Source organism: Melozone crissalis, unplaced genomic scaffold (genome assembly GCF_028551555.1).
Source record: "Melozone crissalis strain CALT ecotype California unplaced genomic scaffold, PUWL_Pcris_2 ptg000007l_1, whole genome shotgun sequence".
NCBI lineage: Eukaryota > Metazoa > Chordata > Aves > Passeriformes > Passerellidae > Melozone > Melozone crissalis.
The window spans coordinates 18,275,474-18,336,421 of record NW_026535785.1 but is presented as its reverse complement, the minus strand read 5'-3'; the positions used below and the strand labels follow the sequence as shown (position 1 = coordinate 18,336,421).

The window sequence follows — 60,948 nt, the reverse complement described above, 5'->3', positions numbered from 1 at the left end:
GCGTTCAAATTGAAGTAAATATAGTTGCAGAGTCTTAGGAGAGAAGAGACTTTTGACTGAATCTACTTTAGAGACTCATCAATTTCCTTCCCTGTCTCAGATTGTATTTTAGACCAGTATTAGGGGAAACAAGCAAAATCCTCACGGAAAAAAAAAAAAAAGTAAGTCTAAATTTAAATTTGAAAACAAACTCTTTACATTCCAGTTCTAAAAAGGACAAAGTATTGAGTGGAAGACATTCACCCTGAATCAACAGAGAGAAGATTGGTGACCCTTTCCGAGGCAAAGAGCTGCTAAACAGATAATTCTGGTAGCCCACACTCTGTTTAGCAGATGCTTCCATCTCCAAGGAACTGAGGCAAAGCCTAATTAAATGAAGAATGGAAAGAAGGTCTCCTAGATAAGAAGAAAACCAGTTTTTGGGAGGAAGATAAAACCTGTCTGGACCTTTGGAGTAGTTCAAAGGAAGGACTGGCTATAAAAGCTGGATTGTTCCAGTGAGGACGTCCTGCAAACTGAATGTGAGAAGCCACAGACAGCCCCTGCCAGGTGGGTGTAAGGAAAATCCACAGAGGAGGAGGTGAAGCTGCCATCCCTTCTCCTCTCTGAGCAGGTAGTGCCATGGAAATCCTTTCCTGGGAGTGACTGTGTGCTGTGTTTGTTTTCTGGTCATATTTACCCGCACTCATTTGTACCCACTGGCATCAGCTAAAGTCAAGCAACATTCATATGCTAGAGTAAGATTTTGTTGTTGTTTCCTTAGAAATTTCAGCAAGGAAAACAAATGGGTGAAGAAAGCTTGAAGAGAAGAAAAGGAGAGGACAAAGGAAGAGAGGACAGACAATCCATCCAGAGTCATGAGCCCCAAACGATGAACCTACAGAAGCAGGCAAACCTTTTTCCTCTCCTTTTTCCTTTCCCCTTGGGTCCGGGTGTCAGGGGCTGGCAGAGGGAGGCACAAGGGGATATTTGTGCACATGCATCAGCTTACAAAAACACCACTGTGTCCCAATTTAGCAAAAATATCCTGATATCTCAGCTATGTGGTTGGCTTGCATTTTCAGAAACAGCCAGTTACTGAAATTAAATAGCTCTGATAGAAACAGAATAAACCCCCTGGAATATGTCATTGAAGTTATCAGATATAAAAATAATTCAAAGACTTACTCTAAGTTGATCAACTGAGGCATTTCATAAACGTTTTTTTTTCTGCATGTAATTTTCAGAAGTCATAGTTGGTTGTCCAGCTCATTGTTTCTGAAAGTTTGTTAGTGTTTATAGCCAGAAAATAGGCACTGGTACTTGAAGAGAAGTGAAAATCTGTCTCTTACAGAAAATTACAGATGGTTTAGAAAAGAGTTGTGTCACTTCCTCTCGGGAGGGAGTGGCATTTCTCTTAATTTAAGTAGCCTGGAGAAAGATTATCTATGTGGTTTTAGTTTGGTGCCAAGACGGGAAAAATACTGATGTCATTAGAGTAGCCATAGCTATCATAAAATATTAAGCAGCCCATGCCTCAGTTTCAGTGTTTTCATGCAATATTGTCGGTCACTACAGATCTGGGAGAACATAATCTTCTCACCCGGTGGTATTGACACCATTCCTAGGTACAAATATTTAAAGCAAGGACAGGAAAACAGCTGCTCAACAACAACAACAAACCTGGACTCCGTCCATGAAAGACAATTTCTGAGTCTTAGAAAATTCAGAATTCGTCAAGTGCTTGTAAAAGAATGTCATGGCTTAATCAGAGAGGAAAGGGCAAGTTCACCCATTCAAGGTTGTATTTGAGACTCACATAGTTCAAAAGACAGTTTAATAAAGGAAATAGGCAGGCGAAACACAGACAGATGTACTTCTGAAAACAGCAGGAGTCCACCACAGGGTACATACAAATCTTGATAAGAAGAGTGAAACTTTGCAAAATTGTTTACTGTATTTCTTTATAAAACTTACATATTGAAAGCCAATAAAAATCAGTCAGTAAGGACAATTACTGTAGTTCTGTGATATTGAGAAGTAATTGGTGAATTCCTAGAAGTTGCTTACAAAACCATCTCATTTTACTTCAAGGTGGGCCTGATTAGTGGAATCTGTATGATTGTGGGTACCATTATTGGCTCAGGTATCTTCGTTTCTCCAAAATCAGTTCTTGCCAATGTGGAAGCTGTGGGTCCTTGTTTAACCATCTGGGCAGCCTGTGGAGTTCTGGCAACATTAGGTAAAAACTCAACAAAGAATCTGAATCTTTGCCTTAAATCTTGATATCTGCTGTTTCTGCATACTCTCATTTCACAAATTAGCTCATAGCACCAGGACCAAAATCAACTAAATCCTGCTCTATATATGTTTATATGCAGTACTGAACCATAAATTAAAAATGGGGTGTTTCTAGAAGACAAATTAAGTTTCAAAATTGTAAATTACACTCTATTTGGAAAGGAAGTTTTAGTTTTTCCTGCTTCATCCACTGACTGTAATAAAGAAAATAGTCTTCTACTTCAATAGCTGCCAATATGTGAAATTTACTGGTAGTGAGCCAGGTACTTTCTGCTGGCTTTCTACTTCTGTAATTCTAATTCTGTTATCTGAAAATTTAGCATTAAGCACCTCAAAATATTTCAAGAAGTAAAACAAAATTTTGAGCATTGTAACAAGTGGGGCAGCAAAAAAGAAAAACCTTAATTCAAAATGCCACATACAGCAATAGAATAGGAAGTATCACTGTACTTTAATGCTGAGCTTAGCAGACATTTTATTTCAAAATAGTGCAGAAAGTTTGTTTTTTCAAGTTTCCAATAGGTGTGTCAGCCAGTGCAGTTCTCACTCAAGTGCTTCTTACAGTGTTCATTTCTTAAACAGAAATCAAATGAAATCAAAAGGTTTGTTTGTAATGTTTTGGTGAAGTTTTAAGTATCAATGGTAATAATTTTTAGACTGCATCTGAATAATTCCAGGGTATTTCTTTTGATTGCTCACAAGTAATTAAAATTTTATTTTGCATATACAGTAAAATTAACAGAAACATGAAGAGAGTAATGGTGCACAGTACAGATCAATTCCCTGCACTTTTCTACCTATTAAAAAGTGATCACCTGTTCAAGCAGTCCCAGGACCAAAAGTGCATGAACTAAACCTGCTTTTTTTTGTCATTCAGGTGCACTTTGTTTTGCTGAGCTTGGTACAATGATCACAAAGTCTGGGGGAGAATATCCTTATCTCATGGAGGCGTTTGGGCCAATTCCAGCCTTTCTGTTCTCTTGGACGAGCTTGCTGGTCACAAAACCCAGCTCCTTTGCCATCATCTGCCTCAGCTTTGCAGAATATGCATCAGCTCCTTTTTACCCAGGCTGTGACCCACCCCAGGCAGTCATCAAGTGTCTGGCAGCTGCTGCTATTGGTAAGAGTCACAATTTTAAACAGCCCAAATCCAGAATTGCATTGGGACCTGTGTCTGGCCCCATCCACAAGTGCATTTTCCTTATGTTCATCTTCACAGAGACACCAGAAATCTTTAGGACACAGTACAGTGAGCCCTTCCCACAATAATTAATTAAACTGCATAAAAAGGATGGATTTAAAATGTTTTTTTCCCTAGTTTGAGTTTTGTTTTTATTCTTCCTTAAGATAGATACATCTGTATAATGAATGCTTATCGCTAACAGAAAAGGAAGAAAAATTAACTGTGGAAATACGATTTCTTTATCAGAATGCTGTGCAACTTAAATTTTTTTTTTTATTAAATGTACTATAAAAGTCTAATTCATAAATCTGTTTTTCCTCACTATTTCTAAAGTTATCCAAACACAGTAAGCAAAAACTGTATAGACAGGCAAAAATATATATATAATATACAAACTATATACATACACATATAGTTTATGTTATATGTTTATATGTTGTTATAATATACAAATATATGTAATATACATATATATGTATACACATACATATATATATACATATACATATATATACATATATACATATATATATATAATATACATAGACAAAAAGTGTGACAGAAAAGCAGTACAGTAAATAAGGGGAGGGGCAACTTTTCTTTAAATTCTGACAAACGGTGCGAAAATTTATAATTTGGTTTCTTTTAGTGGTAATTACAATTGTGAATTCATTGAGTGTGAAGCTGGGAAGTTACCTCCAGAATTTTCTCACAGCTGCTAAAATGATCATTGTCACAATCATTATTGTAAGTGGAATTGTTCTCCTTGCACAAGGTAATAAAATATATGTTATTTGGAAAAATTATTTTAGCTTTTGCTATGATGATTAAAAATTCCCCACTGAGAGAAGAGACACAGAAATAAGGCACAGACATGAATCTCTTCATTCTGGGTTTTAGTTCTAAATCTCTTGGAAATTATGGCATTTTCTTTCACAGAAGGGGATGTGTGCAAAATGCAGCACCATAGATCAATTAATACAAACTACAAATCTACAGATCTACAAATATAAACTACAGATCAATTAACACAAAAGGGTGTTCATTAATTTTATAAGTGAAAAGTTTCAAAACATGAGATATGTGGGAATGTTTTTTTCATCTGTTGGGGGGATTACAAGAATTAATTCCAACACTGATCAGTAATCTTCCTCTTATTTGCAGGAAAAACAGATAACTTTAAAGATTCTTTCAAGGGCAGTAAAATTTCTGTTAGTTCTATCAGTTTGGCATTTTATAATGGACTCTGGGCATATGATGGATGGTAAGAAATCTTTATTAACCTTCACAGTTAGAGTTTAACAGCCTTTAACTGGTTTACTCTCTCCCTGTAGAACCCTCTGAAGGCGTTAACAACTGACTTGTTATTAAGAATGTCTTGATGAATTCTGGAAAAAAGAACACTAGTTTGGGTTAAAAAACCCCAGAACTCCACCCTCTTTTAGTGTCTGTTTGTTAGGGAAAGAAAATATCTTAGATCCCAAAAGGACAATTACTGCTTTAGTGTTGAAGGTGATTAGATATTGCAGTAATAAGGAGAATATAACAAATTTAATTCCATTGTTTTAGACAAAATAGCTTTCCCTGCAGGCTACCCCATCAAACTCCATTTCTTGTGAAATATGTAGAGGTGTTTGATTAGTCCAGGAGAACATAAAAAGGAACTTTGTGTCAGAAATTATAAGGTTCAACTTGCAGGTTTTTTCTTGGGGAATGTCACTTGGCACAGAGCTCTGTTGGCACAAATCCATTGTTATTCTTAAATGTACAAACTGCAAAAGTCTGTATATAGGTCAGTATTTTGGGAGCAAATAAGGATATAATCTTGGTCTACCACACAGAAATTCCCATTTAAAAGCTTTTGAAACTGAATTTATTTAAATAGATTATTTTTTTAGGTTCTGTTTCCAAGCTTGAGTGTCTCAACTCAGGCATGAGTCTGCTAATTCAGGCATTCACATGGACTTTTTAAGAGGGCAAATAAGCTGATCCCTAAATAATTATTTGTGTATGTAACCACCAGGCACTAACATTTGAAAATTTGCCTTTGAACTGTAAATACTCACTCTTCAAATTTTCAGAGTGGATGAATATAAAAAAATAAAAATTGTTTCAACTGATCTACACACGCTAGCAAAAATGGTTATTTGGAAATTATAATTCACCTTAAAAAGGTTTTCATGCCTGTTTTTCAAAGGTAGGATGACTTACAGAACCACTCTGAAACAGCAGCAGGCTTGCTTTCCTCTCTGCCCCCAGCACACTTGTGCTTTTATTTGAAAAGACTCAGATACTGCAAAGCTTGAAGTTGAAAGGCAATTTTGGAAATCTAAGATGTCTGCCAAAGTTTTGTTTGATTATTCTGGGATATTTTATCCAAGATTTAGAGTCTTAGAGATACTAGAGATAATGCAGAAAGAGATGGTGAATCAAGAGCCTGACTTTTGGATAAGAAGTTCACATTGGTTTTATCCTGCAGTTTTCCCACTTAAAAAATTGATTTTACATTTTTTTTCCTTTTTAAAACTGAAAAGATTAAAAACAGGAACAGAAGAAATAACCTCACCTCATAGGTGAGTATTTAAACCCCTGACTGCTGAAATACTCTATGAATGTTTTTCCTTCCAGGAATCAACTCAATTACATCACAGAGGAACTTAAAAATCCATACAGGTAAAGCTGTGTAGGAAAGCAGTGTTTTTTACTGGCAAGAAATCAAGCCCTATATATTTTTATATAAGCAAGCATATATTTTGGTTTTTTTTTAAAAGCACTAATATTCTATTATTCAAGGTTTGAGCACTAACAGACAAAGCTAATTAGCTAATTATTATTACAGGCTTTGCATCTTTGCATAATTTTTTACAATCCTGATTTCCATAGCTCTACACTTAAAAAAAAAAAGTAAATAGGAAAAGTAAGAATGCAGAGTTTACTATGATAACTGTAGCAGTGATCCAGCAATGCTGATGGGGTTTTGCTTTTCCATTCTTTAGAAATCTGCCACTGTCTATAATTATCGGAATCCCCTTGGTCACAGTTTGTTATGTTCTGATAAATGTTTCCTATTTCACTGTGATGACTTCAACAGAGCTCCTGCAGTCCCAAGCTGTTGCTGTGGTAAGTTACTTAATTTTGTAACAGAACATCTGCATTGAAGTCATGTGAGCCATTAAATTCCATTAATTTTTTGTAAGATAAAAATTAATTTTAGTCTAAGCTGTTAGTGCCACCTTTCCCCCATTAGCCACTATCATTCCTTAACCTAAAATTTCAGTAATGCCAAATTGGAAGAGTAGTTCTGTCATCTCCAGATGGAATAAAAAAGAAGGATGCAAAAGTAAAGCAGTCTTCAGCAAATATATTGTAAACATTGCAGTCAGAGAGGGACTGCTTTCCATAGGCAGGAAAAAGATGGAAAGGGAAATAACATCTGACAGCTGCTTTGCCATTTTCAGCGTTCCCAGGATTTCTGAGAAATGCCATAGTACATAGATCTGAGTTTGTTATGGAGATAACAGCAAATTGTCCATTAGTCACTTCCACCTTATTATTTTTGGGCTTTTTTCCTTAATAAATTTGAAAGATAGGATTTTTACATTTTTGCAAGACATACTCTTACAGGTAAAAGTAGAAATTACAGAAGTTTCTGAAGCCATAAAAAACAAATCTGCCCCCTCAGTTCCACTCAGTAAATTTTCTGTGTCTCTGAAACAACTGAGGTCCTGCAACAATTTTCCTAATGCAAGGTTTTGGGGAAAACAAACAGTATGTGACAAGCATTAAAAAAACCCTTAATAATAATTGAAAAAAAAAATAAATATATATTTTTAAAGTATATATTCCATACATATTAATCTATATTTTATATATACATATAAAAATAATAAAATTAGTGGCATAATAATATATAAATATTATTTGACAATATAATAAATAACAACGATAATGATAAAATATATAATATATTTTTTTATATATATAAAATAGTCTTGTCCAGTGAAGAAGTACAGTAATGTTGAAATGCTTAAAAAAATTTAAAAAATAAAAATAAAATAAAAATGAAATAAAAATTTTTAAAAAATTAAAATAAAACCTTTTAAAATTTAGATCTTCTGTGCATTTAAACAGCTTGTCTGCACCAAAAGTATGAAGTTAAATCTTGTATAAGAACTAGTCCTCTTCAATAGACCTTTAAACTTACAATCTGAACAGCTCACAGCAACCAGCACTGAACTGATCAATTAACAAATGAATTAACAAAATTCAGCACTGGCTCTGAGCAGAGGGGTCAATACAGATGTCAGCAGCCTTTGTGTGCCCCAATTCTGCAACATCACTGATGTCAGACTTGTGCAAAAGCAAAGCTCTTCATGCTTGATTTATTAAAAAAATCCCAACCCAACTAAAAACTAAATCTACCTGTCAAAAACATTTAAATTCAAATTCCTTTGGACAATGTACCTAGCTGAGATCTACAGCAAGAACTAACAAACCACGCCACAGGTGAAAACTCAAGTGTGGTGAAAGACCAGGGGGAGTTTGTCCTGATTTGCCCCCATCTCAGGCTGTCACTGCTGATGTTATTCCTCCTGGAGAGGTTGAAAACAGATTTCTGTGTGCACAGAGCTCTGCAGCAATTCCATCTCCCTCCTTTGTCTTTGCAGACACATCCCAAGGCAGGAGTCTTTAACAGAATTTAATTTCTGTGCAGTTTTTACATCTGCCTTCCAATGTCTCCTACAGATGTTGCATCTTAAACATCATGACAATAACACTCCACTCCATTTTACAGTGGTCAGTGAATGAATCTAGGTTTTTATCTGGCAGAGCATTCTTCAATAACTACACAAAATATACAACATGGATTTGTTGGGTAACACAGCTCAGATACCCATTTACTTTACTTACAAAGAGGTTCTAACATTACTGAATATACTAAATGGTAGTTAAAATGACAAAAGTGATTAATTTTAATCCCATTTCCCAGACATTTGGGGACAGAGTCCTTTATCCAGCCTCTTGGATAGTTCCTCTCTTTGTGGTATTTTCCACACTTGGATCTGCCAATGGCACCTGTTTCACTGCAGGCAGGTAAGTCCCCATTCTAAATATCTTCATGAAAGGTTCTGAAAGGTGGAAAAATTTATATACATGTATCTACAGACATAAGAACATTCTTCTGATCTACATCACACAAAACGTAATTTGAAATTGCCTGTAAATCTAGCTATATTGTTTAATTTTCAAAAAGAAACAGTGGCTATTGAGGTTTGAAAGTTAGAAAAATGGTTTCTTCTTAATTCAATGAAGGTATACCACTATAGCACAAAAGTTTTTTTAATTTCTCATCAATTTTAAAGCTGAGAATTGAACAGTTAAAAGCTACCAGTAAAAACATCACTACACCAGCAAAGGTAGCTGAGAAGCTATTTCTTTCTATCAGTTGTTCAGCACTTCCATTTACTATTTAAAATATTTTAAGATTTCAAAACCATCTGAACACAATGTGGCTTTAAAGACCATTTTTAAACAACAGGTTGTCAATACACCTTTTTGCTATGAAACACATGAAAAAGGAAATATTTAATTAAGAGACACAGTTGGTAACATTTCCCAAAATAATTTTCAATAATGATTCTGAAATTAATTTCAAGTGCACTATTTTAATACTGTTCAGAATTTGTTTCATCTCACTGCTTTAATACCGGTTATTTAATTTCCTTCATTTTTAACTGCTACAATCTTTAAATCCCAATGCATATCAAAGAAAATCCTGATGGAATTAGGTGGATGTCTACTTTAGTAACACCTTTTAAAGCCCAGGTGCCACACCAACTGCTCTGCCTTGTTTCTGTTTTTCCAGACTTGTGTACGTTGCAGGTCGTGAGGGGCACGTGCTGAAGATTCTGTCCTACATCAGTGTCAAGCATTTAACACCAGCACCTGCCATTATATTTTATGTAAGTATGTATTTAAATACAGAAAAAGAATCATCACCTACCACCAAAAATTTTCCAGTAATTCATACTTTCACAGCTTCTTACAAGCAGTTTTGACACCTATCATTAACTATCTAGACAAGAAAATTGCTAAATGCATTTTGGGAAGAAGACTACAAAAACCCCCCAGCTTCTCTAATTTGAACATATTTGTTCCAGAACTGGACTTTAAAAATCAAAATGGTTAACAATCAATGGCATGAGAACAGAATCTTAAATGAATGGTTAATATTAGGGAAACCTTTCACAGGATACTTGTAAGCCAGCTATCACTACCCTGTTTCCTCCATGTGGGAATATTTCCTCCATGTAGAAGATTTAGTTCACACTAAAAAAGTCCGGTCAGTCAACACATTCAAGAATAAACCTAGAACATCTTGTTATTTTTATTTTACTCATTTATCTTCAAGGCAAAACAAGATCTATTCAATCCTGTCAGGAAAATTAATCCACAAACACCAGAGGTTTATGTAAAAGGGAGACAGAGGAATCTCATAACTTTATTTGAATAAAGGGAGAGGCCATGGGGCATTCCCCCTGGGGTCTCTCAAATTATTAGAGGACACAGCCTCCTTTTAATCCCAATTTTCTGGCCACATTTCCCTCTCCTTTCCCATTGGCTGAGGTACTTGAGGGGCACAGACTTCCCACATCACCTAATCCAGACCTCATTTCCAATGTGTGACCCCTGCTTTTTCTTTCTCCTCATGTCTCTGTTCTTTTTCTCTAAGTCCAGAGATGTAGCACAGTCTTGAGTGAGTAACAGTCTGTGTCAATTAGTGGAATTCCTATGGAATTTATGGTTCTGCCCATTGCTTCTTTCACCTCTCCCTATCTGGCCTTATCTACCCTCAGGCCCACAGTTTGTTTGTAAAGACACCTCCTCCTCATTCCTTTTAATCCCAGTAGTATTAAAAACCTAAAAATATATTTTGTATCTTCAAGATAGTTAGTCAACAATAAAGCAGATTAATGCATAAAAATGATAAGCATTTTAACTTAAAATGGAATTCAGATTGCACACAAAAATAACCATGTGTTGGCAGGAAGCAGTCACAATCTTTAAAGGTGCTGCAATGCACTTAAACCCAAATATTTAAGCAAAAACATTCACAGTTCATACTCTGGAACATCACACATGCTGAAACAGATGTAAAATTCAACCTTCTTCTATAATAGACTACACTAATTTTTGTTTTCATTTCTAGGGGGCCATTGCTATTATTTATGTTATTCCTGGTGACATTAATTCCCTCATAAATTACTTCAGTTTTGCAGTCTGGATATTTTATGGTTTAACTGTACTTGCACTAATTGTTATGAGGTTTACAAGGAAGGAACTCAAGAGACCTATCAGGGTAAGTTCTGTGTGGCTTTTCCTCCATTCCATAGATGCTGTAGCAGGAATTCACACTCAGTATCTGGATGTTTCAACAGCCCCCTTGGGCAGTATCCTTGTTTTTTACTCCCCTTGCCTGAAATCCAACCATTTAACAGCAGATCTGCACCAGGACTCAAAAGCTCAAAGCTCATAAGGACTGGGAAAAGATTACAGAATGTTGATTTTCACTTGCACAAAAGCCAAAATTTCAGAGATGGGTAATTGCAGTCAGCAGACTTCCATTGAAAGAATATCCAAAATAAGACCCCAGGCCATTGCATGTAAGTCAGTCTCCATATTATTTATTAAAATGCAAACTTGGACACTGCAATTTGAAATAAGAGATCTTAGTGGATAATTTGGCAGAAGTGTTTTCCCTGCCCATATTTCTGATACTCCTTCCGTTGCCCCATCTGATTCCAGAAAATTTTAAAGTAAAAAAATGTGTAAGGCAATAAAAATATTCTTTCATACAGGCAATTTCTGTAAAAACAGCTAAAGAATGAGGAAGTGATTTTATTCTTTGTATCTTGCAGGTCCCCATCATCATTCCTGTCATAGTGACACTGGTGTCAATTGTGCTGGTACTGGCACCAATCATCAGTGCACCTGAACTGCCCTATTTGTACTGTACTTTATTTATACTTAGTGGACTTATAGTTTATGCACTTTTTGTTCATTTAAAATTCAGATGGGCACAAAAAATTTCAAGTAAGTAAACTCAACATTTGCTAAACTTGAGATTAATTACAATATTAAAGTTCACTATCTGGTCAATCCCTACTAAAGTGTGAAAAATGCCATTCACTTTTGTTAAAATTTTAGATGTTTAATAGTAATGAAAATAGTAATAAAAATTAGGACAATTAGAGACAATAAAAAGCAAAGAATTCTGGACATCTGGGTGCTTTGCACTCTGCCAAAAGGCACGCCTTGCTAACAAAGAATTACCCCTTAAAAGCAATAGCTTATTGCATATTTATAGCTCTCATATATGATTCAAACATTCCTTTCAAACCAGGGTGGTTCTGCTTAATTTCAGCTTCCCCCCCTCATCTTGTAAATCAATCTTCTTGGTTCCTCAAGTGTGAGGACTCCTTATAAGGAGGCAGTAATTCTTCTCTTGGAATCTTGGGGTTTGTTGCTGTTATCTCTTTCAGAGAGGATAATGTGAAGAATTTCTTGATTATCTTTTCCATTCTTAGTGCTAGTTACAAAAAGTATCTTACACCACATAGTTTCCATTTTAATATTATGCTATAGCCTAGAAATTATATTTACCACACTACATAAAAGAGATTAATACAGTACTACTTAAGAGACATTAATACAGCATAACTTTCCAACAACACATACAGTATTCATTTTAATATTTGTGAAGAGCCAATCATATAATATGCATTTTTCACATAAAGCATGTGAGCACAATGTGCAGGGAAGCAATTTCCCTAGCATGCAGTGGGCTTTACTCCTTCTTGTTAAAAAGAAGTAATGTCTGACTTGAGGAAAACTTAATTCACAAAAAACAACACATCACTGTAGTAGCACAAAGAAACAGAATTAATCTGTAAAGTGAGTTTTTCAGTTATCTGTACTTCAAAACATTGCTTTAGCCATTAACTGAAGACTAGCAGACATTCTTATGCCACCAAACACTGGGCTTTTACCTCTGATTATTCATTTTATTATCTTTACTAAAGAAAATGTTAACAGCATTAAGACAAAAAGTAATCCCAGGGCTGAGTACAGTGAAAGCTGCAAGAACTCAGAATGACCATTTATGAACTGATTGCATAATCCCTAGAGAAACGCTGATATTATCTCAGGTAAAACAGGATACACAGGTATTTCTAGGAGGGTAGTTGGAATTAGCTGAATACAACAGCATTAGTAGTTCTACAGACATTTAAAAACCCATCATTTGTCTCTCTTGTCCCCAGGATGATTAATTATAATGTAATAATCATAATTAATTATAATTTTAATTATGTAATTGGAAGAATTATACTCCAATGGAAGTTTGGAAATGTGGAATGCTGTAGTTTGGATCTTAAGACTTTATTCCCCACCCTTTATTTTCATTTTGAAATAGGAATTCAGATTAAAAAAACAACTACACAGAAGGATAGTTTTCTCACTTAGAGTTTGAATTGAAAGTTCTCTTATAAAGCCTCTAACAATAAATCTTTTCATCAGAGCCCATCACTATGCACCTCCAGATGCTTTTGGAAGTCGTTCCAGAAGAAGATGTTCCTGAATGAAGTATTTTATACCCACCAGGTTGTTTTAAAGTGCTCTACTGGTTGAAATATATTCAATTTAGTTTGGCACACATATGTACTTGCTAAATTGTTATGTTGGTACTGGTGTATTAGTTTTGCAACACCTCAGTACTTCAAAGCATCAAATACATATAATAAAAGATTTCTAAACCAGACTACAGTGTCCAGCAAAGCTGGTTTCATTGTTTGTTAATAAATTATGGTGTCTTGTTTTCTGAATTAAAGTTTTTAGCAAAGGTGTGTTTTAATGTCTTTACAAGCAATTCCATGGGTGTTAGTGTGAGAGATGAGTAATGTGATGATTGGCTCTCTCAATTAACAGACAAATAGCATGTATATAGGTTCAGAAAAGTTTTATAGGTTTATAGTTCTGTTGTATCCCGTTGTGTGGCTATCAAGGGACAGCTGGGAGGGCTGGCTTGTCACTGTGGTGACATCTGAGCTCCAATCAGGATTTGGGAAGAGATCTCCACCACGGGACAGTGAAGAAGGGGTCATGGACAGAACTTTGGGAGTGTTAAAGGGTTAAAAGGCCAAACCTCCATTGTGTGAGTGATCACAGGGTGGAGAAATCCTCTGCTCCTGGTGCTGTAACTTTTTTCTCTATTCAGTCTTCTGTTGTGTTTTTGGCAAGGTTTAATAAACCTTTCTAAATAATGAAAATTGAGTAACCATTTCTCACATTAACATCTCTGAAATGGGTCACTGTCTTTACCAACTTCAAGCCCCAGGTTTGTTACAGAGCCCAGACAGTGATTGCTGAAACAGACTCAGCACAAGGCTGTGTTTCTGCACTTTGGGGGTAAATGCCAGGCTCAAGGGGGATATGGGATGGGTGGTTTGGGAAGGCTGCACCTTCCTGGTACCCCAGCCAATCGGGGAAGGAGGAAGGCAGCATGTGGCTGGGAATTTGGGATAAAAGAGGCTGCACCTGTGGGAACCCAGGAAATCCCTCTGGCTGCCTTGGAGGACTCGAGACCCTGCCCAGGGGGCTCAGAGACCTTGGCACAGAGCCCCAGACCCCTGTGCCTTTGATTTAGCCCTTGGGAAAAACAAATGCCAACCGTAATTGAAGAATTAAAAGCCATGAAAGTTTAAGTAGAATGATAGTGACTTTATCACAAGGTGAAAAATAGATTTTTTGGGGGGTTTTTATAATGGGGCTTACAGGGGGCAAGATGGAGGAATCTGGGCATGTCCAGCCTTTCTCCTCCTTCTTCTTGGCCTCCATCTTCTGCTCTGATGGTGGCACTTACAGATTGGTTTAGAGTCACTAGACAGAAGCTCACTGTCTAACACAGGTGATAGGTATTGGAAAGTAATTGTAAACATTGCACACGTAGTTTTTAGTATAAAGCCATAACACTGCCCTGGGGGCAGGCAGAATGCCTGGAACTGTCCTGCTGGATGGACCTGGGCAGGGCAGGAGAAAGAATTTTATAGATAAGGAACAATGAACAACCTTGAGACTGAGAAATGAAGAGCCCTGACTGCTTCTTCAAGTGCTGGGCTGGGAAAAGAGACTTTGTGACACATCTCAGAGTCACTCTAAGCAGTGAGAGTCCTTCGAGCAGCCTCTGAAACCTGTGGGAGAGAGAAACCCCCATGGGCTGTGCCCCAGGGGACTCGCTCCCATTATCCCAGTAAAGGTGCAGGAGTCCTCTGTCTCCTTCATTGTGAGAAACAACTGCTCGCTTTGACAATTTAAAGAGGTTTATTAAACCTTGACAAAAATACAACAAAAGACTACATAAGGAAAAATTTGCAGAGCTAGGAACTGCCACTCATGGATACCACATGGCCAGTTCATCTTCAAGATGGATGCTCAGTCTTTTATACCCCTGGGATTGCATCAGCCAGCCCTGGCCCCTCCAAGGTCTGTCAGTCAGCTCTTCTTTGCCATTTATCGGTGGAAACTGTTTTCTTGTAACTGGATTGGAGGGCAGCTGTTGCCCTGCCCCAGTGACAAGCTCTTCCATTCCTCCTGCCCCATGCAAGGCACACATGTGCAGCTTGGTGCTCAGGGGGTGAGGCATGGCAACAGCTGCCCTCCAATCCCGCTACAAGGAAGCAGTCTGCACCTATAAATGGCAAAGAAGAGCTGACTGACAGACCTTGGAGAGGCCAGGGCTGGCTGATGCAACCCCAGGGGTATAAAAGACTGAGCACCCATCTTGAAGAGGAACTGGCTTTGTGGTATTCATGAGTGGCAGTTCCTAGGTCTGCAAATTTTTCCTTATTTAGTCCTTTGTTGTATTTTAGTTGAGGTTTAATAAACCTTTTTACATTTTCAAAGTGAGCACTTGTTTCTCACCTCTCTTTGCACCATACTCAAAGAGCAACAAAAGCTCCTTTCCTCTATCAAAGCTTTTCACTCTCTCAGAGTCCTTCTACAAACCTGAACACACCTGGCAAAAACAGAGCTCCCAAAAGTGCCAGCTGATTTCAGCTGAACCCATGAAACTCCCAGCACACACCCTGTTATTTGCACTTTCCTTCTCAGCTCTAGGTACCATCCTGAGCCTTCAGTCTCACGGTCAGGATCCAAATGGAGACTGCTGAGGGAGAGTTTTGAGAGTGGCAATTGTCATGTCCACTTCACAGGTGGCTCACTGGATGTGTGGAAACATTTACTGCTGGCTCACTTGGTATATCAGAAGCTTTTCCACCTCATATATGGAAAGTTTGCTGCTAGCTTGCTGAATGGATCAGCAGTGTCCTGCTGTCAGCTTGCTGGTGTTAGCAACCCTAGTGTATCAACCACAAGCTCTAGGAGTAACTTCCAACAGGGAGCCTCATTTTCTAAAAAACAAAGCACTTTCTGAAGTTTTTGTCAGAGGCAACTTCAATCTTCAAAGAGGCAATGGGGAAGCATTCTTTGCTTTTTATTCTTTCCCTACAGAGCTGTAGTAGGAAACCTTTTAGTTTAGACTCAGACTGTGCCCAAAGGCCACAGGTTCTAGAGATGGGAAGGAAAGTCTGGCTTGCACTGATGCCTTTTCCTTGGTCCTAAAAGTTAAGAGCCAGACATGGTTTAGGGTTTTTACCTCAGTATTTTAATAGGGATTCTTGTGGTGCACCACTTTGATAAGGTGGAATGCACCGCAATGCACGCACACAGTAGATCAGGTATACAATTTATAGACCTTACAAATTAGCATTTCTAACAAAGATGCCCCAATGAGAGGCTTGAATGAATGGTGTGATATCCTCCCATCCTGAGGAATTTCCCCCTGGATGGGCCACATTTTTAGTTTCCAGAATATATTCTATCTTGTTTTCTCAAGCTAGCTTAGGCCTTTCTGGCCCTGTGAGGCCTCCAGGATGTTTGGTCTCCTGGCCTAACAGAACACCAGTACTGTGCTGAGTTATCAGACTTAAGGAACTACAAGTGTGCATGCTAGGAGTGCTGAGGATGCATAAAAGATATATAAAAATATATAAAAGAAGAGGCAAAAAATCATCCTGGCATCAGCACCTGGTGTGTCTCATACTCTGAAATATTCACCCTCCCTCAAGGTACCAGTGGAGCCTTTCACTCTTGCAGATAACAAAAAGCTTAAAACCTCCAGCAGCTGCTTCCTTTTCCTTCTTTCCCCACACCTTGAATTGCCTTCCTACCCCCTCTGCAGCCTTTCCTTGGCCCTCCTTTTCTGCACTGCCTTGCACTGCCTTGCTCACCCATCTCCACTTTGACTTTCCTTGCAATTTGTCCGGGTCCAGCCTTGCCTTTCCTTCCCTTCCAGGGCTCTCCTTGCTTTGACCACCTCTCCCCTGCCATGCCTTGCACACCCAGCAGTTGCCTTTGAAGCCCTCCCTTGCCTTCCACTATCTTGCTCATCCCTCCTCCACCTGGAATTCAATATCCCTTTATTCTCTGAGCTTTTCCCAGCCTTCCCTTGCTCTACCTGCTCCTCCCAGGACCCTCAAGGATCTCTCATATCCCAGTGTTTCAGGAGCACATGAGAGGAAACCCTTAGGAGAACCATGTGAAGCCAGATCCATTTTTCTGGGCAGTTTTTGTCTGGGACCAGTGCTTGCAGGTACTGAATTTTGGACAGTACCAAAAGGGAAAAATCCGCATTTTTCCCATGGGCTCTGGGACCAGAATGACAGTTCTTTAGCATATGAAGGAAAATGTGCAGCCCCAGTGTTTTCAGTGTGAGATCAAGGCTGGACAGACTAGCTGTTCCTGGCCTGGGAGCAATCTTTCAGTGTACTTCCCCACTTGCCTTGCCTTGTCCTGGCAACCCAAGTTGACAAGTTGGCTTCCTTGCCTGTCCTTCTAACTCTTCCTTGTGTGAAAAACGCGAATTTTATGATTGGCTTTTCGCAAATATGAAAATGAAGATTATATGTGTTATGTCAGAAAGTTATGCTGTATTAATTTTCTTAAGTAGTGTGTTAAATACAGTTTTAGGTTATAACATAATGTTAAAACAGAAACTATGCTGTGTAAGATACTTTTTTAAAAGAAAGGACTCCCACTGAGATAGCAGCCACAGGACACCCAAATCTTTCAGAGAAAGAGAATTTATTGTTCTCTTATCAGAAGAGAACCTCCTCTCTCCCACCTCACTCAGCCATGGAGACACTGTTAGGATTCATAGGAAGAAGCTGACACCGACCAGACAGAATCCTGTGTTTGAATGGAATTTATGCATCATGTATGAGGTGTATGAATATGCAACAGGGTGTTGTTTTTAAGGGTTAATCCTCTGTTAACGTGGGTCTTTTTCGGGCTTATTTTGCCCAGAAAAGGTACCTGGGACTGTCTGTAACTCTTTGTTTCTATTGTCTCATATTGTCCTAATCCAAATTGTCCAAATTATTATTACTCTAATTATATTACTATTTTTATAACCATTTTATTACTATTAAACTTTTAAAATGTTAAAAACAAGTGATTGGCGTTTTTCACACTTGCCTTGCACTAACTTTGCATGCCCATATTGCTTTCTTGTCTCATTGTCAGGCCTTGCATTGCCAGGCCTTTATCTCCTCAGCATTTCCTTGCCATTTCTGACTACCCATATCCTTTGCCTTCCTGACTCATCCATGTCCTTCCCTTGCCCTTTGTATCCCTTGCATTGACCTGCTCACCCATTGCCCAGCTTGAATTCCCTACCCATTTTTACAGCTGTCCCTTGCCTTTATTTCTCCTCCTGGAACTCTCCCTGCCTTGCTGACCTCTCCCTTGCCTTGCCTGGCACAGCCACCCCTTGATTTACCCTGACCTTGCACCCCTCCCTTGCCTTGCTCAGCCCTCCCCACCTTGAATTCAATGTCCCTTTTTTTCCCCCTGCATTTCTTGGCCTTGCCCTGTTCCTCCCAGGACTCTGAACCCCTCCAGGTACCCCCAGTGTTTCAGAAGCTCGTGTGGGGCTGTCCAGGGGAGGTTTGTCCTGGCAGCTTGGAGTGCTTTGGAGGCCTGGTGGGAAATGTGTGTTAGAAGTGACCTGTGGATGGTTTGAAGAGTCCTTTAAGGGTTTGTGAGAGCAGAACAGGGAATAAACAAATCAGCTCCAATAGGTTGAAGACTGGGTGCTGATATTTACAGAAGACTTGAACCTGTTATTGTGGCAATAATGAGTTGTGATAATTGTGCCTTTTTATCTCCCAAGGCCATTTGCAAGTGTGGAACAGGCAACTTCCAGGGATGATGCAACTCCTTAACACCACAACTTCCTTACTGACTATGGGAGCTGTTGTTTTCAAGCATTTTCAATTTTTCCTCCATCTAATTTTGCAAAATGGAGGCAGATGAGGGCTCAGATGTTGAAATCCTGTGTTTGGACAGGTGGACTGAGCTCCTCATCAGGCATGATGGGCATCTAAACCTCAGGAACATCAATCTACCAGCACTATCCATGTCCAAAATAGTGAATCATAAACTCATGGGATGGTTTGGGTTGAAAAGGATCTTAAAGCTCATCCCATTGCACCCCTGCCATGGCAGGGACACCTTCCACTGTCCCCAGTGTCCAGCCTGGCCTTGGGCACTGCCAGGGATCCAGGGGCAGCCCCAGCTGCTCTGGGCACCCTGTGCCAGGGCCTGCCCACCCTGCCAGGGAACAATTCCTCCCTAAAACTTCATCCAAATAAACTCCCTGTCAGCGTGAATCCATTTCCCCTTGTCCTGTCCCTCCATCCCTTGTAAATAGTGTCTCTCCCTCTTTCCTGTCAGCTCCTTCAGGCACTGGAAGAAAAGAAGGATTTCCAGCTCTATTCTTTCACTTAGTTACTAAATTTGATAAAGAATTTTGATTAGAGAGCATTGCTTTAAAAAAAAGAAAAAAAAATCAAAATATAGACCTCCCCATATTTTAATGTAATGTGTGTTTGTGTGGATTAAAAAAAGATTTTGTTTTGCTTTTTGATGCAATTGAAAAGCTTCAAAATGTAGCAGCACACAGGAACAAACTCTCAGAAATATATTTTTAAATGTGACAGGTATTAAATACATAGTCCAGATTCTTTGGAGAAACACCTATTTGCCATCAGTTTGCCATACTGGGACAGGTTTAGCATCACTTAATATTAGGATTTTTATTCAAGTGCTTAACTTCAGTTCATACAGACCTGTGAGAAATATGAATGTTCAAAATATTTCAGCTTGGAGCCTTCATGGACTTATAGAACTTGGATAGAGGGAAAGAAGAGAAATGTTGTTCACAGCATTTAATGTAACAGAAATTCTACTGTATCAATGACCAGCTGAAAAAATTAAAAGTTTTAAATAAGGTCAGCAAGGTTTGAATGCAAATTTATGCTTTATATTTTATAATCCTGTTATATTTCTGTGAACGAGAGGATGGCAGAGAAACCAACTTCTGTCCCAGCTCTGCTCTGAGCTAAATTAAATTTCCAAATAAGCACCAGATGCAAAGAGCACGGTTTCTTAAAGGCCTGAACTTCCAGGAACTCATTCTGCTATTGCCATCTTGTGGATGACCTGCAGCATGATGCTGCTCCTTTGGCATCTCTCCCATCCTGTTTTGGTGAGGAATTTTTCTTGATATTCCACATTGCCATGGCAATCCATTACCTGAAAATTACAAAGTTCTTTATCTCAGAATAATTGAATTTATTAATTTCAATTAGCCCATTAAAGAAAATTAAAATGTCTCCATAAATTGCCAGTTTCTTTGTCCAAGTAAGATATTGAACAGTGTGTGAACTGAACTTTAAAAAATATCAGCTGTGCCGTAAAAATGGTTTTAATTACCTTTGTATGGTTCCCTTTTTGCTGGAGGATTGCATTGTGCTGAAGAAGAATGGGCCATTGCTTAAGGCACAAGGCTTATGTGAATCACAAGAGGATTCAAAGTCACAAAGCCTTGAAGATAAAAGTTTTAAATATGAATGTGTAACAGATGGTGCAAAACTCAGAGACCCTGGTGCTCAATGGGAGGAGCTATATTATATATATATAAAAAAACCTTTCCAGCAATATTGTGGACTTGGCACCTCCCCACCATGGGGAAAAGAACTGTGTGGGCAATGTTTTGATTTTCTTCTTAAATGTGGCATCACAGAGGCACTGCCAACCTCTCTGACTGAGCCAGCAGCGTGTCCATCTTCAGAGCCATCAGAGATTGGCTCTCTTGGACAGGGTGGAAGCTTCTAGAAGCTTCTCATAGAAGCCACTTCTGTGGCCCTCCCCACTGCCAAAAACAAGGCTGTGCCAACCCAGCACAAAGCCTGTGAGTTTTGCACCACAGAATTCTGAATCATAGAAGGAGACGTGCTTTGTCAAGGTGGATCTCATTGGTACAAAATTAAAGGGGATATTAAAAGAGAGCAGCTTTTATAAATGTTAAAGCCGTGACCTGAGCAGAAATATGCCACTCAAAAGATTCAAAAGACAAGAGATTCAAAAGACAAGCAAATTTGACTTTGGATAAAACTGAAGGAGTAATGTAGAAAAGACATAAAGACAAGACATAACATAGAAAAGACATAAAATAGAGAAGGCATAAAGTAGAAAAGGCAGCCCTCTTTCAGGCATCACACTATATATTTGTCAGCCATTTTCTGATTAGAGGAAAAGACTCTGTCATTAAAAATAAATTACAAAACTAGTTTTTTCCTACCCAGTTTTTTCCCTACACAGTAATTTCTGCATTTCCCACTGTGAGTACATGATTAGTCAGTGCCTATTCACACAAACTCTGTGAGCTTGCAGAACACAGGGAAAGGAGGGCTGGGAGAAAATCCTTTGAAATCTACACACACTGTGGAGTTCCTCAACCCTGCTGTCAGAATTAGAGTACTCAGAATTTTGCTAAGGGGAAGGAGCCTCCCAAAAGTTCTTCTGCACTTGGACAGAGGGGCAGACCTGACAGCATCACTTCTATAATGATGGTCATATAAAAGTCCATGTTACTTAGAATAATCTGTATCTCTCTCTCAAGTTTTATACCTCACACCCATGGATTTGAAGGATTCCTGATGGAAGGGAGCCCCTGGAGAGGAGCAGCAGATCTGAGGGTGGACACTGAGAGTTCTGAGCTTCACACAGTGAAGATTCTGGAGCTCAGGGTTTGGGAATACAGCTGTGAACCACACTGGAACCTGCCAGCTTGAGTGGGCAATTCATGTGGCCATCTCCAGGCTCACCACATTTTGTCACCTGGCACCAAGAAACATCTCCCTTGGGGCCTGGGGCTCTTGCCAGCCCACTGACAATTATAATTGTAATTGTAATTATAATATATGTTATAATTATAGTTATAATTAACGTTCACAAAGCTGCACTTGCCCTCCAGACCTGCTGTTGCCTCTCCCTGACTCAGTGCAACATGCCTACACACAAGTTAGGGAATGTAAAACAGTAGTGGGAGGGAAGATTTTTCTTTTCTGAACTGGCACCATGGGTTAAAACAAATATTTAAATTTTGTCTGAAAATATGACTTTTGTATTCTTCACATAAAGATATTTAGAGGTTTCTGAGGTAACACAGGCAAGCTGTCTGGTGCTTAAAACTGACATGAATGTTCAAGTTCACAATATTTTGCATGATGTATTTTATTCATTGTATTTGTATTTATTATGTCAAAAATTATCCTCTGAAAAGAAATTATTAAAGGGGGCAGTTGTAGACACTTTAAGAGTTGTTTTGCACCTCCATCTGCAAAAAGCTGTAACAGTTCATTGGGATTATGGTTTGCTAGGAGAAAAGAACAAAGATCCATCCCTGGCAGTGCCCAAGGCCAGGTTGGATGGGGCTGGAGCAGCCTGGGACGGTGGAAGGTGTCCCTGCCATGGCAGGGGTGGCACTGGATGAGCTTTATGGTCCCTCTCAACCCAAACCATTCTGGGATTCTGGGATCTCTCTTTGCAACAGATCCTGAAATACGGCAAGCAACATTTTGGTGCTTTTTTGTTAAGTATATTTTTAATTTCACTCTGGTTAAGCTGAGCTCTGTGCTGCTTCCCTCCCTTTGGGGTGATGGCTTTTCTGCCCGAGGCCCCATTGTCCATTAAACCTGTGCAGGGAGATGGGCAGAAGCCCCTCACAAGGGACAAACCTTCTGGCCTTACTGCAGCTGGTTAATGCCCAGGGAGGACCACAGAAAAAATGCTTCTGCACACATATGTGCAATTTATATTGGCCAGTTCATCATTCCATAATTAAGAGGTAAAAAATATAAATGCATGTTTATTTTCTTTAATGTATTTCTCTGGCTGTATGATTTATTGCCCAGACATGAATTACTTGTGTGAATCCTAGTTTCCAGTCCCTGTCTCCTCACCCCCAGTATCTCTAGCATACTATTTTTGTATTTCTTTAGGGATTTGTATCCTATCAAGTGATAGCCATGTGCATTTAACAGGAACTCCAATGATTTCAGCAGCAGGACTCTTTGCATGAATGAACTGCAAACTGAGTTTTAGAACCCTGAACAAGATGTGTGAAGTAATTTTGAATAGCTCCCACTTACATTGCTTAGAAGGTCTGAGGAGCTGTTTATTTTCTGAGGGCATTTTGAAGTTCTGGTACTCCAGGAATTCAGAATACAGTTTCCATATAAGCCCTGAGTTTCATTAGAGATTATTAGAAAAATTGAAAGGCCTTGCAATAGAGAAGTAATTGACCTGTTCTGTTCCAATGAAGAACACTTCTGTACAGTTTAATAAAAAGCATCTGTCATAAAGATTATGTCCTACACATTGTGGGAATTCTGTCACCACAGACAACATAGATTAATTGTAATAAACAGAAATTGCCACTAAAGCTCTCAGTTTATGCCATCTAATATTGTGTGAATAAATTTCATTTTCTAATATTACGAAACAGTAAGAGTATAATAAATCAAGTACCTAGGTCCTTTGAGAATTTTTGCATAATTTACCAAAACAAATTGATTTTAGCAGTAAAGCTACTAATTTACAGGGGGAAGAATGGTTTTCCTAGCATGATGAATTTAATTTCTATTTCCCTGTTTGCATGAATTCACTCAAGCAATTCATCACTGCTGGAATTAAACTACAGCCATGTTTTAGTTGGGCAGGCACATAACCTACACCTGGAGGACAATAAAGTGTCTTTCAAAGGTAGGATGTGAAAAATATAAAAAATATAAACAATAAGATGCTGCACAGAAATAGAATTTCAGAGAATTTTATCCATGGATTGGTTGTCAACTTTTCACTTCTGAGGTCTAATCTTTCCGATAATTGAAAAGCTTTTGTTCTACAGTGGGATATTTTTTATAAGGAATAAAGGTGTAAAAGAGAGTTTGTAAAATGAGTAGGTTTAAATTAGGACAGAATGAACTTTCTCTTCTGATTTTTGAAATGAGTCATCCATCCAAACACAACATGCACAATATGGGAATAAATTATATTTTGCAGTCAGTTCAAGGTGGTTCATTTTGGGACTGAGAAGTGAAATAACACTACTGGCAACCCAAGTGTGACAGGAATGAATTTGCAGCTTTATGTCCACAGTCCAGCATAAAATAATCCAGTGGCTGCTGGGAACCCAGAGTGGGTGAGTTTGTAGGTATGGCAAGCAGAGCAAGGATGTGTTTCCATGCCTGCTCTCTTTGGAAAGTGCAGCTCCCAGGCAGGAGGCTCCTGTTAGTTGGGATTGAGTCAGATTTGGGCAAAGATTCCATCCTTCCAACAGGGCAGGGCAGGGCAAAAACTACCCAGAGTTGTTCCTTGCTCAGTCAAGAAAGCCTTGAAATACTCACATGCCTTTTATTTCAGATACAAAACCAAAAGGAAAGCTGCAGGAATGCAGGACAGAAAGCACAGTAGCTAAAAATGGACATTTTCCCCATCACAGGCAGCATCAGATCCAGAGCTCACTAACAAACACAGCCATAGGAAACTAAACAATAAAGGAAGTTCCCCTTTTTGCCTGTGGAGCTAAAGGCAGTTGGTTCTATTTCAAGGCATAAAAGTAGAAATTGGATTGTGCCTGTAGATATTCCAGGAATAACATAATACAAAAGAAAAAGATCCAGATTCTTACAGGAATGGACACAGTGATCAGACTGGCCACTTTCCACCTTTTCACCTCCCTCCATCCTCAGGAAAAGAAGCAGAACACTTCATTGTCATGATCCAGAAGTGGTTTATCAGGCCACTGACCTCTCTATTTATTAATATATTATTATTATATATATTTTAATAACATGATGCCCATATTAAATTACAATGATGCAAAGCTTGTTCACTAGGTAATGGCACAACGGTTTGAAAAGCTGTCACTTACTCTGTTTAGCACACACAATATGGAAATTAATTTCACAGAGAGTAACTTGCTCCTCTGAGGGAAAAGGACACTGCAGGTATTTATAGACTATTTGATTAGCTCCTTTCAGCAGCATCAAATAGGATGATGCTGGAGCTGTCTGTATTTACTTAATACTGAACCTATAAAGAACCCATCATTTACATATTCTCCTCAAAAGCACCAGCTGTACATTCTTAAATAAAGGCATAAATGGCACTTACAACATTCTTTTAATTAAAAAAAAGACACTGTGTGGTACAAACTGTGCCTGTACTTCACTCTCCAGACTTTGTATGTTCAAAACTCTATAAATGTTCTCAACTGGAATAAGAAGAAGGCAAGTTGAAACTTTGCTTGAAAATTAATTTGTTTGCTTGTGGAGTCTATGTACTTTCAACAACATTTTCCTTACAAATGTTATAGATAATTATTCCAAATATAAGAGTTAACATGTAAAAGAAAACATTAAAGACAGCAGGGTAATTTTTACCTCCAACCATCAGTTCTCCTTCACCCTTGCAAGATTCACACCTGTGCACTGCAGGCATTGCTTGTAATTTAATTCTTAATGGGAAATTGTCCTTTGTATAAGTTTTAGTAGTGCCAACAGCAAGCTGGAGGGGTTCCCTTGTTTTTTGAAAGAGTGTGTCCCTGTTTCCCATGTAACTGGATGTGAATTCTTTCTGGGGTGAGCATTTTGTTCTTTGCTTGTGGCAACAGAGTCCTGGAACTCCTGGATGCTTTTATAGCACACAAAAAATTATTCCTATTTAGACACATTGTTAAGTCTCCTGAGAATATTTGCCATATTTCTCAAGCAACTCATTCCAGCTCCTTTCCTTCTTTATATTTTTATTTCTTTGGTTTTCCTGATAACCAGTTAGAGATGTTACTGTGACACTGTCAGATTTCCCCCCTCCCCTTTTTTTTTCCTTTTCCTTTTTTATTTTTATTTTTTCTTTTTCTTTTCATTCTGACTTGTAAGATCACATCTTGCTTCCTCTGTGGAAGCTTCCAACATACAGAATGCTTCTGCTACACTTCCATGGCTATTTCAAATATCCCAAGCCCTTCTACAAAAGAAGGCAATAATGTCCTGAACACACTATAATGCTTCCATTGTACATTAGACTATTTCTTGTATTTTCTTAATAAAAATATAAAAATAAAAAAGAGAGGCAGAGGGAAGGGACAGGAGCAAGGATGGAGAAATTATTTTGTTAAGGAAGCTCAACAAAACCTCAAGAGCTTTCTAGAATGAATCCTTTTAAACCCAGCCTTTTCTGTCCTTGATGCAGGATGCATCTTCCCTTTAATAATTCCTCCCAAGGGGTGATTTGGAATTACATCATCTGTGCCATGGAGCTCTATAGCAAGCAAGAAATTCTTTATCAAGAAATTGAGCTTTCCTTTGATTAGGAAGCAAGTCTGTAGCCATTAGTCTAACACATCAAGTCTTACAAAGACTCAACAAAACAGGCCCACAAAACTCTCAACTTTCTGTACAGTGTCTTGTTTTGACAGCTGCATAAACTTAGAAAGCATTGGGGATGTGGGATGTAATTTTTTTAAATTTAATTTTAAATGTTCACTGCAGAAGAAAGTTGGACCTGTGAGAATAAATAATTTCCTGCCCTCTGCACAGCAGTTCCCACCCCATCATGGCGTATTAAGCACACATTACCAATAAAGACTGCTTAAGTCATACACAAAAACGTTGGAAAATGCTCAAGACTGAAGTAAAATTTTCTAAATCACAAACTGTTAACACTCATGTTCTCTGCTACAAGTTGAATGCCTGCTAAATGGGTGCTTTATTGCCCCAGCTTTCATCACCAGCTCCTGCACTAATCCTTCTGTTTAATGATCCTGATTTAAAAATCGTTGCGCCTAACAACTCCTGATATTTTACTTTCAGCATTTTGGCATTCAGAACTGCTTAAATGAAACAGTTCAATCTTCTAAGTGACAATAATAGTTTCTCATTATACCAACCTGCAGGATTGCCATTCTGCTACATTTTGATGTATTATGGCCCTGCTTGTCTATGATCATTAGTATTGTATTAAAAATATACTTAATCTTTGTCATAAAGCTCATCAAATATTGACTTTTTTGTTTGGAAATAGAACTTTCTTCCTGGGAATTACTCTTCCTCTTCCCATGCTGGACATGGGCTAGAGTTTAGCTTCAATCTAAGGATCTGATTGGATCATGGTGCTAAACAAGTGTGTATAAAAATGCATTAAAACTGCCAGTTGTTAGACTAATTCATTGATATTGCTCATTAATGTCTGTATTATTAGACAAAAAGTAATTAAAGCAGAAAAGACTTGGGTAAAGTGGTGGTCTTGAAGCCTGTCAAAGCATCTACACTTTCCTGTCGTCATGATTTTATAATGAAAAGGGGAGGAGAGGAACAATTCAAAACAATTTTCTATTCATTCACCAGGAAAGGAGACAGCATTCTGTTTTCTGTGTCATTGCAGCATCTGTTTGTCTGTCCAGCAGTTCAGCTGAATTTGACAAATGGGCAATGGTCTCACAGAAAATAAACTACCATGAATGCTGTGAAAACATGGAGCTACACTGTTCCCAACAGATACAGTTCCATTTGTTCTTTTCTACCTCTTGCTGATTAATAGGTAGGGAACAGAAATGAATGAGAGTGTTAAGAAACAGTTGTGTGTGATGGAGATGAAAATAAAGAGGAGAATTCAGAAGATGAAAATTAACAGGGGGATGGAAGAAGAAGGGAGAAAGAATCAACAGCTTTGACTTTTTCTTTTAATTGGTGATATTTCAATCACAGAATTATTAGGTTGGAAGAGACTTCAAGATCATCAAGTCTATCAAACCATGGTGGGGAAATTTTCCAAGCACAGGCACAGGATAAATGACAACAGAAGTACAGAATGTCTTTAATACAAAATCTTCCTTTTTGTAGAAAAAACAAAAAGAGTGCTCAGCCCTTGGTAGGGGCTGCCCAGGGAGCTTTGGAGTGCCCATCCCTGCAGGTGTCCCAGGAATCCCAGGAAGGGCTGGAGGTGGCACTCAGGGCTCTGGGCTGGGGACAAGGTGGGCATCGGGCACAGCTGGGACTCCATGGCCTGGCAGGGATTTCCCAACCCCAGTGATCCTGGGATTCTGTGATAGCAGAGACTTCAGTGACTGTGTGAAACTGATAAGGCCTTGGGAATTCCATGGACTGAATTCCATGAACTGAATTCCATGGACTGAATTCCGTGCCCAGCTGCTGTAGAAGTGGAAAGGGCTCTCTAGGTGTGCATCTTATGGGTTTCTGTAACACATCCAACCCGTTGGCCTCTGCACTGAGGCTGTCCCAGACCCTTGTGGTCTATCCCAATTCTCATGGATCTCATTTATTTGCTTAAAAGGATCTTGGAAACGCTTTTGTGTTGGCAGTTAAGCTCTAGAAGAGCCTCAAAGTGAGGAATATCATTAAATCCTTCTAGCTACAAGTTTCTGGAGAGCTCTGCTCCCACTCCCTGTAACTCAGTGTAGCCAAGACTCCATTTAGAAGTTTCACAGACCTGGTGTGTGCCTCCAATTGGTCAGTAGCTTTTTTGCCAATTATTGTACTGGTTAGAGAAAGGTATTTTACTTGTCTATCAAATCTCTTTATTCTTAAATTGTTTGTATATTTTCTTCCCTGATTCTCATGGGATAGATCTAATGTTTTATGCAGGTGTGGTTGTTTTTCACCCAGGAATAGACTGTTATGTTAACAAACCATTCATACCAGGATTGTTTTCACATGGGAACTTGCAAAATGCTAGCTGGACTCAGAAGAAATTATAGGCCAGCCATGGATCTAACAGAGCAGGACTGATTTTATGAGGCCTTTCTTTAATAATTTTTCTACTTGATTGCAACACAGTGAATCAAAATGTTAGGAAAACTAATCCACAAACACCAGAGGTTTATGTCCAAAAAGGAGACAGAGGCATTATTTGGCTTTATTTGAATAAAGGGAGAGGCCATGGGGCATTCCCCTGGAATCTCTCCAATTTTTGGAGGACACAGCCTCCTTTATATCCCAATTTCCAGCCACATTTCCCTTCTCTCTTTCCCCCTTGGCTGAGGTACTTGAGAGCTTCAGTCTTCCCAGAACACTTAATCCCAAAGATTTTCCTCTAAGGTATAACCCTCCCTTTAAATTTTTAATTCTTATGGAATTTAGGGGGTATTCTTCCCCATTGTTTCTTTTATCTTTCAATGTCCAATTTCATTTATCAGCAAACCTAAAGTTGTAAAAGCAAGTATCTTTTTCCATTCATCAATCAGTGGAATCCTTCCCATTGTTTCTTTTATCTCCCAGTGCTGGTTTTATCTACCAGCAGACCCACAGCTTGTTTGTAAAGACAAATCTGCCATTCCTCTCAAAATCAGTTACCATGATAGCACAATCTGGCCAGTGTGTGATCACAGCTAGAATCCCCATTGCTTGGCACAGCTGGCACGTGTGCAGTTAGTTGGGAGCCAGAGAGCTGCAAAAAGGGGTGCTGGTGGGGATGCTCCTCTTGTTAAACTCAGCAGCAAAGTGGCACAAGTTAGAGCAGTGATTTTCACTTTAGAACACCTTTGCCTTTGGGAGTGCACCTCACAGAGGCTGCTCTTCTGGAGTTTGAAATCCCATTTTGGATGGGGAAGCATCCAGAAGGCAGAGGAAGAGCATCAGGGGAGCCCTGCAGGGTTCCCTTGCATCTGGCCAGGAGCAAGGGCTGAAAGGCTCCTGCCACCCTCCCCTGTGCCACCTGAGCTCCTTGCATGCCCCAGCAGCTTCCTGGTGCCTCTGGCTGCAGATCCAGCTAAGATCCAGTCATGTCCAGAGATAAAATCCTGAAGCAGCTCCACAGGTGCTTTGTTGCTTTGTCCCTGTGAGTTCTGCAGTTCCAGTCTGTAAACCTGCAGGTTTCTAGCCAAAGCTGCTCATGTTATATTAGACCTGCTTATATTTTATACTGCACTGACAATATGTAAATACTGTATTGGCAATAAGTTCAGTCATAATGACCCACACGATCAGTGCCACACATCTCACACCTGACCAAGAGTGCTCTCTCTGAGCCTGCCGCAATCCCCAGGGTTATTGGGCCAAAGTACCCCAAGGTAACGTGGCTGCTCTCAGACTGTCATCCATGACCATCCTAAGGGTGTCACTGCCTTCATGACAGGGGTTTAGAGCATTAGCTCTCCAATTCCAGTGGCAAGGGACAGGTGGGACTTCAAGTAGTGGTTAAGGGTGGCTATAAAAGCTCCAGGTGCTTCCCAGAGGTGGAAAGGATCCAGTTCTCTGTCCTGAAGAGCTTTACTGGGAGAAGAGGAAGACAGTGCAGGATCTCATGGAGTTTGCACCATGCCTGGGCAGGGCTCAGCTTTCACAGATTTCTTCCCTAAGAGATTCCTTTCCCTCCTTTATTGGTAAACAAGATGTGCCAATGCCAATCCTCGAGGTTCTTATGGCTCTGTAGGTTCTTCAAAGAGCTTCCCAGTTTCCCTTGGTCTTCTCAAGGTTTGTCTTCTGAAGAATATTTGGATGATTTGGTTTCTTTATCCTCAGCTGAAATCTCGAGGTTGGCAGTATCACTGGAGAAGAAACCACATCATTCCCACCATACAGGTATAGAACTTGCCTTTTAAAAAAAAAAAATAATATTTTTTCCCCTTAACCTCTGTATTCCAGAACAGGAGAGAAATGTTTTGTGGAATCATACACCAATAAAAAAAGTAAATGAGGGCTATCATGAATAAGGCCATTTGGAGATCACAAAGTTCACCAGTTCAGTTGCCCTTCTTGCCATTTACACAGCAAATGAAGAAGAGTTTGCTGGTGCTTGGCCCTTCACTGACTCTGAATATTCTGCTCACTTTCTAGGTAGAAACCCTTGAATACACATATTTCTCTCAGTCACAAAAGAGAACACACCACAAGCTCTCCAAATTCAGCAAGTGGCCCAGAAATGTTGCAATCTGATTGTGGCAGTACCTATCTGAGAGCTCCAAGTATGGAGGATGGGCTGGCCACAAGCAAAGGCAGCTCTGGGAGGGAGCACAGCTGCTACTCCTCCAACTTCCCAAGTGGGAATAACCCTCCCACCTGTTCCACCAGATCCAGTGTGCTGCTGGGGGAGCCCTCAGCTGAAGGGGCCTGGGGAGATGTTGGACACTAGCCTGTTGTTCAGGTGTGACAATCAGTGACCCATCAGTGACTCCATCAGTGACTCCATCACCACAGATGGTCACAGATGATTCATCCTTTTCCTTTTCTTCTTCCTCTGGGTTTTTTTCTTCCTCTTGCAGTATCTCCTCCTCTTCTGAAGGAAAGAATTATCCATAAATAGAAGGCAAGGCACATTGCCAATCCCATTGAAGCTGAGAAGTCCCACTTCCCCAACACTGGCCTGTCCCAGAAACAATGGATGCTGCTGCTCCTCTCTGAATCCTCATGTTCATTCTCACTCACAGGGCATCATCTCATCCCCTGCAATGCCACGCACATCCAACCCTGCCAAAAGCCCTTCCAGCCTCTCTCACAGCTTTCCCAAGCTTTTCTGCCTGGCCATCATCTTTCCAGGCCTACAGCAATGTGCTGGCAAGATCCTGGGAAAAGGATCCTGGGAAAAAGCCTAAATGGACTCAACTGCTCAAAACTCAGGAGGCAACCAGAGAGGCCAAAGTGTTGGTCTGGCAGCCCTGCAACTTCCAGGCTTGTGGAGATGGGTGTGAGCTGCCTGATGTGTGATGGCAGGGGGAAACCAGGGGATCTTCCTGGGAGCCAGCAGACAGTGCTCACCTTTCAGCTTCCTGGGCCGGTACTTGGTAACCCCAGGGAAGGTCCCCTTTCCCTTCAGGGTGATTTCTGCCGGTTCCAGATGAGCCACTTTGACCTGGAAAGTCTTGTGGAAGGCCCCCAGCTTTCCTGGCAGATAATAGACCTTCAACACTTGCTTCTGGCCAGGTGCAAGGGAACCCTGCAGGGACAGGAGAGGAGGAAGGGACTGCATCAGAGCTTTGCTGTGGGATGGCTCAGGGGACAGACAGGCTGAGGGGACAGGTTCTCATCCAGAAGTAACCATCAGACCACATCACTTTCTACCTTCCTTGTGCCCAAAAACTGGCACCTCCACCCCTGGGGTGCAGTGTGTGCTCCTGAGCTCTCGCAGGGCTGCAGCCCCAGCACAGCTTGGGGTTTCCCCCCACTTTTTTCCCTCTTTTCCCCACTTTTTTCCTTTAATTCTCTCCTGGGCTGCCTGACAGAGGGCCAGAGGCAATGACTTGTGCTACTCACTGTGGTGGGCACGACCACGGGCACTCCAGGCAGAGGCTTTGCTGCAGTGCCAGTGCTGCAGTTTGGCACCACGAAGGTGAATTCCATGACGCCGGTGTTCCGCAGGGTCACCTGTGCTTTGAGGGCTTTGTTAAACCTCTGCAGAGAGGACAGAGCAGGGAGAAGTTACAGACACAGGCCTGATGCTGGCAACCTCCTGCCTCTTTCATGGCACTGGAAGCACACAGCCACAGTGCAACACACAGCTACAGAGAGGTGGCAAAGCCTTGGAAAGGCCAGCAATAAATGAACCAGGGGACCAGGTCCTCTGCACTCTGAGGGGCCACCAACAGCCAGGAGAAACAGAGGAGGTGGCACTGAGATGTGTGAGATGAAGCCAAAAGCTTATGGAGCTAAAGAATGGAAGTTGTTGGTTCTGCATGTTGCTGTTTGCAGTTTGGATTTGTTCAGGTTGGTTTGCTGGGTGTTGCTGTGAGCTGGCAGAGGGACAGGGTTGAAGACATGACCAAAAGGAAGGAGGATGAGAGGGGAGGGGACAGAAAAGTTGGTGGTCAGAGAGAATGGAAGTTCCTGAGTGCCCCTCCAAGGGGAAAGGGGCCAGGGACTGTCCCAGCTAGGTACAGAGGGGATACAAAGATTGCCTTTTTGTTGGAGGGTGTGTTTGCTCCTCTCCGGGGACAGGGAGACACACACCCAGCTCGGCTGAATTGTTGCTAATGAACAGTTTTGTTTTGCTTTGACAACTTTGTCCCCATTGAATTGTATCTAAAAGTCAGTGCATTTCTGAGAGGCATTCCAGAAGAAAAGGCAGCTGCATGCAAATATTGGCAAGAAACAGACAGGTGACAAGAGAGACACACAGGACAACACAGGCAGTGCCAGCAACTGGAAGTATCTGTGGACTTTAAAGTGAAAAGAAGTAAAGTGGGGATTATTGTGGGACATTGTTTTCAGGTACTGAAGTGACTGAAAGCCCAAGTTCCTCCCTGGACGATTTTGTGGATCAAGCAAGAGCATTTGACAAGAGCATCTCCTTGGAGCTCAAGCTTTAGGAGCAGATCAGTGGGGGGGTATCGCAGGGACAGGTCCCTCTGGACATCTTCCCTGGGAGCCTTGTGCTCCCCAGGAGGCAGGGTCAGGTGCCTTGGAGAGGACAGTGTCCTGTCCCTCAGCCAGGGCAAGGGAGGGAGGGGTGGGGATGGCCATTTCAAACCAGCTGGGATGCTGGACTGTCTCTCACAGGTTGTGTTCCCAGCCCCAGAGCCAGCAGAGGAGCCGAGAGGGGGACAGAGCCTGGGATGGAGGTGGCCACGACGCCAGCCAAGGCAGGAGCAGCCTGTGGTACCTGCAGCCCCCAGTCAATCTCCTGCAGGTCCAGCTGGTAGCTGGGGCACGAGGCCTCCCCGGTCAGCACCACCTCGTAGCTGGGGCCTCCCTGCACGTGGCACAGCGCCCGGACACACGCCACCACGTTGGCGTGCCCAAAGAAGGTGAAGGTGACCTGCTCGCTCTCTCCTGGCTGCAGCTCACCCCACAGCGGCCGCACATCAAAAACCTGCAGGGAGGGGAGATGGAGATGGTGAGAGTGGAAATGGATGCAGAAGAGCAGCTGTGTCCTGAAATAAAGCAGAGTCACAGCTGGAGGGGCCTATTCCCCAAACACAGCCAGAATCACCCTAATCTCATACTGTGTCCATGCCACTGACCAGTGGAGGGACCATGGGGAAAATCTTCTCCCATAATCATTTATCCATGAGTATAGACTACATTAAAGTCAACCAGAATGTCTCCTGGCAGCAAGAAATTCTCTCTGCTGCAGAACTTGTCTTTGGAAACACTTCTCACTGTCTTCAGAAAACCAGGAGACTTGGAGGTGGGAGCCCTTGGAGCTGGGGGAAGGCTCATCTGACTTCTGAGGCCTTTCTCCCTCTCTCTGACTTTATGTGCTGTTCTCTCAGGCTGCTACAGCCAAAGTTCCTACAAAAATGTCCTGAAAACCACCTGATGAGGTAAATGGGAGCAATGCCCTCCACAGGGGCTGCACAGGGAGCATCATGGGGCAGCCCTACAAAACATCCCACATGGCCTCTCCAGCAACCACTGGCTTCAGCAGAGCTTTGTGATGGACTGGGAGGGATGTGAGGCCCCTCTGTGAGCAGTGCTGAGGGCCACCAGTGGCACTGGGGCTACAGAACCACCTCCCACACTGGAAACATGGATGTGAGACAAATTGCCACTTACCTCCTGCATTCCCAGCTTGGGGTGCTCCATCTCTGAGAACCAGCTCAGTCCCCTCATCCTCACTGGCCTCTGAGACGCCCCAGGAGTGGGTGACAGCCCCTGGAAAAAGCACCACAGGCTGCAGTGAGCTGGCTGCTCTGAGCAAGATCACTCTGCTGCAGGCTCCAGCACCTCCCACACCAGGAGCAGCTGGAAAGGGACCTGGGCACAAACCAAGGGTGACAATGTCCAGGCCATCAGTCGAGTGTGGGTCCAAGGCCAGCCACAGATCAGACCTGGGCTCCATCTGCACTTGGTACATCAAACTTGCCTGAAGGAACTGGGCACTCCCAGGCACCCCCAGCACTCAGGCAGGGAGGGCTGGAACTGCATAATCTCTGAAAGTCCCTTCCAATCAAACCATTCCAGGATTCCAGGATGGCCACTTGAATTTCCCTGGTTTGCTTGTGCATACATGGCGACAACCAGGAAATAGAGATAATTTTTGCTTCTATTTGAAAACATTCAGCCACACTGTTCATATAGGGCTTTGTTTCTCCTGATTCAGAAAAACTGTGCAGTGTAGAAACAACTGGTATTTGTGTGTGAGCAGGTACAACCCTTCTCCATAAACTTAATGCCAACACTGGGCTTTTGAGAAACTCTTCTGCTTCCTTACATCTTTTTTTTTTTTTTTAACTGCATAATAATGAGTGACTTTTTGTTGCTCCATAATAAGTGACTTTGCAAACTCTTGCTCTGGAGCTGTCACTGCAATACCAGCTTTTGGGTGAAGGCACAGATGTGAGTGCCCTAGCTGGGTTTGGAAGGGGCTACGTGGAGATCAGGACTCTTCATGGACTGACATACATGGGAAGCTGGAAGCCCTCTCATCATGATGCAGATAAAGACCTCATTTTACATTGTAAAGAAAATAAACCAAAAATCCCAAACTCAGCATAGGTCTGTAGGATCTGAGTGAGCTTCTCTGAGCAAAATTTTCCTATTTCTACCTCCCCAGACACCCCATGTCCAACTGCTACTTTCAGGGCACAGGACAGAAGGGCAGCAAAAAGGGAGGTTGGCATGAGTATGACTTTTTGGTGGCAAGTTTAGAGGAGGCAAAGCAAGTGGTAGGTGCACAAGAAAATCCACCTCTCTTTCCAGGGAATGCTCTGCATCTTCTGGCTCCTGGCCAGAGTCCTCCTGAGCAGAATCCTCCTGATCAGAGTCCTCTTGAGCAGGACCCTCCTGGACAGGATCCTCCAGGGCAGCATCCTCCTGGGCAGGACCTTCCTGAGCAGAATCCTGCTCATCAGAATTCTCCAGGGCAGAATCCTCCAGGACAGAATCCTCCAGGGCAGAATCTTCCTGAGCAGAATCCTCCTGGGCAGAATCCTGCGTTGTTTCTGGGGTTTTGGTCAGCTCCTCCACACTTTCAGTCATGGAGTATCTCCGTACAAACACTCTCCTCTTCTTTGAAAACCGTGGCTTGAATTTAGGTGGTGAAGGGATGAACCTGGAAAATAACATAACTGTGATGGTGGGCCTGTAGTGGGGGAGAGAGGTGCCTGCAAGAGCAGCTCCTCACTGCGCTGCAGCCCCTGGCTGGGTGCTGGTGTGCTGAGCTCAGTGACAGCCACTCAGAGCCAGGCTGGAGCAGCTCCATGCTGGGAGCAGCACGGGGGTGATGATGCTCATACCTGATGGTGTTCACCTGGCTGTCTGTCAGGAATGACCAGTGGTAGTTGACAGGGAGTGGGCTGCAGTTGGTCATCTCCATATTCAACTCTTGTTCAGTGTCATTTATGATGCAGCCAAAGTCCACGGCCTTGGTGGGGAGGTGGAGATTTGGGAAGTAGACTTCCCCCCGAACAGGGATCTTCTCCACATGAGGATGCTCCATGAAGCTCACCCTGAGAACCTTCTTTATCACCCAGCTGATCAGATTGTTCTTATAAGCTGGGTTAAAGCAGATGCAGAGATGAAGTTCCTTCCCTACACCCACTCTCACAGGCTGCAAGGAGATGAGCAGTAATTAATCACCTGTGGGATGATGTCCCAAGGCCTGACAGCAGCAAACAGTAAATGCTCCAAGTGAGCCCAGCATGGGCTCCTCAGTTCATGGTTCATCTCTCTACAGCAGGGGTCTGACTGCAGGCACCACAGTCCAGTCCAGGATCCCTCAGGCTCCCGTTGCTGTGCTCAGCCCCAGTCCAAGGGGGTGGCTGCTGGAGAGCTGGCATGCTTTCCAGGAGACACCTTTACTGCATGGCTTGCCTCAATCTGCTTTCCTGCTCCCCTCTCCTCATGTTTTAGAGCCAGCATGCATGTTACCAATTCAGGTAAGATTTTGATTCCTTCAGCAGCTCTGCTGATTCAGTTCAGGCCAATCCACTGCTGACACTACAGAATGAGCTTCTCAACTTGAGGAGCTCCCAGCAGAAGTGCAGCACCACATCCCTCCTCCTCAAACCCCACTGCACAAGCCCACAGAGGCTCACGTTGCAATTTGCAGGGAGGGGCTTCCGGTTCACATTGCAGACCAGGAAGGGCTGCTCCAAGTCCAGCACCACGCTGAATGGCAGGGAGCTGGTGTTTTTTAATGTCAGCGGCTGGTACTGCAGTTTCAGGACATCACTGGGTTTCTACAGAAACAGGAGACAAGGGAAAACAACCTCAAGTGCCATAGACCTCCTTCCCTTTCCAATGCATTTCACATTTTTCAGCCCCAAAAGTGCATATATTTCTATTTACTTCCAGCCAATTTAAGAGTTACACCTTTTAATGCCAGGATGCAATGGGGTGACTTTACCTTTTCCACACGGAAAGCGATGGCTCTGGGGGACATTTGCACTGCAGGGCAGATGAAGTTGCAGATGACATCTGTTTGCAGGATCTGTTTCTTTGCTGTCTCTTTCCCCACCACAGCGTGGCACAGCAGCCGCTCCTTCACCTCCTGCACACAAAATTCCCTTGTGTCCCAGTGTGTGATGGCAGGCCCTACACCCCACACTGCCTTGCCACCCACCCATGGGCCCCATTCCTGCCACTTGTTATTAGGGACTGAAATTAGTCTCTGCTCTCCTCAACAGCTCTCTTTTCTTTCTGTGCTGCCATCTACTTATTCTAAATATCTCTGCCCAGGGGTCCTGGAGCCAGGGAATGCATACCAGACTTAGCTGGCAGCTTCTCTGCAGAGTTTCATTTCCCCTGGAAAGAACAGTCCAGGTAGGAGAACACTCCCAGACTCTGCTAAAATCTCCCCCTCTGAGTTGCTCTCCAGGGGTGCTTCAGGTCCCTGGGACACCAGGGCTGGCTGAGAGACTGGGGCAAGCAGTGATAGAAAAGTTGACCAAAGTCAAATTGTCAATTCTGATGATCCCTGTGAACAGTTTCCTGCCTGGATGGACATTGCACTGATCATTAGAGCTGGCACACTGTGTTTTCCCCCTCCAGGACTCATAGCTAGAGCAGCCCTGTGCACGTGTTTGTCTTCAGAGGAAAAGCAATGCTGCTCCCAAACACTCCTGCCATTCCCAGGGCTTTTATTTTACTTCCTGGGTAAAGGGCTTTTCCCTCAGAAAAAGCACTTGACAGTAGTTTAATTTGCTTCCTGCCTGGGCTTCTAGCCTAAGTGCAACTTCTTTTCTCTGCTCTCCCTTTCTGCCTCAGCACATGACACAGGTAAGCCCTGTTTGCCCAAAGGAGCAGTACTTCCTTCAGTCTGTATTTTGGGACCAGCAAGTTGGGTTTATGGTAGCTAGGGAAACACAAAAGAGCCTTTACAACTGATGGTGGCCAGCAAGGAAAGCAACTGGCCTTGAAACAGTTTCTTGAAGTCACTTGCTCCTTGTGCCAGGCCAGTGTCAAGGGGCTGCAGAAGAAGCTGCAGTGGAGGGGATCTGATGGGAAGGCTCAGCCCTGGGCAGGGCCTCACCTGGACAGTGCTGGAGCAGCCTTCCAGCACCATGTCCACAGTCTGGCCCGGCCTCAGGTCCACCTGCACTGGGCACAGCTTGAACACGGGGCTGCCAGGCCTGGGCATGGGGGGAGCCCCTTTGCCCTGGGTGCCCGCGGGGGCCGGGGCCCGAGCGCTGCGGCGGAAGGTGCGGAACCCTTCCGTGCTCCAGTAGAGCCGCTGCGTGCGGCGGCCTCTGTTCGTCAGCTGGAAGTGGTAAAAGCAGTGACTAAAGCTGCAAGAGAAGAGAGATGGAAAATGTCACGGGAGCTGCTATTTCCCTGGCATCACTCAGCTTCAGCTTCACCCTGATGGCATTCCCTGACTGCGCACTCTGCAATAAAACCTCTGCCCAAAAGGCTGCCCAGGCTCAAAGCTTCAGCCCTGCCAGATCTTTCAGCTTTTCCATTTCTGTGGCTTTCCAGGATATCTGGATATTTGACATATTTCTAAATGAATTCCTGTGGCTTCATGGAAACAGAACTGGGATCTTGAGTACTGAAGATCTAGCCTGAAGGGCTATGGAAAAATTGTTCCTTGCTGAACACACAGGAGATGTGGAAGTTTCTAGAGTCTCCTACCTGAAGCAGGACTTCAAGTCGAGCTTTGGAACGAGAGGTTTGTCCGTGACAACTGTGGTGCCAATGCCCACAGCCTGGAGAGAGATGATGGTCACAGGGTTGTTCTCAATTAACACCTTCACCTTCTCCTGGAATTTCACTGTGTCATTCAGGTTAGCTACGATAGCCACGGACACCTCAGAACGTGGGGGGACCACTCCTTTGCTGGGCTCAATCCTCCAGCAGGAACGTTCCACAGCCTGCAGGAAAAGCCAAACACAAAGTTAGATGGAAGCCATGGACCTCGCTCTGCTGTGAGGTGCAGAAAACGGGAAGGCTAAAGAGATGAGTATAAAAACCATAAACGTTTAATTTCCCTAAATGTAAGCTATGGTGTCCAGCACAGCAACTCCCCAAGAGCTTATACAACCTGTATTTTACCTTCCTTTAACATACTCAGGTCATTAGCCCTGTTTTGCTCAACCCAAGGGAAGCTCCTCCTCAGGAGAAGGTAATTCCCCCTGCTGGCTCTCTTTGGAATGCTTGCCAAGGAAAGCTGTTTACTCCCTGCTGGCTTCCTGGCAGCAGAGCTGGGTGTGCACAAAGGCTCATGGCTGGAGGAAGGCAGGACTGCTCAAATCCCAGCCCAGCAGCCACACAGCTGGAGGACACTGCTGAGCGCCTGCAGAATCACTCTGCAAAGCCAGCTGAGCAAAATCCCAAATCTCCTTTCCCAAGGGGCCATCAGTGCTTCTCAACACCCCTAAAGGACTGAAGCCCTCACTCCCCACCAATCATCAGCTGTAGAGAGGTGCCCCAGGGCCCTCTGCTTTGGAAAAGTCACCTCTAAGTGCTTCTAGCAGAGCAGGAAAGCAGGAAGCAGAAAGAAAACTGGATGCATGTGCTCTGTGGGCATGGCCCACTCTTCCCAAGAACTCTTGTCATCTGCTTTCTCATGGACTTCATGGACTGAGCAAGGGAGCTGGAAGGTGCCCAAAGGAGGGGGAAAGGCCTTGCACCAGCACAGCTGTACAGACACAGCTCTGCAGGTCTGGCCCTGGCAGGAGCATGTGAAACCCAACCTTTACACACCATGAGCACCCAGCCAAGGTGCACTGCTCCCTGCAGAGGCTGAACAGGAAAAGCTGCCCTGCCAGTCCTCCACTTTGGGATAACATTTATCCCCCAAACAACTGGAAAAGCAGCAAGAGGAAAATTCACGCACCTCCTCCTTGGCCCAGGAGGCTGAGCCTGGACTCTCACACAATACCTGATGATTTATCCACAAATACAAACAAGTCCACTTGATCAGGGTTGGCTTTAACCAGCTCCAGAAGTTGAACCCACCCAATATACAGAAGATCAAATCTCTTTCCAAAGCTTTTTTCAAGCTGTAGCTCCAGCCCTGCAGCTTGTCCCCCTCTGTAACCTCCTCTGCAGGTGATCTCCAGAGCCATTCTGCAGTGCTACAGAGACCACAGGCTCTGGGGGTGCACAGCCCTCACAGGTGCATTTATTTGCAACAGCACTACTCACAGGAGTTGTGAAACTTGACTTCCCATGAGCAGTTTGAGGGCAGATCTCACACCCTGCTTTGTGCCATTAACACAAGTCTGGCACAAACAAATGCAGATGGAATGGGGAGTCCATGGGGAAATCCATGCCCTCTTAGGAGCAAAGGGCCACAGGCTTCTCTTGTTCTCAGAGCTCCAAAAACATGACTTGCACAGCTCAGTATCTTCCATAAAATAAAGAGAGAACTTGCAAACATGATCCAGACTCATTTCTGCTCCAATCTCTCTGCAAACTATTTCACAGAGGCGTGCCTGAGATCCTGGCTCCTCTTGCTTGCACTTGGATGGAATATCTTTCTTCCACTCACACAGAATACAGAAATGTTGCATACAAAAACAAGTCAAGGGCTGCTAGTAACCAGCACCTGTCCCTGGAAAATAGCCCCACAGACACTTACCATCTCCACCTGGAAGGTTGCAGGAATCTCACACTGATTGGCGAGGTGGAGAGTTTTGGAACAATCCTCTAGGACTGGGACAGAGCCGAAGTTTATCTCCCTGGGATGGACATAGACAACGGGGCCCTGGCCAACGCACTCTAAACGGATTTCCTGTTCCAGGAAGAAGGTAGGAAAGGTCAAAAAAAAGACGCAACAAAGGCAGTTTTAAAAACACAGCCAGCTCCAAGAGCATTCCTAGACTGGGGACAGTGATGGCCTTTGGAAGTTGTCAGTGGTGCAGACTGAAACAGAAGGCCTGGAGCAAGTGTGGGGTCTGCAGAGATCCCACCTGAAAGCCACAAGCTCCCATCATCAGAGGACAAAGCACTGCTGTTTGCCATGCTTGCTTCTTCACACCTCTTCCACATGGCTCTTTCCTTTACCTCCTGCCTGCTTCATTCAAATGCTCCATCTTGGCCCAAAGCACCTTCCCAACTTTTGCTACTGCACAGCCATCCTTGAACACTAAGTTCTTTGCAATTCAAAAAGCTGCACTGGTGAAAGCAGCACGAGCCAGAAGCAAGGCAGGCTCTTCAGAGTGGAGATGAGGCAAGTTAGCTGCCTTCAATTTGTGCTGATGTGTAATCTTCATATATATGAGTAAGGGGCATCAATTAGTAATTGCATCATTCAAGCAGTATTTTGTCCTTAAAAAAAACTCTGAACTGATTTAATAGTCTGAAACTCAAAAGGATTGTTCTTGCAGAAATGGCACAGACAGTAGGACAAGGAACATGGAATTCTTTGCTAAACTACATCCACATCCTGCAGCACTGCTGCCTTTGTGGGGTGCTCATGGCACAAAGCAGACTGTGGAGGGATGAAGAGCATCCATGTCTGGCAGACTGGGCCTGTATTTTGTAGTCACTTGCTGTTACCATATGTGCCTCTTTTAGGAGCTCTTTTAGAATCTTCTTTACAATCCATGGAATCTTCTTCAGAATCTTCAGAGTCCTCTTTTAGGAGGCTTTAGTTCAGGAATTGCTTGCCTTATCCATTTCCAAACTTGGTGGAAAAAACAAGCAAAACCTATGCTCCAGATGCAAGTTGTGTTGGACATTCATTTGGTTTTGGCTGGGCTTTTCTTGAGGAGATATGCTGGGTATTTCTCAGACTTGAGGGACCTGGCTTTCAGAGAAGCCTCAGTCCAGCTCTGCACAAAACATTCCTTTAGCAAACAGTGCTTGCTTTAGCAGGATTCAGGGATGTGATGCTGAACAGCTGTAATGAAGCAGCACTTGTGTTCATCTGATAACATGGTAGAGTATGAGACCCAGGGACTGGTTTGGGTCTCAGCCTGGGCTTGTTATCCCATCTCCCAGATTTGTAACTCTATGCTGGGTCAGGCACTGAGATTGCCACCTGTGAGGCTTCCACTCTTCCTCTTTCCTAGGCATGAGCTGCTGCTTGTGCCACCAGTCCCCTCTGTCCTTGTCCACACCAGCCATAAATCACAAGCTCCTGGAAGAATCCCTGTGCAGTTTACACCTCACTGGGAGGAGTTGCTCAAGGCACACTGTCGCAGACATTTTTTCACAGAAATCCTTTCTTTCAGATTTCTGCATTTTCTGGGAAGCAAGGGCCCCAGAAAGAGAATGTAAACAGTTATTATCAGCTGCTGTGGAATGCAACAGGGGATGCACCTTGATTGGCTCATGTTTCTATGTTTATAATTAAAGGCCAATCACAGGAGCAAACACAGGGACAGAGTCCCTGGACACAACTTTGTTTTAGTTTCTTTCTTTTCTATTCTTAGCTGTAGCTAGCATCTGCAAACCTCTCTCTTTATTCTTATTAGTATAGTAATAATGTATTATATATCATATATCAATAAATGCAGCCTTCTGATCAAGAAACAAGATTCTCGTCTCTCTCACCATGCAGTGACCCCACACAGGGTGCTGTAATAGCACACAAGTCCCCTTGCTCTCACCAGTGGGGATCCTGGTCTCCCAAACACGGCTATCTTGGCAGTGATGCTGCACTGTCCCAGCAACTGGGCCTGGAGTGTAATTGGGATCTGCACCGAGCTGTGAGCCTCGATAATCCCAGAGGGTGCAAGGCTGAAGTACCACGCAGCAGCCTCCTCCTTGTGTTCCTGGCAGGGACAGAATCAAAGGCATCTTCAGAACTGAGGAAACTTTAAACTCCTTAACCTCTACCACAAGAGCAACTCCCACACGCTCGTAAAAATTCTCAGGAGAAAGCAAGAAGGCAAAAACCATGATGTAAGGTGTAGGTGCTCAGCATCCCCAGGGGTCCAAAAGTTGCTGCATCCACAAACACTCCCTTGGCTGCTGACAGCTTCCTTGCATCAGATTTTCACAGCCCTCGAAGCTCTGCCACTTGAAAACTAGTCAAGGACTAGACTCTAAACATCTTCCTCAAGATGTTAAACTGCTTCCTAAAGTTTGTATTTAGGTTCCTGTTCTCAGAAAATCTTTAGCTTTGAATAGAAACCAGCAAGGTCTTATCCAAACCCATTTATTCCCCTAATAACCCCCCCAGTAATATTTGAGGGGAGGAGATGGATGCAAGGCCAAACCTGAGGGAGAAGACAGTAGCAGCCAGGGAAGTCACTGTCATTCACCAGGGTCACCTTCTCATCATAGAGCACCTTCAAGCAGCAGTGCCCCAGTTCCACGACAGGGTTGAGCACTCGCAGTGTAGGAACGATGCACCTGGGCAAAGAAATGACCCCAGGGGAATGAGAGACACTGGGAGCATGGAGAACTTTTGTCCTCCAAGAGCATACAAGGGAGTGTAAGGTATTTGCAAATCTAACAGAGTAGAGTAGTAGAGCAGTCCTACAGTAGTCCAGAGCTGTCTTGGCAGTGTTGCCCCTTCTCTGCCCAAGGACACTTGCAAGGGCTCCTGTAACAGTGCCAGTGGTCCCTGAGCTCTGGGGGAGCCTTTCCAGTGAGGACCAGTGCCCACCAAGGCTCAAGGAACACAAGACTCCAGTGTATCAGTGAAAATTACTCCCTTTTCTCCTCCAGCACTGTTGTCCTGCCTGAAAACTGAATCATCTCTTCCAGCGGTGGAGGGCACAAGGCCCACAGTGCAGGTGATCAACTTCTTCCAGTTCCTAGAGCTCCCTCAATTCCTTCCCCCATGGATCTCTACACTGACTGTCCCCATTTGTGCTTGCTTTACAAAAGGGCAGCCCAGGCACTGACTGGATGGCTCTGCCTGGGAGAGGGAACAGCACCAGGGAACTGCATCCCCCTTGGCACTAAACTGACACCCACAGCAGCACAGCAGGATGGAATTCTGCTGCAGCAAAAACAACTTTTGGTCTCAGCTCTGAGAACATGACTCAATAGAGCCAGAGGGAAGCAGTGAAAGCTGAGGTGACCTGCCACATCAAGGACTACAGTCCTCTTTGTAAGGCCTTTTGCTCTCCCCACTCCTGCCTGGAGCCTCTTCCCCACTGCACATGCACTGCTGAAGGGACCCAGACCCCAGCTCTCAGCAGGCTGCTCACTGTGTTCCAAACCACTGCTGCAGGGTGGTCACAAGCCAGCATAAGTTCACCACTTGCAGGAAGAAGGGCAGGCAAGCCTTTGGAAATTTGTTCCAGCTCAAGCACCAAAGCCCAGGCCAACAATTAATGTTATTCCTTCTCCCTTTAGAAAAAGGCCTAGGGCCATGGCTGGCTGTGAGCAGGGGGGTATCTCACTAAGGGCTGCTTTCCTGGCACTGTTCTCATGTCTAGATGGGCAGATCCAGCTCATGAAGCAGCACTGCTCCTTTGGAGCTGCAGCCAGGCAGTGTGCTGGTGCTGGATGCACGAGCAAAGACAAGCAGGTGCAGGAAAGGTGTTGGTACCTGGCTGTGAGGGGCAGTGCAAACACCTTCCTGCCAACATCTTCCACGTCCAGCACCAGCTCCAGATTGTAGTCCCCAACAGTGTTGGGACACAGGGTGACCTGGCAGAAAAGAAATGAAGTGCAGCCAGTATTTGCTAACTCCCAAAATTCTCATTACCCATGTGTGCTGTCCTCCAACTCCTGTTCCACGGTAGACAAAGGGAGGATTTGCTTTAATTCTTCTGCTGGTCCATAAGTAGAGCAGCAGTCTTTGAGAGTAAAAAAAGCCCTCTGGCAATATGAGATTTGCTAAAGGGACTAATTTTTCACCTGACTACAATGACATAAATGCAGAAGAAGTCTGTTGTCTTGAATGGAACAAGTCCAGCCTTACAGCAGGAAGCTGAGGGCAGAGTGTGGCCCAGCACATGCTGGGCAGTTTGTGGCTGCAGAGTATTTTCTGTCCCCACTGAAGATTCCTGCAGTGAATACAACTCATCTGCTGCCCAGGAGATGAGAAACAAGACCAGGAAGAAAAGAAAACTGCTTTCCACAATGATATCTCTCTCTTTAACAGCAACTTTCTGTTTTCATCCTTCCTCTGCCCACTTGCAATCAAATAAATTGTTCTCAAAAACACAAGAATGGCTTCAGGACTTGACCATATGGTATTGATCTCAGTGCAGGATTTTGGAAACAAAACAGTGCTCCCTGAGGAACATCCTGGGTAACCCAGCTAGCAGAGGCCTCCCAGCAGTGCAGATCTCTCACTCCCAGGATGCTCAAAGCTGGCACCAGAGCTAAAGCCCTCCCACACTGCAGTGAAGCCTCAGCCCCAGCAGCTGGACTCTTCCCATACCTTGATATCCTGGGATCCCAGGGCACGGACGGTCCCGCTGTCGGGATTTATGGTAAATTCCTGTGACCTCCTCAGAACTCGAACTTCCTTCCTCCACAACTGGCTGCTGGGTTTGCCTATCTGAGTAGTGGTGCTAACACTGGGCACTCCCAAGCCATCCCCAGGAATGTAGAGGGAGAAGCCCATGGGTGTCAGGGAGGTGTTAAACAGGCAACACTTCAAGGTGTGAGGAAAACCTAAGAAAATGACACAAATCCCCATTTAGGCATCAATACCTCGTGATTCCTGGTGTGAATATCCTGCTGGTAGGATAAAACTGTGCTTGGATTTTACTTCTTTGTTATCTGAACTACAGCTCATTGCAGTGGATCTAGGGCTTGGCTGGCCAGCTATGTGTGGAGCAGACATCTCCCAGCCTGCTTACCAAGAGTCATTTAAACCCAGATGGGGAGGAAAAACCAACTGCAGGCATAGCCCAGGGCTTCTCCATGCCCATCAACAGTGACTGCAGCAGGGAGGCAGGAGAGGCACAAAAAGGATGTCACGCTCTCAAATGCCACTGAGGTAACACATGCAGACAACATTCAGCAGCACAGTTAAAAGAAACAAAGATAAAAGAGCTGCCCCCAGCTGAAGAAACCTTAGGAATGAAATCAAATTAAGCAGGATGAATCTATTACAGAACCATATTCCTGCCTGGTGCCTTTCTTTATTGTGCCACTTACTAAAAGGGAAACAAGAAGTGGCCAAACAGTGATGCTGACTTCTTATTCCTTTGGTCCTGTTGGATCTCATGATGGCAAAAGGGTACCTGAGGCACCAGCAGCCCTGGAATGAACACCCTGAAGAGGCTGTGGTGGAGGAACACGAGTGATGAATGCTCTTATGTTCAAGGGCTCCATTTCAGCACCACAGCAAGCTCTGACACTGTGGTGCCAGCCCAGGGCACACTCACCAAAGGCGATGTCACCGAAGTGCAGGGCGGGCACATCAAAATGGAAAGTGGGTCCCATCACAGAGCCCCTGCAGGGACAAAGGCAGGGAGGCAGTGCCTCTGTTAAAGGGAATCCAAAGGGTTTGGGTGTCCTTAGGGAGAGGGTGGACAAAGGCAGGGAGGCAGTGCTTCTGTTAAAGGGAATCACAAAGGGTTCCGGTGTCCTTAGGGAGAGGGTGGATAAATGCTGCTGTCAGAGCCACCCTGGGTTTCAAATCACCCCAGCACCCTGTGCTCAGCACAGCACCCACGGGGGCAGGAGGCAGCCAAAGCAAAGTGCTCAGCAGCTGACAGATGCCCCAGTCCTTGGCACAGTTCCTGCTGCACAGTTCCTGACTCCCACATCAGCCCTTTGCTGGCTGTGCAAAGGAGGCACCAGAGCCCTCTGTGCACAGGAGCTGGGAGCACAGCTTGTCCCCACAGCATGGCTGGGAGAGGGGAGCTGAGGCTGCTGCTGCCCATCTGGCAGGGATTATGAACAGGAGTTTTTACAAACACTGCTGCTGCTGCAGAATCACCCAGGCTGGTCCATCTCAAAGCCCTGCGGGCCTTGCTTGGTGTTCAGGTGGGACATCCCAGAGCAGCTGCTGCCCAAAGCTGATCCATCCCACTGCCTGCAACAGCCTAAGCAGAAGACATCCCTGCAGGGAGGAGTCATTGCAGCTCCTGGGCACCACACAGGGCAGCAGGCAGCCTCACGCTAAAGGGATGCCAGAGCCAGAGCCACCTCAGGCAACACCTTTTTTCTCTGCTCCACCACAAAATGAGGCAGATGGAAGATGCTTACCCAGAGACAGCTACAGATGTGCCCAACAAGCTCCCAAAGCCCTCCTCACCTGACAGTGAAGATCACAGGCTTAGGGGATTCAGCCACATGGAAGCAGAATTGTTCCTCAAACTCCCCCCGGATGGTGGGACAGAAGGAGACCCGGATGGCCTGGAGCTTCTCTGGTGCCACGATGCCCTCCTGGGGCAGGAAGGTGAAGCAGGAGCCCATGGCTGTGGTTGGAGGGATGAGTTTGAAGGGAGCCTCAATAGGCCCCTTGTTGATCAGGTATGCCTGCAGCAGCAGAAAAGCAAAGTGGAAATACATGAGGAATGTTCCTTTCCTACAGAAGTCTGAGTCACTTTCAGATTAAACTATTAACACCAGTAAAAGACAGAAGATGCCTTGTGCTGCTGCATGGCAGAAGCAAAAAATACAACATTGAAATACAGCTTTGTATAGCTTTGGGTGTTTCATTCAAAGCAGTGATAACTTCACATAACCAGAGCCCCTCTGGGGTTTTCCCACTGGCAGAGACAGTCCAGTTTGACCTGCAGCACAGAGGGGCTGCTCAGCATCACCCAGTTCATTCACACCTGGCCCTAAGAGCAGCACTGGGCATCACAGCATTACAGTGACATCACCACAGAGATTTCAAACGTGTCCAACCCCACCATGGGCAGGGCACGTTCAGCTTCCATTGCAGCCCAACCTGTTTACAGCAGGAGTGGGAGAAACCAGAAGCAAAGATGTAGGAAGTTCCTTGACTTCCTGCCCAGAAACACTTTGCTCTTTCTAGAGCCAGAGGTACATCATGGCTGAAGTGTGGTGAGGGGCTGGTCAGCAAGGGAAAGCACTGCCAAGGGCTTTGACCAGCGCTGAGCCAGGAGGGTGGATGGTTTTCCTCTGACTCCCATGAATATGCAGGAGGGACATGGCTGAAAACTGTTTGCAATGGACTTGAACTCAAATGCAGCCAGTTTGTTCCAGCTGCTTTTGGACAGCCTGAGCACAAAGGTGATTTGTGTCTGGGACTGGAACAAAAGCCTCTGAACATGCAGCTTTTTGACCCAGTGTTGGTTTCATGTGCCAAGTGGTTTTGCAGGAAGCCTCCCAGCTGATCTCCAAAGAAGGCTGCCCAAAAGCAGGGCCTGGGGTCTCACGAACAACAGACACACCTTTCTGACCCCATCCAAAAGAACCAGATTCCAAGAAATCCCCCCAAAATTGACTAGCATCAACTACCCAAGTTGCCAGGAATTCCACAGGTCCACAAGGCTCACTGCTACCCTAGGAGCCAGCAGGACCCACCCCAACCCTGCTGCTTACCTCATATCTGTGGGTTACTCTGACAAAAACCTCCCCAATGTTCAGTTCCTCAAAGTGGAAATGGACCCGGGGCCCGAGGCCTTCCCCCATGAGGAGCAGGGGCAGCCTGTTCTCACGGCCTGGGGAGAGATTTCTATTTCAGTACAGGAATTCCTTCTGCTCTCCTGCATTTTCCAGGCTGCCTTAGTGCCAGTCCCTGACTCTGTGCTGCATGGGACCAGCTCCTGATGTCCCAGGAGCAGATATGGACCCTTCTCTTCCCTCAGGAGATGCAGTACATCCATAGACACCATCCCCTATGTTGAGTGTGGAACTTTAGGAAATGCCAGAAATTTTGTTCTTCCTCCTTCTGGGTGCACCTCAGAGTGTTTTTCCCAAGGGAGGAGGAGCAGACTAAATACAGGCAGCATTCAGAACAGCTGAGAGGGGAAAAAATCAAAATAGAGGAGATGCCCTGGAAGCTGCAGGGACAGTGGGCATGTGCCAGCAGTGCCCTGCTGAGCACAGACCCTCCCCAGCCATGGCACAGGAGCCCAGTGATCTGGGGGAGTGTTTGCAGCTGCCTTCACTGCAGAGAGGGGCAGGGGAAGGAGCCATACCTGAGATGTCACAGTAAACTGTTCGCTCATAGACCTGGGCTGCCTGGGGCGTGAAGAACACGCTGATCTCAGCTGAGCACTTCGGCATGATCTCACCCTCCTAAAGCAGAAGGACACAGCAAAACCTTTATCTTCAGACACCACAATTCTTGTTTTCAACCACAGTCCTGTAAGCTGTTATTTAGAGCATCAGTGACAAGCAAGGAGTGAGTAACACTCATCAATAAAACTGAGAACAGAGTTTGGAAGCTTTAGTCAGGCTCCTGCTGCCTGCCAGGAGCCCACAGGGCAGAAATGCTTTTTGCAACCAGCTCTCTGACCTCACCAGAATCCCAATGACTTCTCTCTTGGCACACAAAGCCAGCTGAGGCAGGGATCAGTCAAGTGACCTTACTCAGGGATGAGGAGCAAGAGGAAGGAGAGAAGCAGGAAGGGAGGTTCTCAGCCATCATTTACCTTTGGCTCAAGGGAGAAAATGTCATCATCTAACAGCATGGGATCTCCTCTGATCTTTGCTACCTCACTCTGGAAGGTGTGGTTGAGAAGAGCAAGGCGTTCTCGGCAAGTGATGTCCACTTCACGCTCCTTCAGAAAACTATACAACTTGTGCCTTTGCTGCTGGTATATCCTGTGATACTGCCTGCAGGCATAGGAAAGACAAACCCAGCAGGTTGTTTAATAAGCCACGTCTTTGCAGAGAGAAGTGGAAGTGCAGGAGCAGCTCCACAGCAAAGGGCTGACCCTGAGCCATGGGGTCCCAAATGGATCAGAGGGTCACTTGTTCCCTCCACACTTGCAAGCTCAGGAGAGCTTTCCAAAGCCAGCAGCCCTCAACAGAGCCTTCTGGCTCAAAGCCTCTGCCACAGCTGAGGGAGAATCCACCAGCCACCTCAGGCAGCTTTTCCTGATACACAACTGCTTGGGGGAGGCAGGAGAGATGGGCTGGTTTACTTACCCAAAGCCATTTAAAAGCACCAGTACCTCCTGAAGCCATATGTTAGTTTTACCCTTGGGCAAGGAATGTCTCTGAAATGGATCTTTCAAACCCACCTCAGCCTCAGCTGCTCCTCCTGTTCCTCAGTATCCACAGCCTTCCACTGGAAGCGGGCTGTGATGTCGCTGCGGTTGTGGATGACCACAGTTGCGCTGTTTGACATGGTGATGTACGTCTTCTCCAGGGTCACAGTATTCCTGTCCAGCCCGATGTGGGCATCCACAGCTCTGGCATGAAGGCTTGTGTGGGTGTCTTCACCTGGAACAAAGCAGAGGGGAGTCTTTTCTCACCTCACTGGCTGATGGCAGCACAAGGAACAGAGCACACCACAGGCAGCAGAAGAAAGTGTCACAGCTTTTAGCTGAACGAGCAGTTCCATGGATCAGTCCATGGATCACAAGCTGAGAGCTGCATGTGCACAGCATGACGCTGTCCTGACAACCTGCCAGCATTTCACCCTCTAGAACAGACCCCTACCAAGGCTCCCTCATTTCCAGAGCTTTCAAAGCTTCATTATTCCCAGCCAGCTCCTGGGATGCATCTGGGCTCAGACTTCAAGCTCACCATTCCTGTTGCAGGTGAGCGTTACCCAGGCGAGACGCAAACAACAAATACCAGACATGCTCTCTAGAAATGGCATTTACATGGAGCTCTACAAGGATCAAGATGACAAACTACATGACTACAAACCAGATGACTAGAAAATGAACCCTATGAAAAGTATCATCATCTCCCTCTTGAAACCCACGGCCACACCAGCCTTTCTGCTTAGAACAGGCTCTGCTCTGAGGGATGCACAGAGTGCCCTGTGCACTGCCCAGCACTCACCTGTGTCATAGTGCACAACAAGGGACCTGGAATGGTCACCAGTCTTCAGTGGCTGAAATTCCACTGCCACCTCCACGGCATCACCAACATCCAGAGTTCCCATGGCCGGAGTGACAGAGAAAGGGCTGCAACACAGAGACAGTAGGACTCTTGGTGGAGATTTGGGGATGTTAACCCTCTTGCAGTCCAGTTCTGCTCACTTGTGCAAGCAAAGAGCAAACCAACCACAGTCAGCAGAAGACAGAACAGACAGGGTCAGAAACAGCCACTGACTCTAGTGTGAGGAGATCCAGCCCTCACAAGATCCTGTGGGATGAAATGACCTCATCTCCCCCATACTCTGTATCCAGCTCTCTGCAATGAGGCTCAAGGGTCATTTGCATCTTGCTTACTCTCATCAGATATCAGCTCCCCTTACTGACAGAGCTGGGCAAAAGTTATGGCCATGGATACCAAGGACCAAGTACTCCTAACATAATTTAGAAACAGAGCTGACCAGTGAGCAAAGCTGGCAATTTTGTGACCAAGTCTCTCAAAGCACCATTCACCTGCACTTTTGGTAAATGCTGTGTGCAAGGAGGCTGCAATCTGTTTCAAGTCCCATGGTACAGTTATCTGCTACAGCCAAACGTTCTTTTGTCCACTGGTGTCTTAAATGCCATTATTAAATGATTTGATTTTGGGAGAATTGATCTCATTAAAAGTTGCCTCCCACACCAAGGGAGACAAAAAAAATAGGGCTAATTGAATTGCCTCATGTGTCCACTAACACTTATTGCAGGAAGAAACTCAAATATCATCTAATCTTAACATCTATTACTTTTAAGTGATGGTCAGTTAATTCTGACATCAAGCAGTGTCGGATTTCTGGCTGTTTAGATGGTCTGGGAAGGCCCGAGGTGGCCTTGGGCAGCCCGCACTCCAAAGGACAAGAAGGGACTTCAGATCTTTTCTCGGTCTCGGTGTTTATTAATTGCTTATCTGAAAGATTTTCTCTTGGCCTGACAGAGTTCTGCTCAGCAGTCAGCCATGGGCACACACACTGCGAGTCCCTGGGGCGGCCACTTATCTTTATACTCGGAGTTACGTATACGATATTTATCATTTTTCTCCAATACCCTCTACCCTTATTAACCAGTGCACTTTTGGTAAGGACCAATCCCAAAGTGCCAACATCACCACAGAAGATGGAGGCCAGGAAGAAGAAGAAGAAGAAGAAGAAGGAGAAGAGCACGCCCCAATTCCTCCATCTTACTTCTTTAGACCCCCTTGTACAGAAATCTTAAACCCTGTATCTCACACTCCAATTAACTTATCCCTTCACCATTCACCCCGGTGAAATCCTCCTATCCTCATACTGATGTCGTCTCCCATGTGGGATCAAAGTCCAGCCACCAGACATTTCTGGCAACATTCCAGGACTCCCGAGCCCCCCAGGGGTGGTCTTGGTCACCCTGCACCTCAGCCCTGAGAGGCTGAGATCCCACAAAGCAGCATTAACTATTCTAATAAATTCAGTCTGTTAGGTTACAGCAGCTCCAGCTCTGTGCTGAAAAATTCTGTCCAGAGTCAGCAGCTCACAAGCTCCATCTTTCCCTCTACTACACTACATCTAGACTCTATTTCATCTACTTCAAGATTTAATTCTTGAAGTTCAGAAACTCTTTAAATCCCTATCAAGCAGGATCCAACATGCTCTGTAGCACTCAACAGAACTGCTGGCAAGCACATTGTAAAGGGATACCAGACGTTATTGAGGATTTATTTTGGTGGTGACAAAACAAGATCTGGAAATCCCAGAGAAAAACCGTGCATAGATTTACAAGTTCCTGCCTACATGTTTGCCCAGTCCAAAGCAGCAGCCTGTTTGAGCAGCATCTGAGGAGCCTGGATTGGAGCTGCCAATAGCTCTGACAGGCTTTGGTGGAAGCTCCTCTCGGACCCTCACGTTTCACAGCAGAAAAGTCAACTTGCCTTTTGACCTCTGTTTTGCCAGAGAAAAAAGCATCAAGGCCACTCAGCTGCCTGAGGTTAGACAGCAGGTCTGTGCTGCATTCCTGACCTCAGCTCCTACACCAAGACCTCCGGGATCACATAACCCTCAACACACCACCAGCCAACTGAACTGGTTTCCTTGCAGGTACGGTGTCAAAAATGCATTACCCTCTCCAGTTCAGCCAACAGGAGAAACAGTGATTGTCTTCTGAGACTGGCAGGAACAGCACAGGCTGCCCACAGCACAGCTCATGTTGGGCATCTGATGCAGGGACCACTGGAAAGCCACGTGCCTGTGGCCTCCCAGAGAATGGGTCTATTTGGCTGACAGTGCTGAGTAAGCATTTCAGAAGCTGCTTGTGCTCAGGAGGGTGCAAGCCAGCTACCAACATGTTCCAGCACCCTCCAGGAAATCTGAGACAGAGAAAGCTCAAAGGCTGCATCCTGCTTAAACCATGAAAAGCAATGGCAAACCCCACACGTCCTGCTCACTTCCAGCCAGGGCTGCAGGGCAGCAGCTCTGATGCTCTGGTTCCTTTTGCTGCTCTTTCCCAACTCTACCATCACCCTAAGGTGACAGATATCCTTTGCACAAGGACAGATGAGCTGCCTCACCTCTGGGTGCTGAGCTCGTAACGAGCAGGCCGGTTTCCAACATTGTGAACCAGCAGAGTCTTCTGGGTGCTGTGCTTGACCGGACAGGTGGAGAAGTCCAGCTGGTCAGGGAAGTCCAGGATGGCTCGGCCACCGATGGCCCAAATTGGCACAATGAACTCTTCTCTTTCAGTGGTGCAGAGGAGCTGGTGGAAATAATCCTGTGGCAAAAGAAACTGTCTCAGCACAGAGCCTTTATCTCCATCTTTAGCATGGGCAAAGAGTATCTCTCAGTTCTAGATCCTCTGAAACCAGAACAGGTCCTCAAAAGTCAGGCCAGATGCCCTGAATCCAGCCTTTCAGGTCCAGTTTCCACTGAAAACAGCAACCTCTTGGGCCCTCCAGACTGACCTTTCTCTGCCCAGGGGTGAAGAGGATGCGGACAGTGGTGTAGAGGCCCGGTGGCACCTTGCGGCACACGTCATTGGGGCCCACCAGCTGGAAATAAGGTGAGCTCTTCAAGGTGACCTTCACCAAGTGAGGAACCTGCAGGAGAGACATGGAATGATGGTTTTGCCACTTGTGATGGCACAGGTCGACATGCCCTGGTGCCATCCTTAGCCACCCTTCTCTGCTCTCCTCTTCCAGCACAGTGTTAAACCTCCAGTCCCAGCACTCACCTTGTCCCTGTTCCTCAGAACCAGCGGCACTTCACAGACCTCACCGGGGCTGTAGTTCTGAAACACCACCTCTGGTGGGCAAGGCTGAAACGAGCGCTGCTCTGGGACAGCTGCTGAGAACTGCAGGGAGAGGCCAGAGAGAGCAGAGACAGGTTCAGCTGCTGGGAGGAAGGTTCTGCTCTGATCCCCAGTGAAGTGCAGACTCTGGGTGAGCACATCTGCCCAGCCCACACTGGGCAAACAGTGGCTCCTCCACCTCTGCCCTGGGCTGACCAAAAGCTCCTGGACCAGGCTGAGCAGGCTCAAGCCAAGCTGCTCTTCTGGCATCCTCCTCAATTATCACATCAAACAGCAAGGGCAGGGAAAGGCTACCTTGTGATGGGAGGTCCCAGGCTTGTCTTGAGGCTGGACAACCTGAGGCAGACTCAGCTTCTTAGCTCTGGCCAGCCTCTGCTTGGTGCTGAGAGACATCTCCTTCTGGAAGGCAGAGGGAGTCAGCTGGAAGGCAAAAAAACAGCAAGAGTCTCAGAAATGCCCTTGCTCATGGAGGCTTTTCTTGTTCACTTACTACTGATGAATGATTTGTGATCACAGCCACTAGCACAGTTCTGGAAGCCCTGGAAGTTTCCTGCTGAAATACTTAGCACCAATGAGTTAATAATACAGAGTGGAACACACATACTCCAGCCACATGGCTGTGTCCAATGAGTCTCTCTGTGATTTGATGGGACATGGTTGGGGATTTCTGCCCTTTGGGCATTTGTTTCCTCTTACTTTTCCCTGGATTGAGGCAGTGACCTTTCAGAGAGTGGGGAGGAGCTCTCAGAACTGCCCAAACTCCATCTCTGCACAACACTCAAAACTCACAGCCAGGAGATAGCACTGCTGGCTGAGTCCAAGCGAAGCAAACAAGAAAAGCTGTACCAAGAGTGAGGTGCACAGGCATGTGTCCAAGTTTTAGCTCTCTCTGTCAATTAGCATTGGTTTTCTCTGTCTGGGCTGACAGAGCCCTGGACAGAAGAAAACAGAGGGATCTCCTTGGCAGGGCCTCAGCAGTGGGGCATCTTCAGCCAAGTGAGCTGCAGACAGCAAGGGACCTTTGTGGCCCTGGCTCCATCCAGCGCTGCCTGCAGGGCTGCATCTGTGCCCACCCAGGAGCTGGGAGAGAACAGCTGCCTTGGGAGCTCTTCCAGCTGGGACCAGCCGTGGCTCTCAAGGCTTTGGGCAGAGTTTGAGCTTTCCCCCTCACGTGCCCGGGTGCCCAAGGGCAGGATGGTCAGAGCAGCACAGGTGAGTGCCCAGCCTGACAGAAGGAATGGCTGTGGCAAAGGGGAAGGAAAGAAGCCCATGCTCAGGGCTTCAGCTGTACATTGGTTTCACTTGGCTCTGCTGGCACAGCCAGGCAAGGCGCTGGGCTGTCCCTGACACATCCCACAGTGTTCCCTACTGCACCAGGACAGCCCCAGCAACAGGAGCACGGCACAAAGGGCTGGGGAGGGGCTCTGCAGCTTCAGAGCATTGCTGGACAACAGGGGCAGGGAGAGCAGGGACAGCAGGGCAGTTTCCAGCCTTAACACAGCCCCAGGGGCTACTCACAGTATCAGCCTTCAGTCTTTCCCTGAGCAAAAGTCGAGGTGTTGGTGTTCTTCCTGGGAATCCAGATGCCATTGTGAAGAGAGGATCTCACAGAGGAGTGACAGCGCCTCAACAGAACTGGAAGGAACAACAATGGAACTCTGAAAATCCAGAACCCAATTCATGGCAGACTCAAGGGATATACTGGTGCTAAAGATTTTATATGATTTGAAAGTAGCTAAGTGCTCATTAGGCATAAGCAGCTAGTGTTGTTAAGCCTCTAGTTGGACTTTATTTGAACTATATGGGTACCTTATTCCATTCAAAGATGGATCGTACTGAAACCTGGAGCTAAAATGCTGAATATTAATAATAGTTTGAACAGACCAAGCTGTAGCTCAAATATTACTTAAAAACAGCATGAGTGGACCTCCTCTTTTTTGGCTAAACACCTCCTGCTCTCTCAGCTGCTCCTCACAGGACTTGTGAGAGACTGGAATGTTATGCTTAATGGCTTAAGTATTGCTATAAAGGACTTTTTGCCCATTGTGACAAAACTATATAAAGAAGCTGAGACCCTCAAGCCCACCATTCCCTGAAAATGCCTCCTGACTGGAACTTGGCACTGTGAGTTAAGCTGCCTAAGGGAACCTGAGACAAGATAAAGGTGACACTATTGTCCTGTTAGCTCAGGAGCGGGGAGAAGTGAACAAGGCTGAGGGAGAAAAATATATCCCCACTAAAGTCAAATCCAGCAGCTGTCCTGAAAATCAGCTCTGTCTGCCTTCAGGCTGGGGAAGTCATAGCCACAGACTCGTCTGCTGAGGCCAGGTTTGCACACAAACCTCCCATCAACAGAGGGGGAAGGAGGAAATTTTGGGGGTGAGGCACAACCTCTGGTAAGGGGCAGTGGACACCCATCCTCCCTCAGACAAACTGGCTCAGCTCTAAAACCCCCCAGCCCCAGAAGGCCACATCCAGGGGACATTCCCATGAGGGGCAGCTGAGGGGGTGTCATAACCCAGCAGAGACCTCCAGAGTGCCCCCAGAGCCATTCCTGAGGCCTTGCACCAGATGACTGCATGGCATGCAGAGAAACACAACAGATCTGAAAATCCACAACCCAATTCATGGCAGACTCAAAGGACATACTGGTGCTAAAGATTTTATATTATTTGAGAGTAGTAAGAGACAGAGCCAAACTTGCCCCATCCCAGGGAGGTACCTGGGCAGTCCCACCTTGCCAAATCTGCATTAATCCATTGGAGTCTCACATTTTGTGAGACCTCACCACAAAGACCAGAAGAGGACTGAATGGGATGGGACGGGATCCATGGAATGGTGATATTTTCTACTAAATCTGTCTCTGTCACTCTATTCCCTCCTTCCCAGCCCCCTCCCTCCCCCTCTCCTTTTTCTATTTCTTTCTCCCTCTCTCTTCCTCATTTACTGTTCCATAAAATCCAAACTATTAACTTTGACACATGGTCTCGGTTTGCACCTTAATCCAGGGGCATCTCCTTAATAATTTTAATAACCAGATCATAACAACCCACTGAAACTTGAACAGAACTCATTCACCTATAAGTAGTTTAAATAAATACTAAAGGAAAAAATGTATAGACAAGTATATTTAGGAAATGTTGCATTTCCTCAGTGAGAAAAAAGCACCATCAGCAGACCATGTATTGTTCATCCCCTCAGCTGTACATGCCACCGCACTGAAGACTGGCATTATCCCATCCTGTATTTCCCTTTGGCATTCTCTTTCAGAGCACAGATGTGACAAAACCAGAAAGTACAACTTGAGTCAATCTTTACCTTCAAACGAAATTCAGGACTCTCTGGCAGAAACCAAGGTTCTGCAAGTTTAGGAGTCCCTCGCAGAGCAATGTTTTGCGAGTTCTCGCTCACAGACAGCACTGTTCTGCGAACAACTCCGCTGGCAGTGGCCGAGTGCCGCAGGCTGAGCGCACCGGGTGCGAATGAGCATCAGGGCGGCTGCGGGCGCTGAGGCCGCGGCGCCGTCACAGACGCTGAGGGCCCGGGCGCGGTTACCGGGCAACCGCGGCACCGAGCCTGGGGCCGGGCCGGGCCGCGCTGCTGTGCGCAGGACATTGGCACTTTGGCTGCTGACTTGACTTTAGTGCCTTCTGCAGAGTCTTTCTGTATTTATGAAAGTTTAAAATGTGGTGATAAAGGCACCTTTGGCAGGTCTATACCCTGCTCTTTGTATAGCACTAGGATGCTACCCTGGCTGGAGCCCCAGCAGGGGCTGAGGGAGCTGGGAAGGGGCTGAGCCTGGAGCAAAGGAGGCTCAGGGGGCCCTTGTGGCTCTGCACAACTCCCTGCCAGGAGGGGACAGCCGGGGGGCCGGGCTGTGCTCCCAGGAACAGGGACAGGAGCAGAGGGAACGGCCTCAGGCTGGGCTCAGGGTGGGCACCAGCAGGAATTTGCCCATGGAAAGGCTGCTCAGGCCTTGGCAGGGGCTGCCCAGGGAGCTTTGGAGTGCCCATCCCTGCAGGTGTCCCAGGAAGGGCTGGAGGTGGCACTCAGGGCTCTGGGCTGGGGACAAGGTGGGCATCGGGCACAGCTGGGACTCCATGGCCTGGCAGGGATTTTCCAACCCCAGTGATCCTGGGATTCTGTGCCATACAACTTGGACAAAAAGGTTTCCCACCTCTGACTGGTTTCATAATGAGAAAGGAAATTTTTCAGAGTACCTTGACCTTCATAGTCATGAAAAATGATCCTTGTGCTAAAATTTTGCTCTGCCTTTAGCAAACAGAAGAAAGCTTATGATGGATCTGCTTTCCCTAAAAATAGGGTAGGAAAAAATTAACATCTGAAAACAGTTAAATATGCACATTTGTCCTTCATTGAGGAGCAAATAACAGACTGCTTAGCTTTAAACATATGGCCTTGAGTTCTTCTGACTTTGTGGGAATGAAAGCCTTAATCAGATTCACGTGGATTGAAGTATCTGAGTATAGAAATGAATGCAAGATCAATGTCAGCAATGAAGTCACACTTCCTGGAGTGTCTCTTATGCATTTGTTGACCAAAGAAGAGATTAATTGTTTCACTTGTAGAAATGTCACTGGTGCCTGAATTTCTGAAAGATAAATATTTAAGGAAGAAAAAAAAATGACGGGCAATAAAAATTGGATACTTGTAAAGTCATTGGTAAAAGCCTCATCAATATTCAGGTGAAAACAGAATACTTTCCTCAAAAGCAAAAAGAAACAAAACAAAACCCCTCGTACATCACTCACAGTTTGACAAGAAAAAGCTGTTCTTACTACAGAAATTTCCCCAATCTGAAATGAAATTGTTTCAAAAAAAGAAAATTAGACAATGGAGCAAGAAATCCCTATAGATTGGTCATATCAGAAAAATGCTGATAGGCAATACATAATGTTTGACCCTGATAACCTCTGATCAAAATTTAAATCGTTCTCTGTAGAAATTATATTGTCATTATTTTCTCAAAAGACTCATGATTATTTAAATGGCATAGGATTCATCACTAAGTGATATTCCCAGAATGAAAATGCTATTATCAGAATAATAATAATAATCTTCCTAGAAATATCAGTACAATAGAGAGTTTGTACCAAATCAAAATAATTTAAAAATTAATACAACTGGTGCTGAATTTTTTTACGTGCACAGCATGGAAGAACACTGAGCTATGTAAATGGCTACATCTAAGAATTTTTATAAGAAAAGTATCTGATTGGTACTCTTCACTTTAGTATTATCAATACCATCTTGATAACTCTTTTTTTGACTCTGCTGGTTTTAGCTACAATGCAAAGAACAGAAATTTGGCAAATCCATTTTCAAGGGCCTGGAGTGCCAGGACAAGGGGGAATGCCTTCAAACTGACAGGAGGCAGGTTCAGATCAGATATTGGGAATGAGGAATTGTTCCCTGGCAGGGTGGGCAGGCCCTGGCACAGGGTGCCCAGAGCAGCTGGGGCTGCCCCTGGATCCCTGGCAGTGCCCAAAGCCAGGCTGGACACTGGGGCTGGAGCAGCCTGGAACAGAGGAAGCACTGGATGAGCTTTAAGGTCCCTTCTCTCCTTCTCCCTCTCCCCCTCCCCTCAAAGTATTTTAATTCTTGTCATTCTACAAAGCACAAGACCAGCACAATTACAACTATTTAATGTACAGCAGACCTGGAATAAAGTATGCTTCAGGAATTTCTTGTGATTCACCTAGTTGGGATTTAGAGTGCTTAATCCCATTTCTACTACCTTGATACTCCTACCAGCTATGTTCCCCATTTTATTTGCTTCCCAGGAATGCAAAGCATTCTTAGTAGCTGTTTATAGAAACTCTTGCTGCTCCACTGTCTCACAACAAGTATTTTTGACAAAACCCTGTTGTGTATAAGAAAAGCATTTACCTCCAGATGATCAAACCCGTGGGAAGACATGAGGTAATCTCTCCAGTGTATTTGCCTTCCTCTGTTCAGTCTTTCTGTGAGGTGTTATTTTTCATAATATTCTTAGGTTCAGGCTATGGGAATTTGTACTTTGGTTCATTTCTGAAAACAGAAGCTGCATGAGGGCTTGGGGGAGCCTGAGCCATGCTAAGGTGAATAACCATTTGACCTCTGATTTATGCTGTGAGTAACAGGAACATTTTCCCAGGTAATCCATTAGTCTTATTTTCATATTATGCTTCCACAAATCTCTGCAATAGCTTTTCTAAAGATGAACATTATGCAGCCTCTGTTGAGAAAATAATAAGAGGTTTGCACACCACGGCCAGTGGAAACACCATCAACCCACATATCAGCTCAGTAATGTTTTTACTGAAATTGTCTGCAGCTGGGTGATTGGAGTGCAATTTCTTTTCACAAGCCATCATTTTAGGCACTTTCAGATGGCATTTTATGCACATTAGTGACATTGTCCTGCGTTAATTGCAGGTATTATATTTATTTCTTTTATTTCTGTGCTGCT

General features: G+C 44.5%; 2 protein-coding genes across 2 annotated transcripts; one reads left to right on the top strand and one right to left on the bottom strand.

The window, feature by feature from the left end:
* The first annotated feature begins 784 nt into the window (after positions 1–784).
* Positions 785–13,107, top strand: SLC7A9 (solute carrier family 7 member 9). Its single transcript, XM_054269461.1, has 12 exons — positions 785–889; positions 2,074–2,221; positions 3,158–3,400; positions 4,113–4,238; positions 4,628–4,727; positions 6,092–6,136; positions 6,460–6,583; positions 8,454–8,557; positions 9,330–9,426; positions 10,674–10,823; positions 11,383–11,557; positions 13,043–13,107. Exons 1-12 carry the CDS (start codon positions 785–787, stop codon positions 13,105–13,107), a joined length of 1,482 nt encoding a protein of 493 aa, XP_054125436.1.
* Positions 13,108–30,083: 16,976 nt separating this feature from the next.
* LOC128951054 (hydrocephalus-inducing protein homolog) lies at positions 30,084–56,066 on the bottom strand. The gene is made up of 29 exons (XM_054296210.1): positions 55,995–56,066; positions 54,771–54,896; positions 54,399–54,518; positions 54,130–54,264; positions 53,740–53,939; positions 51,130–51,254; positions 50,358–50,559; positions 49,764–49,947; positions 49,308–49,407; positions 48,709–48,827; positions 47,450–47,673; positions 46,575–46,642; positions 45,620–45,855; positions 44,780–44,880; positions 43,494–43,629; positions 42,882–43,046; positions 40,907–41,059; positions 38,956–39,194; positions 38,354–38,609; positions 37,229–37,372; positions 36,918–37,061; positions 36,117–36,430; positions 35,569–35,932; positions 34,435–34,533; positions 33,539–33,748; positions 32,194–32,331; positions 31,699–31,876; positions 31,003–31,219; positions 30,084–30,216 (listed from the first exon to the last, which is right to left on the bottom strand). Exons 1-29 carry the CDS (start codon positions 56,064–56,066, stop codon positions 30,084–30,086), a joined length of 4,902 nt encoding a protein of 1,633 aa, XP_054152185.1.
* Positions 56,067–60,948: the final 4,882 nt, after the last annotated feature.

Bases quoted from the DNA above. Each gene is read 5' to 3' on its own strand.
- SLC7A9 (XM_054269461.1), top strand. From the start codon at position 785: ATGGGTGAAGAAAGCTTGAAGAGAAGAAAAGGAGAGGACAAAGGAAGA. The intron at 4,728-6,091 runs GTAAGAAATCTT...TTTTCCTTCCAG, and splicing joins CTCTGGGCATATGATGGATG to GAATCAACTCAATTACATCA. The intron at 9,427-10,673 runs GTAAGTATGTAT...TTTCATTTCTAG, and splicing joins CACCTGCCATTATATTTTAT to GGGGCCATTGCTATTATTTA.
- LOC128951054 (XM_054296210.1), bottom strand. From the start codon at position 56,066: ATGGCATCTGGATTCCCAGGAAGAACACCAACACCTCGACTTTTGCTC. The intron at 54,519-54,770 runs GTAGCCTTTCCC...CTCTCCCTGCAG, and splicing joins CTGGGACCTCCCATCACAAG to TTCTCAGCAGCTGTCCCAGA. The intron at 31,220-31,698 runs GTGAGCACTGTC...TCTTTCCTTCAG, and splicing joins CCGGCCCAGGAAGCTGAAAG to AAGAGGAGGAGATACTGCAA.